Here is a 72,089-nt window from a genome sequence, read left to right on the forward strand (position 1 = left end):
TTGTGCTTTCATGTTTTATCTTTCATTGTGTTGGTTTCTTTGTGCCCTGGTTTAAAGGTTTTTAATCAGCAATAGTTTTGATTTCTTATAGTAAATCGATTCACCCCCCGCCCCCTCTGAGTTTACTCATGGTATCAGATCTATCTAACATTAACGTCGGTGCATTGTGTGCATTAGGTATATTCATCGCATCAAATAGAGCTGGTGTATGTTCATCATTTAACTGAATATTCAATGTGGTCTCTTCTTCAATTGCATTAGGTTCATATGGTATATCAAATGTTGTTGGTGCATCTTCATCATTTATTTGATTATTCATTGTGATCTCTTATTCAATTGCATTATGTTCATTTGGTAAATCAAATTGAGATGTTGAGGATGATGTACCTTCTTGTCCCATTGTTCTTATGTCACATAATTTCTTTGTACATTGCCTTTGTCTTTCCTTTTCAGCCTCTCAGTGTTCCATTGTTCCTCGCTTGTTCTTTCCCATTGTTAATACCTATTGTCCTAAATAGAATCATATTACATATATATGTAAACAAAAGTTATTAAACAATCAAATAACCATAAATTTGAGCATTATCATTATTGTTTTAAATCAAAACTATTAAACAATCACAATAACATTGACCAAACTAATAAGAACAACAATTCAATCATTTGAAATCATGCAAAACAAAAATTTCAATTACTTTTACATATAAAATTGTCACAAAAGTGCAGTAACTATTGTAGTGGGGCCTTCAATGACCTCAAAAACTTCTTTTGAGGTTGTTGAGGCTATTGGGCAACTAAAAGTATGTCCAAGAACCCTGTATGCAGTATGTTTAGTAACCCCGTGCATGCTTTTAGTCCCTAAAAATGCTCACTAGACCAACATCTGTATGATGAGTACTAAGAGGGGGGGTGAATTAGTATACAAAAAAATAATGAACTCAAACACTTAAATAGTTTAGCAGTAAACTGATATAACAATTTTACTAACAAACCGGTTAAGACAAATGCAAACCAAACAACAAATAAGGCATTCACCCAAAGGAGAACAATCACCATAACACAAGAGATTTTGACATGGAAACCCAAATGGGAAAAACCACGGTGAGATGAAACTCACAAGTAACTATCTGCAAAATAGTAACCAGACCGGTTAAGGTCATACAATGTTCTTCGCCAGAACAGATCCTGTTAGGAATCTCAATCTCTGTTAGGAGATAAGTCCGATTAAAGACTACCTTGTGAGAGGATTTTAGATCCATAGTTGTGAACCACCTTGTTAGAGGATTTACAAAGGCTTTTCCAGGCCTAACCGGTTAAGGGTTTCAGACTTGTCGAAGATGTGAGTAATCAACAAGTGAGTGATCTAAATACTAGCATAGTATGCTTGGTTAGATCCTTGATAGCTCATTGTTACTGCATTTCAGCATTACTTCAGTCTTCAAGATCTCCACACTCTATTTCTTCACATAGACCTAATCTTCTTTTGTGATTGCACATACAAAAACCTCATCAACCACCTAAAACCCTAGCAACTTCTAAAACCCTAGACATGATGTCCTTAAAAAGGAATCTGATTTCATGTCGGTCCAATAGGATTACATTGCAAGTTCCTAGGTTCAGTGCATTTGGACACATTTGGTAACATGACACAAAATCACCAGCAAAGTGTCGGTGGATGATAACTCATCACAAAAATACTGGTTGGTAACTCATCACAGAGTAATACCGGTTCATACATTTAACAATTGCCGGTTCACACATTTTACCAATTACCGCTTTGTCAAAATGAAGACTAGGAAAGATGATAATAACTGCTTTGTTCCTTCATACCACTTTGGGATCCTCGAACCGCTTGAGGTCTTCATACCGCTTGAGATCGGTAAACACTTTCTGCAAAACACCGATAGTCTAAAGACTATAATACATAATATCGGTTGGAACAAATACCAGTTGGAACAAATACCGATTGAGCATAACTCATACATAAAAAAAGTGATCTTAAAGCAAGTGTGTGTCCATCAATGATAATCACAACATCATCATCAAAAATGCCAACAATCTTCCCCTTTGGCATTGATGGAAACACTTAGGAAAATTTTGACATCTAAGTGTTTTACAACAAAAAATATGCCATAATCGAAATTACTCCCCCTAAGAATATACACTATCCCTTTTGTAGAAAATACAATGTCTACTACTCCCTTAAACAGATAACAAGAAAGTATACATAGCATACATAGCATTCACCAAAATTTTAAATAAAAAATACTACTCCCCTTTTGCCAACAATGACAAAGTATTGCAGAATAACCCCTGTTTCTCATTATCATTAATATAATAAATGTTTATGACAATAATGAGTGAAACTTATCAAAAACCAATTTAAAATCCTGCATGAAGGTCTTCATGGATAAGGACCATGATTCAAGTAATGAGGTAGCCACCTCACTTTCTGTTTGCATCTGGGATACCTGTTCCTCCATGGCATCTATTGTGCTCATCTCTTGAGTGACCGTTAAGGCATCCAGATTGAGATAGCATTTTTGAAGTATTTGTAGTCTGGGTAGTAGAATCAGTTGAAGTTCTTGTAAATCTCCAATTCGGTTGCTAATCTCCAACTCTATTTTGGTGGATTGGAGCTGAAATCAATGAACAGTTTACCCATATGTAGTAAAGGAATCATAGGGCATCTTGAAGGTGCTTATAAATGTCTACAAATTAGATTGCAATTTTTCTTTCTGTGCAAGCGCATCATCACAAAATAGATGTGGTTGACTTATCTTACTAAGCAGCAATTTTCCCTCATCCATAGCATCTCTTATGTCCTTATGTTCTTTCTGAAGTTCAAATCGGAGCTCGTTCAGTTTCTTCAATAAGGCAGTGTTTAGTGCCTTTTGATGTTTTTTCTATGCATTGGCTTCAGCCACCTCTTCTAGGCATTGTACCTGGTCTTCCACAACTACACATAGAAGTTTTAGCTGGGCCAGAGAGGAATCGGTAGTAAGGAGGTTTGTATCTGGAATCAAACTGGTAAGAGTTTCAACCGCAGTTTGAATAACATCTTGCTCCTTTTTCCTCCTTAATTATTCCAGTCACTCCTGTGCAAGCTTAACGCTTTGGAGAAGCTCTGATTCATTTGCAAATTGGAGGTCAATGGGATTGGTAGTGTCAGCTGATCTGGCTTGACTAGCGGTTGTCTTTGGTGTCTCCACATGTGTGCTCTTTGCCGCTTCCTTCTTTGCTTTGGCTTTTTTCTTTTCCTCTTTTGCCTTCTTTTGTTCCTCTGCTTCTTTCTTTTTCTTCTCTTCATCCTTCTTCCTTTCTTCTTCCTTCTGCTTCTCTTCTTTCTTCTTTTCCTCTTCATGTTTCCTCTTCTCCTCTTCCTATTTCCTTTTCTCCTCTTCTTATTTCCTCTTCTCCTCCTCCTTTTTCTTCTTCTCCTCTTCTTGTTTCTTTTTCTCCTCTTCCTTTTTCTTCTTCTCCTCTTCCTATTTCCTCTTCTCCTCTTCCTGTTTCCTCTTCTCCTCTTCCTATTTCTTTTTCTCCTCTTCTGCTTGTTTCCTCTTCTCTTCCTCTTGATTCTTTTTCTCTTTCTCCGCTTGAACTTCATCAGCCTTTTCTTTGTCCTATTTTTCCTTGCCCACTCTCTCTTTATTAGCCTTTTCCTTTGCTACATCCAGAGTGACATTTTCACCATCCAAAGCATCAACGTCAATTGTGTCCATCTGTTCAGTGACTGGTTCTCCTTCACTATCATATACCTCATCTGGTTTTCTAGTTTCCGATTCTTTCTCAGCCTTCTTGTTGGCTTCAGACACTTGGTGCAACCTCAGAGTAGCTTTGGCATGTGAGTGTGTATCTTTTACCACTTCAGGAACTTTCCCTTCTAGTAGCAGGAGTCTTCTTCTTCTCATGAAGAAGAGAACTTTGTATTTATCCATAACTTCATAAAGTTCTGAATTTGACACATCAGGAAAATATTGTGCAAAAATTTCTTCTCTTATTTCCTATTCCTTTTCTATGGTAATGCGCCATTTGTTATCTAAAGAATTGTATAAATAATCTGGTGTCATAGATCTAATTTCTGATGGCGACTGGTTATTAATACATAGATATTGAATAACTTCCTGTTAGACTTCGTCCTTTTCATTATCATTAAAATCATCAAATTGATCTATTAAATCACTTAGCACTTTTCTCCTAATATTCTTGATAGTTCTTTGACAATGTGTCAATGGTTTGTAAGAGGAAATGTCTATATTTACTGGTGCTGATGATGCCGGTTCATCGATGGTTGTCTTTGTCTTCTTCCTCATTTGCCTAGTCTTTTTAGGTTGTGCCTTAGGTTCTGTATCCTCAGAATTAGCTGAGGTGTTGTTGGTTTTCGGCTTTATTTCAAAGACCTTGGCAGGTGCAACTTTTGGTTTCTTCTTGGCCAGTGACCGCTTGGTCACTTTAGGACTTGCTAAAGTAATTGGTGCCGATACCGATGGCAGTGCCTTTCCTTTCTTCATTGAAGGCTCTTCAACCGGTGTTACCCTTTCCAAGTAGGTGTCGGTTCTCTTCTTCTTTGAATCAAGAGGTGAGGCACGTAGGGTAGATGCATACCCATCTAGCATGTCATACATCACCTCATATCCCATGGACTCCACTTCTTGCTTTCTAGGCTCAACCGCCCCCATTATGCACTCATCTACTCCGATGGTAAAGAAGATGTCCTCTTCCTATTTCCTTTTCTCCTCTTCCTATTTCCTCTTCTCCTCTTCCTTTTTCTTCTTCTCCTCTTCCTGTTTCTTTTTCTCCTCTTCCTTTTTCTTCTTCTCCTCTTCCTGTTTCCTCTTCTCCTCTTCCTTTTTCTTCTTCTCCTCTTCCTGTTTCTTTTTCTCCTCTTCTCTTCCTCCTGATTCTTTTTCTCTTTCTCTGCTTGTACTTCATCAACCTTTTCTTTGTCCTATTTTTCGTTGTCCACTCTCTCTTTATTAGCCTTTTCCTTTACTACATCTGGAGTGACAATTTCACCATCCAAAGCATCAACGTCAATTGTTTCCATCTATTCAGTGACTAGTTCTCCTTCACTTGTTAGGGTTCCCACAGATACTGAGAGGGGGGGGTGAATCAGTATCTGATCGGTAATGAGATTTTCTTGAGACAAAACATGCAGAACATAGAGTAACAGTGTACCGGTATGCAAAAATTAATGTAATAAACAGAATCAAAAACATCCACATAAAAGAACACCATAACACAAGATGTTTAACGAGGAAACTTGGTGTGGGAAAAACCTCGGTGGGATTTGTGACCCACAATATTCACCTACTCGCCAATAAGAGAATATTACTTACAATAAGGGCCTGCACATGCAGGAAGGCCAACTGCCTAGAGCACACTACTCAGTAAGAAGTCACACTGACTTACAGTGAGGATTAAGTTAATCCAATATTCTGTACTACTTTACAATAGCATCTTCAATGCTAGATTCAGTACCGGTTCTTTCTCTATTCTTTACATATACCCTTGACCTATAATTCGCACATTAGGTTTGCCTAATAATTTTCTTTATGCTCACTTTTCTATCTCTACAAATGTCTATAATGATCTCCTTTATATACAAGAGTCATTTTACAATTTGCCAAGTCGGCTTACAATAATAAACAAAATATTACATATCAAAAATCCTGTCAGCCCCTGTGCCGGTATACATCTTTTCTTCTGTGCCGGTGCCGGTGTAGAGTGGTCTTGCTGATGTCGGTGCACTGTCTTGCTTGAATAATGCTTTGCCGGTAGAATGTCCTACTGATACCATAGGATTTCAAGGTTTCCATCAATGACAAAACCTTCAATCACACACAATGTCTCATTGGAGTGTCCATATGCCAACAATCTCCCCCTTTGGCATTGATGGCAACACTCATGAGAAATTTCAAAAAGATATCCAAAAATGTGTAGACCAAAAAATTTACCCAAAAAAATGAGGGACTCCCCCTGAGCATATGATCGCTATGTTTTGAATTTTCTCATCCTACTACTCCCCCTTTGGCATCAATGACAAAGGTTAGTAGAGTTCATAGTTATACCAGTCCATAACCTCAACCTTGTAGTTGGGTAGTTATTATCTGAAAAAGATCGCCCAAAATTAAGTTTATACTATCCATAAACTTTTTGTTATCTTTTATTGCGGTTTCAGTTCTCTTCATAGTGCCGGTGAGATGCTGCAATTGCTCTGCCGGTGTTTTACTTCCCGGTGTTAATGCCTCTGAGATTTCCTTCCATAGAGATGCTAGATAATCCAATCTTGGACTCAGTTTGGATCTCAAGTATTTTGCCTTATTTATTATTGTCTCTTTCTCTTTCTCTTGTTTAAGTAATTCTGTCTCAAAATTTGCTAACTTATCTTCAAAAATAGATAATGAATTCGGTGAGTTGAAAAAATTGTCTGCAAGCTTGTTTATCTCTTCCTGTGTCTTGCTTATCTTCTTGTGTACATCTATAGTCAGGAAGTTTGTTTTGCATGTGTCTTTGTACAGGTTTTTGTACTCTTTTAACAAACTACACAGTTTTGGTAGAAGTGTGTCAAAATCTCTGTTACACTTCTTAATTCCTTCCTCAAAGAATTTCTATTTCTCCTTTTCTACAATGTCCTTTACAGATTCTACCTTTATTTGCTCAATATTTCCAGAAATGTATTTACATAGTGTATCTAACTGTCCTAAAGAGTCTTTATTATCTATATTACAATTAGGAGCTATTGTTTTCAAAAATGGTATTGAATCATCTATTGCTTTGTAAGCTTGTGAGCTATAGTCAGTTATTTTCTTGATGGATTCAAGTAATACCTCAGTCACATTTGTTGACCTTGATGGTGACCCAACAAACTGAGTACCGGTGGAAGTGACCATGCTTGTATTGACCTTTGGCAGGTTAGTTTGTGTCTGCATTTCCTTTAGCACTGGTTTTCTTGCTTCATTTCTTACCGGTGGCATCTGTTCTGGAGCCTTTAGCTCTATTGGTTTCTCTGTTTGTGCTTCAGATTCCATCTTTTTCCCTGTATCCGTTGCCAGTTGCTCTGTATTTCCTGTTACCTGAGGCTCTTTGGCTATATCTAATTTTACGCTTGGGTCTTTATCAACTATTATGTTGATCTTTTGGGTATCAACATTTACAGTGAATAGGACTTCAGGATTTGTATTGCCATCCTCTATATCCATGCTTTCAGTTGCCGGTTGGTTTTCAAGGATTGTAATTTTTATAGGTGGAGGTAGATTATCTTTAATCTTTATGCTTGGAGGTCCACCAACTTTCCCTTTCCCTTTGTCCTTCTAATATACCTTAATAGGCTTGGGATTCCTATATTCTTCTTGTTTTTCTTTTTCAACCAAAAATATGTCCCAACCATCTTCTGTTTCCTCTAAAACCTCTGTAACTCTACCTGCCATCAGTGAAATTTGCCAGTGTGCAGTGGAAAAAATTGTCCGGTTAGCCTGAGCTATCAGATCATCAATTTCTTTTGGGGAGTTTACCAGATATACCGCAAGTAGTTTTTCTATTTTTATTTTCTTGTCCAGTTCAATTACTCCTTGCCTTCTAGCCTCAAGTCTTTTGTACAAGTCATCAGGAATTTCATTTAAGACTTGCAACAAAAACTTTTTAAACATGTCCATGTGTAATATTACACTCTTCTCAACTTGCCCTTTCTCATCAGCCGATAGGGTGTCATAAATTTTTCCTATGTTCTTCAGTTTTCCTTCCTCTGTGATCTCATTTAACAAAATTTCTAGAGGTGCCAAGTCAGTTGTTGCCTTTTTCTTTTTCTTAGGGGTTAGCTTCTTTTTAGGTGTGACCTTTCTAACCGGAGATCTCACAGCTTGTTGCTTCTGCCTTGTCCTTCTAGGTGAAGGAGTGGTTGCTGGTGAGGGATCTCTTTTCCTAACAACTCTTTTAAAAGTTGCTGGCATATCTCCTTCTGAGGAAGTACCTACCGGTGATAGATGAGCTTCAGGTTGTGGGGCTGCCAACTCATCTTCAGTTATGTCAGTTTTCTTTAATATATCTTCCTTTATGGATTTTTCTTGTCTGGATCCTTTTCTCACAAATGCCTCAACCTTTTTCACTCTTTTCTTTGATTGAATTTGGCTTTCTATGGTTTCAACACTACCAAATAATTCTTCTTTAGGTTCATTGGGGGCTTCCAGAAGTGCTTTGGCATAAGTTTCCACTATATGGTCATCTGTTTCATAGCCCATTTCTGTTACCCAGATTGTCCTGGGGATGACTGCATCCATCCATATTTCATCCTTTTTGATAACAAAGTATATATCATCTTTGTATTTGTCTAGAATCTTCTATGATAACCTTGTCCTTTTCTTCATTTTTTTTTTTAGTGCTTGGAAAAAGTCAGGAATGATGTTTTCCTTATTGTCGCCCATGGTATTGAACAGTTCTGTCAGTTGCTTTCCTACCGGTATGTCACATCTGAAATCTTTATATCCTATACTGGGAACTTGTTCTGTTATATGAAGCATTAGACACACTAATAGATTTCCAAATCTGAAGATTCCTTTCTTATCCTTCTTTATCTTCCCAAGGTTGTCTATCAGTTCATCCTTTAGCCATTCACAGATGTCAATTTTTGCATTGTCTGTTATTATGTCATAAGCACTCTTGATGCATAAACTTGAAACTGAGTTGAGTCTATAGGAATGAGTGGCTTTGTAACCTAATATCATGCTTATGAATCTCACATTTGTATCCTTTACATCATTAACCCTTAAAGATCTTTTATTAGATGTTGCACCTATTAGGTCAATGACTAAATCATTTGAAACTTTCTTGTTTTTATCTGGTCTTTTATTGGTGGCCAGTAACCCTGTGATAGCCTTTACCACTTGCTTGGTGATCTTATGAATTGTATCTAACTAGAAAAATTCTCCATGAACTCTACTTAATACTATCCTAATCACATCCTTAGGAAATTCAGGAATACTAAGAATTTCTGTGAATCCTAGGGTTTCAATGATTTTGTGTTTAGCTTTGATATTTTTGGTATATCACATATCTCAGTTTTGTACATGGTTTTGATTTCCTCATCTCCTAGCTCTTCAATATTGTAGTGAATATACATTCTAGGGTCTTCAACATATACAACACCTTTAGGGATTTGAGAGAATGCACCTAAGGTATCATCTTTCTTTGCTATTTCGGGGACCAACTGAAATACGGGCCTAGGTCTTTTAATTACTTCCACAATAGTAGGGTTCGCTATGTATTCGACTGCAGAGGAGGATGCCATGATAAAATACCTTTTTTTCTGTCTTGGACGAATGATTGCTTGGACTGTGCTTGCTTCTTGTTCAAAATGCCTTAGCTCAGAAATCTTTGCGCTCTCTGAAAGTTTGAAATCATGGTGAAATGAAATGGAGCCAAAACCTTATTTTATAAAGTCTTTTTTGCTACCTACCACATTAATTGCTTGCCAGTAATGTATTAGCTTAACTTTATTTGCCGGTAATGAGTGATTTTCAACTTCTTTTCTCTAGTCGAGGGAATAATAGCACATGCGTCATTAGATTGCCAAACCCTCAAGATAATTTTCTTCAATTAGATGAAGAACTTCCTGCTAGTGGAGCACTACTCTATCCTACCGGTGGAGCATCACATTGTCCTGCCGGTGGAGCATTTGTTGGTTCTACCGGTGGAGGAGTATTCCCAATATTTAGATGAGCTTTTCTAATCCATTGCTTTGAGAATTCTTGCTTAACCTCTTCAACCTTTTCTTTACCTTTCAAGCTAGTACTTTTGTTGTCTACTGGTGTACCTTTACTTCTACAAAATTTAGCAATATGACCAATCTTGTTACATTCATAACAAGTTACATTATTTTTCTGAATAGCTTTCCCATAACCTATGCCAGTTTGTGTTCTGCATTGATTCGATAAATGTCCAAATCTTCCACAAACATAACATCTTACATTCATTCTGCAGTTTTCAGAGTTATGACCAACTTTGTTGCATTTGGAGCATTGACCGGTGGGAGGATTGATATTCTGATAATTCCTAGATCTATATTTGTTTGCCCTGTGACCATATTTATTACAGTTAAAGGATTTTCCATTGAATTTATAAGTATTAGGAGGTCTTACCGGTTTGCTGTGATCTTAAGTATTTGCAGTACCGGAGCTTTCTCCAACTTCAAATCCAATTCCAGAAGTGTCACCTTTGGGTTTTTGATTCTTCAATAAGGTACCAAGTTCTTCTGAGCTTTTCTTGAATTTTTCTTTGTGTTGATTTGTAGTTTCCAATTCCCTTTCCAAGATTTCTTTTTGTCTCATTAGTTCATTCGAGTCATTCTGAGTATGCATCAGATCTGTCTTCAACATGTCATTTTCATAGCTAAGTCTTGTGTTCTCATTTGTTGCATCACTCAGTCTTCTGGTCAATTCTTCTTCATTCTTCTTTCTGTCCTCAATCTCTTTGCAAAATCTCATAGTCATATCCTACATTTCATTTTTTGTTGTCATGATCTCTTGTTTCAACTTGCTTATCATATCATTAAGTGATTCCTTTTCATCATTCTCATTTTGCAATTTTTCACAAAGTTCTCTTCTCTTATTTCTTGTAACAGTAAGATTTTCTTGAAGTGCCAGAATGATATCCTGAGCTGCTTTTAAATCATCTTCTAATTTGATATTTTTCAACTTCTTTGCATCATAGTCAGTGAGAGCTCCTTCAAGTTGCTTCATCAGATTTTCCATTTTTATCGGTGTCAAGATCTTCCTCAAGCTGTTAGGCTTCTAAAAATAGAGGACCAAGCTCTAATACCAATTGTTAGGGTTCCCATAGATACTGAGAGGGGGGGATGAATCAGTATTTGACCGGTAATGAGATTTTCTTGAGACAAAACATGCAGAACATAAAGTAACAGTGTACCGGTATGCAAGAATTAATGTAATAAACAGAATCAAAAACATCCACATAAAAGAACACCATAACACAAGATATTTAACAAGGAAACCCGGTGTGGGAAAAACCTCGGTGGGATTTGTGACCCACAATATTCACTTACTGGCCAATAAGAGAATATTACTTACAATAGGGGCCTCCACATGCAGGAAGGCCAACTGCCTAGAGCACACTGCTCAATAAGAAGTCACAATGACTTACAATGAGGATTAAGTTAATCCAATATTCTATACTGCTTTACAATAGCATCTTCAATGCCAGATTCAGTACCAATTCTTGCTCTATTCTTTACATATACCCTTGACCTATAATTCACACATTAGGTCTGCCTAATAATTTTCTTTTTGCTCACTTTTCTATCTCTACAAATGTCTATAATGATCTCCTTTATATACAAGAGTCATTTTACAATTTGCCAAGTCGGCTTACAATAATAAACAAAATATTACATATCAAAAATCATGTCGGCCTCTGTGTCGGTATACATCTTTTCTTCTGTGCCGGTGCCGGTGCCGGTGTAGAGTGGTCTTGCTGATGTCGGTGCACTGTCTTGCTTGAATAATGCTTTGCCGGTAGAATGTCTTGCTGGTGCCATAGGATTGCAAGGTTGCCATCAATGACAAAACCTTCAATTACACACAATGTCTCATTGGAGTGTCCATATGCCAACATCACTGTCATATACCTCATCTGGCTTTCCGGTTTCCGATTCTTGCTCAGCCTTCTTGTTGGCTTCAGATACTTGGTGCAACCTCAGAGCGGCTTTGGCATGTGAGTGTGTATCTTTTACCACATCAGGAACTTTCCCTTCCAGTAACAGGAGTCTTCATGTTCTCATGAAGAAGAGACCTTTATGTTTATCCATAACTTCATAAAGTTTTGAATTTGACACATCAGGAAAATATTGTGCAAAAATTTCTTCTCTTATTTCTTGTTCCTTTTCTATGGCAATGCGCCATTTGTTATCTAAACAATTGTATAAAGAATCTGGTGTCATAGATCTAATTTCTGATGGTGACCAGTCATTAATACATAGATATTGAATAACTTCCTATTTGACTTCCTCCTTTTGATTATCATTAAAATCATCCAAATGATCTATTAAATCACTTAGCACTTTTCTCCTAATATTCTTGATAGTTATTTGACAATGTGTCAATGGTTTGTAAGAGGAAATGTCTATATTTATCAGTGCTGATGATGTCAGTTCATTGCTGGTTGTCTTTGTCTTCTTCCTTATTTGCCTAGTCTTTTTAGGATGTACCTTAGGTTCTGTATCCTCAGAATCAGGTGAGGTGTTCTTGGTTTTCGGCTTTCTTTCAAAGACGTTGGCAGGTGCAACATTTGGTTTCTTCTTGGTCGGTGACTGCTTGGTCACTTTAGGACTTGCTGAAGTAAACGGTGTTGATATCGATGGCATTTCCTTTCCTTTCTTCACTAAGGGCTCTTCAACCGGTGTTACCCTTTCCAAGTAGGTGTTAGTTCTCTTCTTCTTTGGATCAAGAGGTGAGGCACGTAGGGTAGATGCATACCCATCTAGCATTTCATACATCACCTCATATCCCATGGGCTCCACTTCTTCCTTTTTGGGCTCAACCACCTCCTTTATGCACTCATCTACTCTGATGGTAAAGCAAATGTGCTCTTCCTATTTCCTTTTCTCCTGTTCTTGTTTCCTCTTATCCTCTTCCTTTTTCTTCTTATCCTCTTCCTGTTTCTTGTTCTCCTCTTCCTTTTTCTTCTTCTCCTCTTCCTATTTCCTCTTCTCCTCTTCCTTTTTCTTCTTCTCCTCTTCCTGTTTCTTTTTCTCCTCTTCTACTTGTTTCCTCTTCTCTTCCTCTTGATTCTTTTTCTCTTTATTTACTTGCACTTCATCAGCCTTTTCTTTGTCCTTTTTTTCCTTGTCCACTCTCTCTTTATCAGCCTTTTCCTTTGCTGCATCCGGAGTGACATTTTCACCATCCAAAGCATCAACGTCAATTGTGCCCAGCTGTTCAGTGACTGATTCTCCTTCACTGTCATATACCTTATCCGGTTTTTTGGTTTCCAGTTTTTGCTCAGCCTTCTTGTTGGCTTTAGACACTTGGTGCAACCTCAGAGCGGCTTTGGCATGTGAGTGTGTATCTTTTACCACTTCAGGAACTTTCCCTTTCGGTAACAGGAGTCTTCTTGTTCTCATGAAGAAGAGACCTTTGTATTTATCCACAACTTCATAAAGTTCTGAATTTGACACATCAGGAAAATGTTGTGCAAAAATTTCTTCTCTTATTTCTTTTTCCTTTTCTATGGCAATGCACCATTTGTTATCTAAATAATTGTATAAAGAATTTGGTGTCATAGATCTAATTTTTGATGGTGATTGATCATTAATACATAGATATTGAATAACTTCCTGTTTGACTTCCTCCTTTTCATTATCATTAAAATCATCAAAATGATCTATTAAATCACTTAGCATTTTTGTCCTAATATTCTTGATAGTTCTTTGACAATGTGTCAATGGTTTGTAACAGGAAATGTCTATATTTACTGGTGCTGATGATGCCGGTTCATTGCAAGTTGTCTTTGTCTTCTTCCTCATTTGCCTAGTCTTTTTAGGCTGTACCTCAAGTTCTGTATCCTCAGAATTTGGTGAGCTGTTCTTAGTTTTCTACTTTCTTTCAAAGACCTTGGCAGGTGCAACTTCCAGTTTCTTCTTGGCTGGTGGCCACTTGGTCACTTTAGGACTTATTGAAGTAACCAGTGCTGATACCAATGGCACTGTCTTTCGTTTCTTCACTGAGGGCTCTTCAACCGGTGTTACCCTTTCCAAGTAGGTGTTTATTCTCTTCTTCTTTGGATCAAGAGGTGAGGCAAGTAGGGTAGATGCATACCCATCTAGCATGTCATACATCACCTCATATCCTATGGGCTGCACTTCTTCCTTTCTGGGCTCAACCACCTCCATTATGCACTCATCTACTCTGATGGTAAAGTAGATGTCCTCTTCCTATTTCCTTTTCTCCTCTTCCTGTTTCCTCTTCTCCTCTTCCTTTTTCTTCTTCTACTCTTTTTGTTTCTTTTTCTCATCTTCCTTTTTCTTCTTCTCCTCTTCCTATTTCCTCTTCTCCTCTTCCTGTTTCCTCTTCTCCTCTTCCTTTTTCTTCTTCTCCTCTTCTTGTTTCTTTTTCTCCTCTTCTTCTTCTTTCCTCTTCTCTTCCTCTTGATTCTTTTTCTCTTTCTCTGCTTGCACTTTATCAACCTTTTCTTTGTCCTTTTTTTCCTTGTCCACTCTCTCTTTATCAACCTTTTCCTTTGCTGCATTTGGAGTGACATTTTCACCATCCAAAGCATAAACATCAATTGTGTCCATTTGTTTAGTGACTAGTTCTCCTTCATTGTCATATACCTCATCTGGTTTTCTAGTTTCCGGTTCTTGCTTAGCCTTCTTGTTGGCTTCAAACACTTGGTGCAACCTTAGAGCAGCTTTGGCATGTGAGTGTGTATCTTTTACCACTTCAAGAACTTTCCCTTCCAGTAATAGGAGTCTTCTTCTTCTCATGAAGAAGAGACCTTTGTATTTATCCATAACTTCATAAAGTTCTGAATTTGACACATCAGGAAAATATTGTGCAAAAAATTCTTCTCTTATTTCCCATTCCTTTTCTATGGCAATGCGCCATTTGTCATCTAAAGAATTGTATAAAGAATCTGGTGTCATAGATCTAATTTATGATGGCGACCGGTCATTAATACATAGATATTGAAAAACTTCATGTTCAACTTCCTCCTTTTCATTATCATTAAAATCATCAAAATGATCTATTAAATCACTTAGCACTTTTCTCCTAATATTCTTGATAGTTGTTTGACAATGTGTCAATGGTTTGTAAGAGGAAATGTCTATATTTGCTGGTGCTGATGATGTTAGTTCATTGCTGGTTGGCTTTGTCTTCTTCCTCATTTGCCTAGTCTTTTTAGGTTGTACCTCAAGTTCTGTATACTCAGAATCTGGTGAGGCGTTCTTTGTTTTTCGCTTTCTTTCAAAGACCTTGGCAGGTGCAACTTCTAGTTTCTTCTTGGCTGGTGATCGCTTGGTCACTTTAGGACTTGCTGAAGTAACTGGTGCCGATATTGATGGCACTGCCTTTCCTTTCTTCACTGAGGGCTCTTCAACCAGTGTTACCCTTTCCAAGTAGGTGTCGGTTCTCTTCTTCTTTGGATCAAGAGGCGAGGCAAGTAAGGTAGATGCATACCCATCTAGCATGTCATAGATCACCTCATATCCCATGGACTCCACTTCTTCCTTTCTGGGCTCAACCTCCTCCATTATGCACTCATCTACTCTGATGGTAAAGCAGATGTCATCTTCATACTTCTTGACAATATCACCAGATATCCTCATCCTCTGGCTCATCTTGTGTCTGAATTCATCAAAGTATTTGTTCAGGACGTCAGGATAACTGGTTCCCACCACTTGAAGACTTTCTCTAATTTTCTTGGTAACCAGTTGGTCAGCAGACCATTGAATACCACCGACTCCCAAAAAATAGCCTTGAAAGTAGAAAAACAATCCTACCAATAGTTGTCCAAATTTAAATCTTAAGGCATTGTCCTGTTTGATAGATCTTAGGTTTACTCGGAGTTGTCTTTGCATATAGGTGCATAGATCAAATGATGCATTTTCCATGATCATTCTATAGGTAGCATTGATTGTAGTAGCAGAGACAGAGTTAATTTTGCTGGCATAGAACGTCTGGTATCTGATCACCATACAGACATACTTGACTAGATCATCCTTGATGGTGTTGATGGTCATTCCTCGTTGGTTGCTCATAGAACCGGTGAGCTTGGCCATTTTCATCTTAATAACTTTCCTTAGGGCTGGCACTTCTCCAACATTATAGAAACTGGTGACGACATGAATCACTTCTGGTGTGATGTCATGTGTCCGCTCAAGATACATTTTGTCACCGGGCACTCTGCTTAGGATGATGCGGATGTGATCTTCTATGAATTCTTCAAGAAAATAGACCTCATTGTGAAGTTTCTTCTTTTCTAGGATGTTGTATTCAAGCTTGATCTTCTTGTCATTCCTGCAAAATAAACCTAACTGAGAATGGATCACTAGGGATCCTAGGTCTTCAATTTTGCAATCAATATAATCTGAAATACCTTCCTCAACTATAACACCAACGGGTATCTGGGATAGGGCATTGTATTTCATCTTCCTTTGTATGAAATCCGCTGAATCAATAGGTGCACTTGAACTGGAGTGCGAAGCAGAAGCCATGATAAACAAAGATACTCAAAAAATACCTTCACAAATTGAGATTTAGGGCTTTGACATTGTAGCTAGCAACACACCACTTCGGTCACTTGGAACACCACTTAGTGTTCTTCACTTGACTGATTGATACTATCTCTGGATTCTATTTCAAATTTTTTGAAATCTCTCAGAATCGCAAAACAAATCGCCTTTGGTCACTCTGCACTTGAGAATTTCTTCGCTTGCAAATTGATAAGTGAAAATGACTTGAAAATCCCTTTTAAACAAATTATTTAGCTACCATAATAAATTCTCCACCATTAGGTTATAATTTTGCCTTTTACCATTTCTGGTCTTCTGCTGATTGACAGGTAACACATACCGGTTAAGGTCTTTTACCAGTTTAAGCCGGGGGTTCAAAATGTTTCACTGATTTGTTCCCCCTAAGCTTTTCTGAAGCTTAGTTTGCTAGTTCAGCGACTTCCACACTAGGTGTAGAAACCGGTTCTTCTTGTGACACTTCTTTAGGTTTCTTCTTCCATGTTGTCTTCATATATGCTTGAACAGTTTCAAATTCAATCTTTCCTTCCAGAGTGACTGGTATATCATCTGATATGTTCTTTCTCATTCTGCAGGTTCTGGCAGGGTGTCTCGGTTCGTTACAATGATAGAATACTATTCTAGGTGTTCTCCATGGTCCATTGTTCATTCTACCATTCATCCTCCTGCATGTTGCAGCAGTGTGACCACTACCATGGCAAATCAAATAGGTTTCTCTCCAACTGGTTGCCACTTGATAGCCACCACCACCTGACTGATGGTCATAGGAATTATACCGGTTTGGATTCCGATTCACAGAGGATTTAGGAAAAACTCCTTGAATCCTTTGAGGATATCTTCCAGTGTTGTGTATAACAGACTTGCATTCAAATGCTCAATGCCCAAACTTGTTGCATGCATAACAGTTACCATTGAATCTATTGGATCTAGGCTTATTGTTTAGAAAGTAGGGAAAATTATTGTAAGCCTTACTTCTACATACATTAGCAATATGTTCCTCCTTGAGACAATTAAAACAAACAGGTTTGAACTTTTGCTTACCTTTATCCTTTGGTGTCAGTTGCTTCTTTGATGCTCCATCTTTTTTTCCAGAGGTCACACCTTCCTCATAACGAGAAAAACCAAGTCCAGTGGTATTTTTTACCGGTTTTGTTGATTCAAGCTTTTGTTCTAGCTTAACAATACTCTTATTGAATTTGGCAAGTATTTCCTTTGACTCAATGAGTTCTTTGGAAATAGCAGCATTGGATTCCTTCAAGGTTGCATTCTCAGAAATAGCCATGTTTAGTTCACCTTGCATTTCTTCTTTTTCCACTTTACTCTGTTGGAGATGAGCGGTAAGTGCACTGATTTCTTGTTTCAGCTTGGAGATCTCATGATCTTTGTCTTTTACCAGATCTTCAGCTTTCCTCTAGTTCTCAAGCTCTTGACACATTCTGATAGTCAGTCCTTCTAGTTCCCTTCTCAGGTTGGCATTGGACTCATTTAGTTTTTCAACTTCTTCAACTAGGGCTTCCATGTCTGCTTCATCAGAAGAACTGTTTTCAGTAAGATCCATCAGTTTCTCAGCATGCTCTCTTCTCTTTGCTAGAGAGGCCTTATATTTGACTTTAAGTTCATCAAAGGCTTTCTCAGTTTGAGTGAGAGGATGAGTAAGGTCCCTCATAGTGTATTCCCCCATATCTCCTTTCAAGTGGTTAAACTTATAGAAAGGTTGGCTCTGATACCAATTGATGATTACTAAGAGGGGGATTGAATTAGCATACAACAAAATACTGAACTCAAACACTTAAACAGTTTAGCAGTAAACTAGTATAACAGTTGTAGACGTATAAAAATGACCATATTCCTAAATGAATATTTTATGTTCATTCCTCTATTTTAGTTAAATCTAATTTAACTAAATCACCTACATTCCTCTATTTAATTAAGTAAATTATTCAATTTATTTAGTTAAATTCACTTAAGCCCTTTATGCTATTTAATTCAATAAATCATTTTATTTAATTAAAACCCTTCTTCTTACCTTTTAATTAAATTTACATTTAATTAATAGTTTACCCCAAATTGAATAAATCTAATTTATTCAATTTCCCAAATTGCAACCAAATTGAAATAAAGTAATTTATTTTAATTAATTCTATTTTCCCTCACCCACTTGCATTTTCCTACATCTCCCACTTGCGTCCTAACCCTATTCCTAATTTCTTCTAGAATCCATCTAATCCTAATCAATTAACCCAAACCCATCCATTATCCCTTTTCCCTAAATTTGAGAAGGTCACTTCTCAAATTTGGAGTAAAGTCTTCAAAAGGCAATAAAGCCTTTATCCATTCAACAAGCTAACTTGTTGAATACCCCCAAATTTGGAAGGACTCTTACAAACTTGTCCCCAAAGTCTTCAAACCATTAATGGTTAACTAACCCTTAGTGGCATGGTTAGAGACTTTTTGACTAACTTAACCTCCATCTAACCCAAGGGTCTCATCAAGCATTTATTGCTTTGACCATGGTTATTCTTTTAACCTTTGCACAAGAGTTTACCCCTTGAGTAAAATATTTATCCAATGGATAACCCTAACCTAACCTTAACCCTTACCTCCTAGGGTAGCCATGAGGTCTTCTCAAGCATTTAATGTTTCTTACCTCTCATCTCAACTAGCCTTATGTTGACAATTGTCACCATTTCATTGGTGAAAATTGAAAACATGGATTGACAACTTTCAAACTTGACCCTTGATTAAGTCTTTCAATCCTGACCATCCATTGCCCTATTTTTACTATAAATAGAGCTCTCATTCCTCCAAAAAAAAGATCCATGCAAGCTTTTAGTATCTCATTTATGCTCAATTTTATTAACACAACTAGCTTCTCTTTGTAATAGGAATTAATCTAATAAGCATTTTAGACTATTTCGTTTATCATTAGCTTAACTCATAAACTAGTATATCATGTTAGGATAGTATTGCTACTAATATTGTCATCTTATAATCTAGTTTATTGCATTTGTAGAATCATGCATTGATAGGATTCATTTTCATAACTAAATCAATCATAAGCATCCCTCGTTCTTGCATTTGTCATCCCTAAGCCACTTTGCTCAGTGATTTGAGAGCAAAGGCATTGGCTTGAGGGACATTGTGAGATAGAGAACCATGAAACCAACCTTGGGAAGTTAAGTCATTCTTCATGACTCCATAACTTGCACCAAGAAGTCCTGTGGGTGTGTGCACAAGCTTCTTTGAACTTCATTTTTTTTTACATTTTAAGTTTCATCGCCTCGCTTTTCCTGCATACATTTCTAGTGCCCACCGTGGGGCCCTCCCCAATTAATCAAATCGGTTTTTAAAAATAAACACTTGTGTAGGTATGCGGGAAACGTGAATCAACGCATAGGGAGCATCCCTTAATGCATCTGGTGTATCATTTAGAGCATCCGGCTTACTGTTTGGTGCCTGGGACTCATTTCCCAGTGTGTGAAGATCATACTTTAGTGCATCATCCTCACTAACCTTTTCCTGTAGGTCTCGGTGCAGAAGAATAACAACTTAGCGCATCTAGAAAATAGCTTAGTGCACCGGGTCTGTCTGATAGCGCATCCTGGCTATACAGTAGCGCGTACAGTTTGTTCTGTAGCGCATCACAGACAGAGGCAAAACCAAAAACTATAACCGAATGTAAAAATTAGACTCATTGAAGTCCATAAAAACCCATAGATTTTCTAACAATTTTACTTGGTATTTTGCAGGGTTTTAACAAATTTCTTGCAGATAGGAGCTTAATTTTAAGATTATTAAATAGTTTAGGTTTTTACTAACTTAGTAAAGTTAGTTGGGATACAAAATTCTTTTGATTCTTGTTAAAATTGAAATCACTTTTTTTTGGGCTTTAAAAAGAACCACAAAACAAATTTTTCCTTGCTTTTCTAGGAGAGAAAATTTTCAAATTGGGTTTAAAAAAAAAAAAAAAAAAAAAAAAAGAGAACAAATTAAGTTTTTTCAAGTTTTGCAAACAAATGGATTAAAAAGAACTTCACCATCCTTTGGTGTATAAAAGGATCCATTTTAGGTTTTAGCAAAGTAAAGAACCACACAAAGTCCCAAAAGTCTTTTTGCAACTAAAGAGGGAAGATATTCCCTTTTTGATCGATTTCTTTTGTTGACAAAAATCACGTTCATTTTGTTGACCAAGTTATTTTTTTTTTTTAGATCAGAAAATTATTGCCTTGAAAAGTTAAAAAGAACACCATGTTTTTCGTAGAGTAACATCTCCATATAGGATTAGCAAATCATTGCTTTGAAGGGCTAAAAAGAACTTGTGTGCTTTGTCTCGAAAGTGGAAGGTATATGCTCTCCCCTTCATTGGGTGATCAAAAAGCCAAACCACTCTTAAAGCTTTCTTTAATTCAAGCAATAAATCCTTTAGTAAACTTGCCTTCATGAGGGGTTGAAAAAATCTTAAAGCCATTTTTGGTAGTGTGAAGGGAACGACCTAAGTGGGAAACAACTTTGAAGCCAAGTGTTCCAACCCACTATAATCAAAAGTGGAAAGTGACAAAAATCCTTTTCAATTGTTGCGCACAGTGATTAGCCTTCCCCCAACATCTTTACGATACGTAAAGCCTTTGTTCTAAAGGTTGAGAAGCCTCCTGAGGTATTTTATCACTAACGGCCAAACAAGAAGCTTGATTACGAACCTTAGCATAGAAACTTTGAGCCGAGTCAGTAACCAGACATTTACAATATCATAGTGTAAGGGTGGGGAAGAATCCACCCCCAAGATCACTCACCATATATCTCCCAAGATAACTACTCAATTATGAAGCAATTCACTTTGGGTTAATTTCTGGCAAAATGCAAAAAAATGGGCGCCCCTTAGGGGGTGACATGACTGTTTGAGCTGACAGAGTATCGAGACTAGTGGGCTATGATATTGCTTATGACCCTTGAATAAAGAGTCTGATTGAAATGTATGTTGTACCTAAACCTGTTGAAACATTGGGGATTTGAAGACATCCTCGCAGAACATACACTTATTGTTTAGATTAAGCAAAATGGTTGTCTCTTTGGTGCCATGCTTTCATTTGTTATTTCAGAAAATCATCTATCAGCACTAAAAACTCAAGGCAAAATTCTAAAATTGTATAAAAACAACCAAGTCAATATATTTCAGGGCAGTTTAGCGCATAAGAGCAACTTCTTAGCACGTAGGAACCATCTTTTAGCGCATTAAATCTTCTATTTAGAGTGTCAAGTCTTAGTAGTAGCACTTCACCAGAATCTAAAAGCAAGCAGTGGCAGTTAGCGCATTTTGAAAACAGTTTAGCACTTTGAACTATCAACTTAGCACGTAGAAGTCAAACTTTAGCACGTAGGGTTTAAATGTTAGCGCATAGGTGGCCCATATTGGCGCATAACCTTTTGAACCAAAGCTAAAGTAATATTAAACAATATTAACCAGTTAGCACGTATCAAGGGGAAACGTAGCGTGTGGAGTCTTTTTGCTAGTGTAGAAAGAAGTTTTTATAGCGCATTGCGTCTCTGTTGTAGCGCATCGTCAAAACAAGAAAAATAGGGGCAAAACAGAGGTCAATTTCAAAAATTTTGAAAACAATTTCGAAAGATTTCCTTCATCAGCCTGAACTTCATTGATCAGAAAATCAAAAATAGAGTATCAAAAGCTATTTCTACAAGCAAATTTCCATCAAGGAAAGTTGTCTGAAAATCTGAAACTGGTCACAAGATAAACATATCTCTCCTACCAAAATCAGGAAACATCATCATAAGTGGCAAATAGGTCCTTTAAATAAAATGTATTTTTATCCCAAAACACACTTGTTTAAAACTCTAAGTTGTCAAATCGAGTTTCCATATCGGGAAAGCTCGTATTCCATATCATTTGACGCACTTTGTCGTGAGGGGGCATCTAAAACTTCACTTTGATAAAGTAAGACTTAAGTTTCCAAAACAAGCTAAATTGAATCCAAAACAAATCAAAGGACACTATTGATCGCTTGTGCATGACTAATCCTCATATTCTGAGAAGAAAGAATATTTATCATAACACTAAGTTGAAGAAACAACAACCAAGTTCTTCAAAACTTGCCAAAAGAAATAAATTTTTATACATCAATCGTCAACTCTTCAAATCTCATCGAACATTCCTTTGTCATATACGATTATATCTTCAAAACAAAACAAACAAATTTGACAAGGAACCATTGAGGAGTAGAGCATTCTGTCAAAAGTCTGCATTCAGCCAATAAATAAATCATGGAGGAAAGATCAATCTAGCATTCTTTCTCGACGAATGCATCACTTATAACATACCAAGGTTGCCACCACCAACCCCTAAATATTTCTAAATACCCACTATCACTTGCTCTCAATGAAACAAACCAAGCGAAATGCAACCAGAGTCTAGCATGAATAGGAAATTATCAAATCCTTTCGAGCATCCAAATCTAGAGGACACCAAAATTTGTGAAGAACTTCTTCAAGAATGTCAACAGAGTGCTTCGTTTCAAAAACTTGTGGAAAGACTCATGGAAAATGACAAGGAAAGATACCTACTCATGCTCACAAGCAAAGGAGTTAAACTTCCTGAAGACTTTGACACAGACATTTTTAGAATAAGATCTCAACATTACAAATATCAAGAACAACAAAGAGAGGAAGAAACACGTGACCCTGAGCAAAATATCCCTGAGCAAAATGTACCTGAGCAAAACATCCCCAAGCAAAACATACCATTCCATACACCATTTCAGCCTACAATTAATGCAAGGGAATAATTCTTCCCTCGGCAAAATAATGCACCTTTGATTGCTCTTACTCAACAAATGCAAATGCTACAAAGACAAATGCAAGACATGCAACAAGGGATGACAGTACGGTATTCATTAACTGAAATTTGTCCTTATCCGTTTGACAGAAGATTGAACATGGTACCTTTTCCTCCAAACTCAGACGTTCCCAAATTTGACAAATATGATGGGAAAAGTGATCCCCATGATCATGTTCATGAATTTTGTACAATGAGTCTGGAATTTTCTCATGATGATACCTATTTGATGATGTTATTCCCAAGAAGCTTGGGCGGACAAACAATGGAATGGTTATCCAAAATCACACCTCCTGTCAGATCATTCGATGAACTAGTCAACAAATTCATAACTCAATATTCCTATAACATTCAACATGATATCACCATGTTAGACGTTTGTAACACCAAACAAAAAACAATGAAATATTCATGGTATTCCTTCAACGTTGGCGGCATATGGTTTCAAGATATCCTTGTAATGTACCCGAAAAGGAAAAGATGGAAATTTTCATCGACAACTTGAATAGTGAGATGAGTTACAGATTCAAAATCCAATGCATACCATCTTTTGCTAAATTGATTGAGAATTGCATCCAAGTAGAAGAAGCATGTGTCAAAAAAGGAAAGTTGAAATTTTTCAAAGAAGGAACAAGTTCATCCAATTACAACAACCAAAACAACAACAACTTGGACAAATCCAGATTCTGGACCAGAAACAAAAACAATGGAAATGAAGGAGGAAATGAATCAAATGATCCAAAATCAAAGCAGCCCGTGCTCGCATTATCAGGTAATCCTCAAGCTACAAAAAATAACAAAGGTGCTAATCGAGGCACTGACACTTATGCACCGAATACCAATCAAAATCAACTCAACACAAACAACACAAACAACACCAACAATACCCAAAACAATAACACCAATAGGGGACCTAATCCAAACTCATGGGGTAATGCAAACAACTTTTTGAAACGCATTTATACACCACTAGGGCAATCACTGGAGTCAGCATTCAGAGAACTCCTGGCAAACAAAATTATCTCTTTACTAGCAATCAACAACTTTGAACCACAAATCAAACCACCTTGGTGGAATGATTACACTTTTGTGATTTTCATCGCAACAAAGGTCATCAAACAAATGATTGCATGAGGCTGAAAAACATTGTTCAGGACATGATCGATAGAGGTGATTTAATGGTCAATGGCCTCAAGACAAATGGTGACCATGGAGATTTCAAGAATCCTCTTCCAAACTACAACAAGGATGGAGCTTCAACCTCGAACGATACACATGGAGCTCATATCAATCACATATACAATGACACCATTAATCACATATCAGCTGAGGACAATCAAGTCAATGTTATCACAATCAAAGACAGGCGTGACCTTGGATCTGTCAACATAACAACCAGAGCTCAAAAATATGTCTTGAAGGGACATATGTCAACAACAAACACCGTACTCAAAATTCAATATGATCTAGTCAGTCAACTATGCAAAACTCCTGCTCAAATATCTATAGTGGAATTGTTAAAACTTTCATCAAAACACAAAGATACATTGGAACAAGCATTATTAGAAACAAATGTACCTCAAGATCTGGATGCTGACAAATTCCAAGCCATGGTGGCTCATATGACAAGGCCTCATAACCTCACTTTTTATGAGCATGATAATATCTCATTGAGCCATCCACACAATACTCCACTCCATATTGAAGTCATGGTCTATAAACACCGAGTTAAATGAGTATTAATAGATGGAGGAGCTGGACTTAATATTTGTACCTTAAAACTTATCCATGCATTAGGCTTCTCTGAGGAGTCTATTGATCCATGCAAAAAGATCACTATAGAGGCAAATGATGATGAAGAAAGATCATCCAAAGGAACAATGGTGTTTCCAATTCAAGTAGGATTGATACGAAAGGATACTATGTGCCAGGTCTTAGACATAGACCTCACATACAATATCTTATTAGGTCGACCTTGGATATGTGAAATGCAAGCGGTACCCTCCACTTATCACCAGTGTGTTAAATTGCCCTACAATGGGCAGGAGGTTTCTATATCAGCTGATCATAATCCATTTCAGCATTGTAATGCTATGGGGGTAGCCCAAGACATCTTGGTTCCATATAATAGAGAGAAACAAAATTCCTCAACCCTAGATCTTCAACAAGAAAAGTCTAAATCATTTTCTATGGATTTCAAGCAGAAAATGAAAATCAAAGAACAAGGCATGGGAGAATACTCTTTTGAACCCATGTGTTTGGCCAACTTACCAACATCACCTAGATCTCATGGATTACCTATTAGGGTCCCCACAGATACTGAGAGGGTGGGGTGAATTAGTATCTAACCGGTAATAAGAATTTCTTAAGTTGAAACATGCAGAACATAATATAACAGTGTACTAGTATGCAAGAAATAATACAATAAACAGAATCAAGAATATCCACATGAAAAGTACACCATAACACAAGATGTTTAATGAGGAAACCCAGTGTGGGAAAAACCTCAGTGGGATTTGTGACCCACAATATTCACTTACTAGCCAATAAGAGAATATTACTTACAATAGGGGCCTCCACATGCAGGAAGGCCAATTGCCTAGAGCTCACTGCTCAATGGGAAGTCACACTGACTTACAATAAGGATTATATTAATCCAATGACTTGTACTGCTTTATAATAGCATCTTCAATGCTAGATTCAGTACCGGTTCTTGCTCTGTTCTTTACATATACCCTTGACCTATAATTTGCACATTAGGTCTGCCTAATAATTTCCTTTATGCTTCTTACATTCCTTTTTTTTAAATGTCTACAATGATCTCCTTTATATACAAGAGTCATTTTACAATTTGCCAAGTCAGCTTACAATAATAAACAAAATATTACATAACAAAAATCCTATCGATCTTTGTGCCGGTATACATCTTTTCTTCTGTGTCGGTGCCAGTGTCCTTGTTGATGTCGGTGCACTATCTTGCCTATGTAATACTTGCCGGTATGATGTCTTGCTGGTGCCATAGGATTGCAAGGTTGCCATCAATGACAAAACCTTCAATCACATACAATGTCTCATTGGAGAGTCCATATGCCAACAATCTCCCCCTTTGGCATTGATGACAACACTCATGAGAAATTTCAAAAAAGTATCCAAAAATGTGTAGTCCAAAAATGTTTACCAAAAATGTGAGAGCTCCCCCTGAGCATATGATTCCTATGTTTTGAACTTTCTCATCCCACTCCCCCTTTGGCATCAATGACAAAGGTTGTCAAGATGTCAGTAGAGTTTGTAGTTTCATCTATCCATATCCTCAACCTTGTAGCTGGGTAGTTATTATCTGAAAAAGATCTCCCAAAATTAAGTTTAAACTACCCATAAATTTCTTACTATCTTTTATTGTTGTCTCAGTTCTTTTTACTGTACCGGTGAGATGCTGCAAATGCTCTACTGGTGTTTTGTTGCCTTGTGTTAATGCCTCTAAGATTTCCTTCCTCAAAGATGCTAAATAGTCCAATCTTGGACTCAGTTTAGATCTCAATTGCTTTGCCTTGTTTATTATTCTCTCTTTCTCTCTTTCCAGTTTGAGTAATTCTTCCTCAAAATTTGCTATCTTCTCTTCAAAAACTGATAATGAATCCGGTGAGTTGACAAAATTGTCTGCAAGTTTATTTATCTCATCCTATGCCTTGCTTATTTTCTTGTCAATATCTACAATCAAAAATTTTGTTTTACATGTATCTTTATACAAATTTTTGTATTCTTTCAAAAAACTACATAGTTCCAGTAGAAGTGTGTCAAAATCTCTGTTACACTTCTTTATTTTCTCATCAAAGAATTTTTGTTTCTCTTTCTCTACCTATCCTTTACTGATTCTTCCTTTATTTTCTCAATGTTTTCAAAAATATATTTACACAATGTATCCAATTGTCCTAAATAATCTTTATTATCTATGTTACAGTTTGGAGCTATTACCTTCAAAATTGGTAGAGAATCATCTATTGCTTTATAAGCCTGTGAACTGCAGTCAGTTATTTTCTTAATGGAGTCAAGTAGTACCTCAGTCACATTTGTTGACTTAAATGTGGATGATGATCCAATAATCTGAGTACCAGTGGAAGTAACCATACTTGTATTGACCTTTGGCAGGTCAGTTTGTGTCTACATTTCTTTTAGCATTGGTTTTCCCACTTCACTACTTACCGGTGGCACTGTTTCCTTATGAACCTGTTCCGGAGCCTTTAGCTCTGTTGATTTCTCTATATGTTGTGTTGTCTCTATTTGTGCTTCAGTCTCTACCTTTTTCTCTATGTCCTCTGCCGGTTTCTCTGTTTCCCCTGCTACCGGAGGCTCTTTAGCCATATCTAACTTGTCAGTTGTATCTTTACCAACTATTATGTTGATCTTTTGGGTATCAACATTTACAGTATATAGGACTTCAGAATTAGGATTGCTATCCTCTACATCCACACTTTCTGCTGCCGATTGATCTTCAGTAGTTGTATTTTTCACAGGTTGGGGTAGGTTGTCTTTAACTTTTATGCTTGGTGGTCCACCAACTTTGCCTTTCCCCTTATCCCTATCCTTCTGATATACTTGTATAGGCTTAGGTTTCCTATATTCTTCTTGTTTTTTCTTGTCAACTAGGAATATATCCCAACCATCTTCTATTTCCTCTGTTACTTCAGTAGCTCTTCCTACCATCAGTGAAATATGCCGATGTGCAGTAGAGAATACTGACAGGTTTGCCTGAGCAATCAAATCATCAATTTCCTTGGGAGATTTTGATGAATACTAAGAGGGGGGGGGGTGAATTAGTATGCCAAAAATCTTTGCACTAAAACACTTACACAGTCTTAAGATAAACAAGTAAAGTAGTCTGACAGTCAAACCGGTTACCACACATACAAACCAAAATGCGAATAAAACATTCACCCACAAAAGCAATACAACCATAACACAAGATATTTGACGTGGAAACCCAACTAGGAAAAACCACGGTGAGATGGAACTCACAAGTCACTATCTATAGAATAGAAACTAGATCGGTTAAGGTCAGACCGGTTAAGGTCTTAAAATGTTCTTCACTAGAACAGATCCTGTTAGGAATCTCAATCACTGTTAGGAGATAAGTCTGATTACAGACTACCTTGTTAGAGGATTTTTGATTCACATGTGTGAACCACCTTGTTAGAGGATTTTACAAAGGCTTTGAGGCCTACCCGATTAGGGGCTACTGACTTGTTAAAGATGTGAGTAATCAGCAAGTGTTTGATCTATCTAATAGCACAATTTGCTTGGTTAGATCTAGTATTGCTCACAGCTAATGCATTCCAGCATTACTTCGGTCTTCTCTATCTCTCTCTCAGTTACAACTCGATCTTCTTAGATAAGATCGCTCTTCCAACATCTCAACATCCACCTTAAACCCTAGCTCAACATTAACCCTTTTCGCAACAACCTAAAACCCTAGACATGATGTCCTTCTAAAGGAATCTGATTTCATGTCGATCCAATAGGATTTCTTTACAATTTCCTAGGTTCAATGAACCTAGACATACTTAGTAACATGACACAGGAATCACCGTTAATGTGTCGGCACCGTCAAACAATCGATGGATTGGTAACTCATCACAAAATGCCGGTTGGTAACTCATCACAGAGTATTACCGGTTCATACAAAATACCGGTTGCCGGTTTGACAAAAATGAAGACCCGTAAGAATGTGTTGTGCTTCTTTTCTCCCTCATACCGCTTGTGATCTGCGAACCGCTTGGGGTCGACATGCCGCTTCAAACCGGGAGACACATTCTGCAAAATTACTACTAGTCTAAAGACTAGAATACAACATATCGGTTGAAACAAATACCGGTTGAGCATGAGCTCATAGATATAAAAGGGATCTCAATACAAGTATGTGTCCATCAATGACAATCACAACATAAACATAAAAAATTCCAACAATCTCCCCCTTTGGCATTGATGGCAACACTTAGGAAAATAAAATTTTGACATCTAAGTGTTTTACAACAAAAAAACTTACCATTAACAAAATTGCTCCCCCTAAGCATATACACTATCCCTTAATCAACAGAGTGTATAGCAATTTTGCATTCAGGGCATAATCATTAGAGCATATAGCATATATCACAACATATATCAAAATTTCAAAATAGATACTTCTCCCTCTGATATACTTCTCCCCTGATATATCAAAATTTCAAAATTTTAAAACCATATACTTCTCTCCCTTTGCCAACAATGACAAAGTACCGCTGAAAAACCTGTTTCCATATATTTATAAAAGAGTTTATGACAATAATGAATAATACTTGTCAAAAACCGCTTTATAGTCCTGCAAAAATTGTTTCATGGAAAGAGACTAGGACTCAAGTAGGGAGGTCGCCACTTCCTTCTCTGTCTGCATTTGTGATACCTGTTCCTCCATGGCATCTATTGTGCTCAGTTCTTGTGTGACTGTCAGGGCATCCAGGTTCAGATAGCATTTTTGGAGAATTTGCAGTCATGGAAGTAATACCAATTGAAGCTCCTGCAAATCCCTAGACCTTGTGCTGATCTCTTGATCTATCCTGGCTGACTGGATCTGGAATCGGTGAATGGTTTGCCCATATGTTGCAAAGGAGTCGTAAGGAGTCTTGAATGTGCTTAAGTAGGACTGTAAGTCCGTTTGAAGCTGTTGCTTCCTGGCTAGCACATCATCACAGAACATATGAGGTTGACAGATTTTGCTGAGTAGCAAGTTTCCCTCATCCAAGGCACTCCTTATGTCCTTTTGATCCTTTAGCAATTCAGTCCTAAGCTCATTTAATTTCTTCACGAGAGCAACATTAAGAGCCTTTTGGTTCTCTTTCTTTACATTGGCCTCTGCTGCTTCTTCTAGACCCTGCACCTGATCATCCACTATAGTACATAGAAGTTTGAGTTGTCCTAGTGATGAATCAGTGTCAGGAAGATTAGTACCAGGGATTAAACTGGTAAGTGTGTCTACAGCTGCCTGAATGATGTCTTGTTCCTTTTTCTTGCGAATGATCTCAAGGCGCTCTTGAGCAACCTTGATGCTCTACATAAGCTCTGACTCACTTGCAAATTGGAGATCAATAGGACTAGAGAAATCAACTGGTGAGGGTTGACTTCCGGTTGCCTTCAGAGTCTCCACCTGAGAGCTTTTTGCCGCTTCTCGTTCCTTGGCTTCTTCAGCTTTCTTCTTTTCTGCTTCTCTTCTCTTCTCTTCTTCCTTGTCTTCCTCTACCTTTTTCTTCTCCTTTGCTTTCCTCTTCTGCTCCTCCTTTTCTTCTTCTTCCCTCTTCTTCTTCTCTTCCTCTTCCTTTTTCTTCTTTTCTTCCTCTTCCTTCTTCTTCTCTTCCTCTTCCTTCTTCTTCTTTTCTTCCTTGTCCTCTTCTTCTTTCTTCTTCCTTTCTTCTTCTTTCTTCTTCTTCTCTTCATCTTTTCTTTTCTCCTCTTCCTCTTTTCTCTTCTCTTCCTCTTTTTTTTGTTTCTCATCTTCATCCTTCTTCTTTTTCTCTTCCTATTCTTTTGCCACTTGCTATGTGTCCACAACTTGTTCACCACCCTGATCAGCCTGTTGCCCATATTCAGTTCCCTCAGAAGGTATGTCCTGAGTGACATCTTCTATATCCAGTGCATCGACATCTATGGTGTTGATTGGTTCCTCCACCAGGTTTCCTTCCTCATCAAAAACCTCATCCCGTTTGGAAATAACCAGTTTCTTTTTTGCTTGGAGGTTGGCCATTCGAGCTTTGTGAAAGCTGATAGCATGGGCCATGTGTTGATGTGTATCCTTTTCTACATCATCAACTCTCCCCTCCAACAACCAGAGTCTTCTTCTCCTTGTGAAGAAGAGACCTTTATTGTGATCCAATACATCAAATAATTCTGAATTTGAGAGTTCGGGGAAGTACTATGCAAAAACTTTCTCCCTAATCTCTTGTTCCTTTTCAATGGCAATGCACCATTTTTTATCCAATGCTTTAAATAATGAATCCGGTGTCTAAGATTTAATCTCTGATGGTGACCGATCATTTTTACATAAATGAAGAATGATTTCCTACAGTATTTCATCTTTTTCTTCACTATTGAATTCATCATAATAATCTATTAAATCATGAAGTAACTTTCTCCTCATATTCTTTACTGTTCTTTGACAATGTGTCAAAGGTTTGTAAGAGGAGATATCTATATTTACTAGTGCAGATGTTACCGGTTCATTCTTCTTTATCTTCTTGGTCTGTCTAGCCTTCTTTGGCTGTTCATCAGACTTGGTTTCTTCAGAGTCCGATTCATTTTCCTTAGTCTTCCTTTTTCTTTTGAAGACTTTTGCCGGTGTTACCTCCGGTTTCTTCTTTGCCAGTGACCACTTGGTCACTCTTGGAGTCATAGTGGTAGCTGGTGTTGATGCTACTGGCACTGCCTTAGCTTTCTTAGCTATTGGTTCTTTTCCCTTCTTCACCGATGGTTCTTCAACTAGTGTGATCCTCTCCAAGTAGGTTCCGGTTCGCTTAGCCTTTGGATCAAGAGGCGAGGCAATAAGGGTTGAAGCATACCCTTCCAGCATGTCAAACATGACCTCATAGCCCATAGGCTCCACTTCCTCCATTCTAGGCTCAATAGCCTCCATTAGACATTTGTCCACCTGAATAGTGAAACAGATGTCATCTTCATACTTCTTCACTATGTCACCTGAGATTCGTACCCTCTGACTCATCTTTCTTCTGAACTCATCAAAGTATTTATTCAGTACCTCAGGGTAGCCGGTTCCAATGGCTTGCACACTTTCCTTTATCTGCTTGGTTACTGGTTGGTTAGGGGACCACTGGACATCTCCTACACCCAGAAAGTAGCCTTGGAAATAGAAAAACAACCCTACCAGTAGTTGTCCAAACTTAAATCTCAGTGAATTGTCCTTTTTGATTGCCTTAAGATTTAACAGGAGTTGCCTCTACATACCAATGCATATGTCAAATGATTTATCCTCTATAATCATCCGGTAACCGACATTTACCACTGCAGCAGATACAAAATTAATCCTGCTAGTTGAGAATGTTCTGTAGCCTATCACCATGCAGGCATATTTTACCTATTCATCCTTGATAGGATTAACTGTCATACCTCGTGAATCACTTGTCAAACTGGTGAGCTTGGTCATTTCCATTTTGCTTACCATTCTCAGGGCTGGCACTTCCCTTGTGTTGCAGAAATCGGTGACTACATGAATTGCCTCAGGTGTGATATCATGCGTTCTCTCCAGGTACATCTTGTCACCATAGACTCTGCTCAAGATGATCCTGATGTGATCCTCTATGAAGTCTTCCAGAAAATATACCGCATTATGGAGTTTCTTCTTCTCTAAGATACTGAACTCTGGTTTAATCCTTTTGTCCTTTCCGCAAATAGACCTAATTGAGTATGAATGACTAAATACCCTAGGTCTTCTATCTTGCAATCAATATAATCTGAAATTCCTTCTTCGATTATGACTCTAGCTAGAACTTGTGACAAAGCATTATACTTGGACTTCCTCTGAATGAAACTTTCTGACTCAATGGATGTGCTTGAACTAGTATGAGATGCGGAAGCCATTGAAGAGTATTTCAAGAACATGAAAAATACCTTTCAAATGCGAATTTAGGGCTTCTTGATTCTGCTTTACTTCACTCTTCGTCGGATGCCAAATCACCGCTTTGAGTTCTCCACTACCGCTTGCAAACTAGATTTGAATCTCTTTCAAGATTATCCAATTTCTTGAAATCTAAGCTCAAATTGCCTTTTCTTTGCTCTGCACTTGAAAACTTTTCTTTGCTCGAAAACAGATAGTGAGAAATGATTTGAAAAATGCATTTATACATGTCTCTCACCTACCATCATTAATGCTCCTCTATTAGGGCATAAACCTTAATTTGCCTTTTTACCATTTCCGGTCTTTTGCCAAGCAACAGGTATAGCATACCGGTTAAGGTCTTTCACCGGTGTTAACCGGGGGTTCAAAAGCATTTCGCCATTTGCTCCCCCTAAGCCTTTGAGGCTTAGTTTGCCAGTTCCGATATTTCCACACTAGGTGCAGAAACTGGTTCCTCTTCTAACATTGTTGGTTTCTTCTTCCACATTTTCTTCATGTCTCCTTGAACTTTTTCAACATCTATTTCTCCATCCCGAGTGACCGGTATATCATCAGATATACTTTTTCTGCTTCTGCAAAATCTTTCAATGTGACCCGATTTGTTGCAGTGATAGCAAACAAGTCCAGGTGCTCTCCAAGGTCCATTGTACATGTTTCCAATCTTCCTTCTGCATGTTGCAGCAGTGTGACCATGACCATGATAGATCATACAACTTTCTCTCCATCCGGTTGCCGCTTGATGACCACTACTTCTTGACTGATGATTGAAGTCACTAAACTGGTTGTGGTTCCGGTTCATAAAAGATTCAGGACCAGTTCCTTGGGTCCTCTAAGGATATCTTCCAGTGTTATCCACTACAGACCTGCATTCAAATGCTCTATGCCCAAACTTGTTGCATGCATAACAACGACCATTGAACTTATTGAATCTAGGTAGATTGTTGATAAAATAAGGAAAATTATTGCAGGCTTTGCTCCTACATACATTGGCAGTGTGTCCTTCTTTAAGACAGTTAAAGCAAACAGGTTTGAATTTTTGCTTACCTTTTCCTTTGAGTGTCGGTTTCTTCTTTGATGCTTCAGCATTTGTTCCTGAGGATTCTCCTTCCTCATGTCCAGAAAAACCAAGACCATTGGTATTCTTTGCCGGTCTAGATGACTCAAACTTTTGCTCTAGCTTGATTGTACTTTTGCCAAACTTAGCAAGTATTTCCTTTGACTCAAAGAGTTCTTTGGAAATAGTAGTGTTTGTCTCCATAAGACTTGCATTTTCAGAGATGGCAATGTTCAGCTCTCCTTGCATGTCTTCTTTTTCCATTCTACTCTCATGAAGGCGAGCAGTTAGTGCACTAATCTCATGTTTCAACTTGAAGATCTCATGATCTCTGTCTTTTACCAGATCTTCACCTTTTCTCCAGTTCTCAAGCTCTTGACTGAACCGAATAATCAGTCCTTCCAACTCCTTTCTCAGATTGGAGTTTGAATCATTCAACTTATTCACTTCAGCAATCATAGCTTCCATGTTAGCTTCATCTTCATAACTACTTTCAGATAGTTCCATCAGCTTTTCTGCATGTTCTCTTCTTTTTGCTTGAGATGCCTTGTATTTGACCATAAGATCATCATAGGCTTGCTCAAACTTAGGGAGCCGTTGAGTAAGTTCCCTCAAGGTGTATTCCCCCATGTCTCTTTCCAGGTGGTTAAACTTATAGAAAGGTTGGCTTTGATACCAATTGATGAATACTAAGAGGGGGGGTGAATTAGTATGCCAAAAATCTTTGTACTAAAACACTTACATAGTCTAAAGCTAAACCGGTAAAGCAATCTAACAGTCAAACCAGTTACCACACATACAAACCAAAATGCGAATAAAACATTCACCCACAAAAGCAATACAACCATAACACAAGATATTTGATGTGGAAACCCAACTAGGAAAAACCACGGTGAGATGGAACTCACAAGTCACTATCTGCAGAATAGAAACCAGACCGGTTAAGGTCAGACGAGTTAAGGTCTTACAATGTTCTTCACCAGAATAGATCTTGTTAGGAATCTCAATCTCTATTAGGTGATAAGTCCGATTAAAGACTACATTGTTAGAGGATTTTAGATTCACATGTGTGAACCACCTTGTTAGAGGATTTTACAAAGGCTTTGAGGCCTACCCGGTTAGGGGCTATTGACTTGTTAAAGATGTGAGTAATCAACAAGTGTTTTATCTATCTAATAGCACAATTTGCTTGGTTAGATCCAGTATTGCTCACAACTAATGCATTCTAGCATTACTTCAATCTTCTCTATCTCTCTCTCAGTTACAACTCGATCTTCTCAGATAAGATCGCTCTTCCAACAACTCAACATCCACCTTAAACCCTAGCTCAACATTAACCCTTTTCGTAACAACCTAAAACCCTAGACATGATGTCCTTTTAAAGGAATCTGATTTCATGTCGGTCCAATAGGATTTCTTTACAATTTCCTAGGTTCAATGAACCTAGACATACTTAGTAACACAACATAGGAATCACCGTTAATGTGTCAGCACCATCAAACAATCAGTGGATTGGTAACTCATCACAAAATGCCGGTTGGTAACTCATCACAGAGTAGTACCGGTTCATACAAAATACCGGTTGCCGGTTTGACAAAAATGAAGACTGGTAAGAATGTGTTGTGCTGCTTGGCTCCCTCGTACCACTTGTGATTTGCGAACCGCTTGGGGTCGACATGCCGCTTTAGACTGGTAAACACATTCTACAAAATCACTACTAGTCTAAAGACTAGAATACAACATACTGGTTGGAACAAATACCGGTTGAGCATGAGCTCATACATATAAAGAGGATCTCAATACAAGTGTGTGTCCATCAATGACAATCACAACATAAACATAAAAACTGCCAACAGAGTTTACTGGATATACAAGAAGTAATTTCTCTATTTTTATTTTCTTATCTAAGTCTATCACTGCTTGTCTTCTGGCCTCAAATCTTTTGTACAAATCATTAGGAATTTCATTTGCTACTTCCATCAAAAATTTCTTGTACATGTCCATATGTAGTATCGCACTTTCCTCAACTTGCTCTTTCTCATCAATAGATAGAGTGTCATAAATTTTTCTTATGTTTTTCAGTTTTCCTTCCTCTATGATTTCATTTAACAATATATCTAGAGGTGCCAAGTCACTATTTGTCCTTTTCTTTTTCTTTGGTGTCAGCTTCTTCTTGGGTTTGACCTTTCTAACCAGAGATCTCAGTGCTTGTTGCTTTTGCCTTGTCCTTCTAGGTGAAGGAGTGGTTGCCGGTGAGGGATCTCTTTTTCTAACAACTCTTTTAAAAGTTGTTGGCATGTCACCTTCCGAAGAAGTACCTTCCGGTGATAGATGAGCTTCAGGTTGTGGAGCTGCCAACTCATCTTCTGTTATGCCGGTTTTCTTTAGTACATCTTCCTTAATGGCCTTTGCTTTCCTAGATCCTTTCCTTACAAATGTCTCAACCTTCTTTACTCTTTTCTTTGATTGTATTTGGCTTTCTATAGTCTCAGCACTACCAAATAATTCTTCCTTGGGTTCATTGGGGGCTTCCAGAAGTGCTTTAGCATAAGTTTCAACTATGTGATCATCTGTCTCATAGCCCATCTCGGTTACCCAAATTATCCTTGGGATGACCGCTTCCATCCAGATTTCATCTTTCTTAATAACAAAGCATATATCATCTTTGTATTTGTCTACTATTTTCTAAGATAACCTTATTCTTTGCTTCATTTTGGTCTTCAATGCTTGGAAAAAGTTATGAATATTGTTCTCCTTGTTCTCACCCATGGTATTGAATAGTTCAGTTAATTGTTTTCCTACCGGTATGTCATATCCAAGTTCTTTAGAACCTATACCGGGAACCTATTTTGTTATGTGTAGCATTAGACATACTAACAGATTTCCAAATCTGAAAGTTCCTTTCTTGTCCTTCTTTATCTTTCCAAGGTTGTCTATTAATTCATCCTTTAACCATTCATAGATGTCAATTTTTGCATTGTCTTACCATATCATAAGCACTCTTAATGCATAAACTTGAAACTGAGTTAAGTCTATTGGAATGAGTGGCTTTGTAACCTAATATCATACTTATGAATCTCACATTGATATCTTTTACATCATTAACCCTTCGAGATCTCTTATCGAATGTTGCACCAGTTAATTTTGTAACTAGGTCATTTGGAACCTTCTTGGTTTTATCTGGTCTCTTACTGGTGGTCAGTAACCCTGTGACAACTTTCATAGCTTCCTTGGTGATCTTATGGATTGCATCTAGCCAGAAAAATTCTCCATGAACTCTTCTTAACACTATCCTAATCACATCCTTAGGGAATTTAGGAATGCTAAGGATTTCTGTGAATCCTAGGGTTTCAATAACCTTGTGTTCATCTTTAACATTGCCGGTATCATCACATATTATGGTTTTATACCTGGTTTTGATTTCTTCATCTCCTAACTCTTCAATATTGCAGTGGATGTACATTCTAGGGTCTTCAGCATATACAACTCCTTTAGGGATTTGAGAAAATGCACCTAAGGTATCATCCTTCTTTGCTATCTCGGGGACTAACTAAAATACAGGCCTAGGTCTTTTGATTACTTCAACAATAGTAGGGTTTTCTATGTATTCAATTGCAGAGGTGGATGCCATGATTAAATACCTTTTACTGCCTTGGATGGATGATTGCTTGGAGTGTGCTTGCTTCTTGCTCGAAATGCCTTAGCTCAGAATCTTCGCGCTCTCTAAAAATTTGAAATCATGGTGAAATGAAATAGAGCCAAAACCTTATTTTTATAATGTCTTTTCACCATCTACCACATTAATTGCACGCCGGTTAAGTATTCACTTAACATTGTCTGCCGGTAATAAGTAATTTTCAACTTCTTATCTCTAACTGGGGGAATAATTAGCATATGTGTCATTTGATTGCCAAACCCTCAAGGAAATTTTCTTCAATTAGATGAAGAACTTCCTGCCGGTGGAGTACTGCTCTGTCCTGTCGGGGAAGCATCACTCTATCCTACCAATGAAGCATTTGTTGGTTCTACTGGTGGAGAAGTATTCCCAATATTTAGATTAGCTTTTCTAATCCATTGCTTTGAGAATTCTTTCTTAACCTCTTCAACCTTTTCTTTACCTTTCAAGCTTGCACTTTTGTTGTCTACCAGTGTTCCTTTATTGCTACAAAATTTAGCAATATGCCCAATTTTCTTACATGCATAACAAGTTACATTATTATTCTAAATAGCTTTCCCATAACCTATGTCGGTTTGTGTTCTGCATTGATTTGATAAGTGTCCAAATCTTCCACAAACATAACATCTCACATTCATTCTGCAGTTTTCAGAGTTATGACCAACTTTGTTGCATTTTGAACATTGACCGGTGGGTGTATTGATATTCTGATAATTCCTAGATCTACATTCATTTTATCTATGACCATACTTATTACAGTTAAAGCATCTTCCATTGAATTTATAAGCATTAGGTTGTCTTACCGATTTGCTATGATCCTGAGTATTTGTAATACTAGAGCTTTCACCAACTTCAAAGCCAATTCCAGAAGTGTCACCTTTAGGTTTTTGATTCTTCAGCAAGGTACCAAGTTCCTCTGAGCTTTTCTTGAATTTTTCTTTGTGTTGATTTGCAGTTTCTAGTTCCCTTTCCAAAATTTCTTTTTGTCTCATTAGTTCATTTGAGTCATTTTGAGTATGCATCAGATATGTCTTCAACATGTCATTTTCATAGCTAATTCTTGTGTTCTCATTTGCTGCATCACTTAGTATTCTGGTCAATTCTTCTTCATTCTTCTTCCTGTCCTCAATCTCTTTGCAAAATCTCATAGTCATATCTTTCATTTCATTTTTTGTTGTCATGATCTCTTGTTTCAACTTGCTTATCATGTCATTGAGTGATTCCTTTTCATCATTCTCATTTTTCAATTTTTCACAAAGTTCTCTTCTCTTATTTCTTGCAACAGTAAAATTTTCTTGAAGTGCCTGAATGATATCCTGAGCAGCTCTCAAATCATCTTCTCATTTGATATTTTTCAATTTCTCTGCATCATAGTCTATAAGAGCTCCTTCAAGTTGCTTCATCAGATTTTCCATCTTTACCAGTGTCAAGATCTTCCTCAAGTTGTTAGACTTTTGAAAGTAGAGGACCAAGCTCTGATACCAACATCACCTAGATCTCATGGATTACCTACAACATCAACACATCAAGCAACTCAACCCATCACCAAGTTTGATGGCACATTTATCCAACTCGACACTCTAGCACATGAATCTGAGGAAAAGGACATCCTTAGTTGGCTATACAAAGATGAGGAAGAAGATAGAGCAACTACTGTGGAAGTAGCTATACCAGCACACTTGTATGGAAAAGGCTACTTAATCATGCGACAAATGGGATACAATGGCAAAGGACCTATTGGTAAGCGTCAAGAAGGCATCACAGAACCATTAGATCCTCTTTCACAATTTAGTAAAGACAAAAAAAGATTGGGCTTTGAACTCACTCTATTACCAAAGAAAGCACCACTCAAAGATCAAAAATCTCAGTGGAAAGCTAAGAAGAAGTACAAGGAAGATTCCTATCAGGAGACACTATTTGAGAGAACTGAGACAATACGCAAAGAATGTGAACATCAAGAAAGAAAGAAAAATCAAGAGAAGCCCATCATTCAAAAGAAGGTAGCATCTACAACATTACATCATATTCAAGAACTAATATCCATCAAAAAGGAATCAACTCCTGATTGTATCATTCCTCCTCAAGAAGAGACACTATATGAACAAATTCAAAAAGTGGAAGCAGGATCTGACACAGAATCAGAGAAAACTATCAAACTTGTATCAATCATCAAAGACCTGTTCTCACCCTACAACATACCAGTTCACAGCACTGATAGAATCTAGGATGACACCTTTGAGAATAATTCCAATGAATATGAATGGGGTAGCTATTCTAACATTACTGAAGATATTTGTGCAAAAGACAGTAGTACACCCATCTCTCAAGAAGAACACGACACAGAAACTAGACCACTTGAATTTAGTCCACAAAATATCTATGACACCAAGGAAAATGAGCAGCAACATTATGCACAAGTCTATATGGAAGATGATACCATCAAAGACGTTGACGAGATCCTTAACTTCTTTAACACCCAGACCAACTGCGATGATACTTCCATCCTTACACTTACAATAGTCGACCTTGATCCACCTAATGACTCCTTACCACTTGTCTTTCCTAACCTCATAGACTGGGATGAACCTGAAACTCATGATATACCAATTTTCTTAAATGACGAATCTATTATTCATTACTTATGTACCATTAACCCAGAAATAGACTCTACCAGTGAACAAAGTAACGATGACTGCAACCAAGGGAGTGCCAAGTCTCCCAATTGCAAAAATGAGCAAACTAAAAGATCTACTGCTGAAAACCAGTCAATGGCAGCAATAGATCAAATAAAAGTAAAAATAAAGGACGCATCTGAGGTTGAAAACCTTTTTAAGGCACCTAAAGATGGGAGACTTGACACTCTTCCTGAGCATTATCATGACTGATCACCCATATTTATTGAGCCCACTCAATCAATCAACATTAGTACTACAAAAGTAGCCAAAAATATACACCTTGCAGAATCTCTGACAGAGGAAGAAAGATCAGAATTTATTAAATTTTTTAAAGAAAAGAAAATCAAATTTGCTTGGTCATATACAAATATGCCTGGGATTGATCCATAATTAATCATGCATCACTTGTCCATTGCTCCAAGAGCTAAGCCAGTCAAGCAAAAACTAAGAAAGATGAATCCACATGTAGCACTCATGGTCAAAGCTGAACTAAAGAAACTGTTAGATGTCGGATTTGTCCGACCTATTGACTATGCTGAATGGATTTCCAACATCGTACCAGAATCAAAACCAGATGGTAGTATCACAATATACACTGATTTTAGAGATGTCAACAAAGCCTGTCCAAAGGACGACTTTCCTTTGCCCAGTATCGACATAATTGTAGACCTCACAACAGGCCATGCAATGCTATCACTAATGGATGGTTTTTCAAGCTATAATCAAATAAAGATAGCCCCAGAGGATCAAGATAAAATAGCATTTACCTATCCATGGGGAACATACTATTGGAATATCATGCCTTTTGGCTTAAAGAATGCAGGAACAACTTATCAACGAGCAATGACAACAATCTTTTATGACATGATGCATACCTTCATGGAAAACTATGTAGATGATTTACTAGCTAAATCCTTCACCAGAGTAGAACATCTAAGCATCTTAGAAAATATTTTTGATAGATTGAAAAAATTCCAAGTCAAGCTCAACCCTAAGAAGTGTGTCTTCGGGGTTACATCAGGCAAATTACTAGGCTACATAGTTTTAGCTAAAGGTATTGAAGTGGATCCAACAAAGGTACAAGCCATTATGGAGATGCCACCACCAAAGAACATCAGCCAGCTTATATCTCTACAAGGACGACTCCAGTCAATCAGGTGAGTCATCACTCAACTAGCAGATAAAAGTCTCCGATTTAATTATTTGCTACATAAAAATGTACCATTTAGATGGGAAGCCAAATGTGCCAAATCCTTTTATCAAATCAAGTAGTATCTAATGAACCCACCAGTTCTAGTACCACCAATAGCAAGGGAGCCACTCGTCCTCTACATTTCAACAATAGACATATCACTAGGGGCATTGTTAGCACAAGAGGATCAACAAGGCAAGGAGCGAGCTATCTATTATATCAATAGGACATTGAATGGATATGAACTCAACTATACATTCATTGAGAAAGCTTGTCTAATAGTGGTATCTGCCTCTCATAAATTCTGACATTACAAGCTAGCTCACACAATTAAGCTAGTTGCAAAAATTGACCCTCTCAAATATTTACTTAGTAAAGAAGCTCTTACAGGCAGATTGGCTAAGTGGGTCATGATCCTTGGTGAATTTGATATCCACTACACAGAGCAAAGAGCTATCAAAGGAAAAGCAATTGCAGATCAACTGGCAGAAGCACCACTACCGAGAAAACAAACTATGGAGATTGAATTTCCAAAAAAAGACATTCTTGCTATCTCCACCAAACAATGGACCTTATATTTTGATGGATCCTACACACAACATGGCTCAGGTGCTGGCATTCTGTTCATCACTCCTAAAGGGCACACTATACCAAGATCATATAGGCTTATGTTTCCATGCACAAATAACATTGTTGAATATGAGATATTAGTTATAGGCATCAAAATGGCCGTAGAATGGAGGATCACATAACTAAAAGTCTACGGAGATTCACAACTAGTCATCGATCAAATCAACAATGACTATCAGACAAAGGACGACAAGCTGCTACCCTACAAGTGAATGGTGGATGATTTCAAACAATATTTTGTACATGTCACCTTCAAGCAAATACCAAGGTTGGACAACAGAGTAGCCGATGCTATGGCTACTATCGCTTCACTACTGCAAATTCCAGAGCAACAGAGTCGTTATGAGTTTTTGGTAGAGAAACGTTCTCCCCAGCCTATGATCATTAGGAATCCCATGTTATCTATGCCTTGACTAGTTCCAATTCTCTGTTATATGGACTGATATACAACTATCTTAAGAATAATATCCTACCCATTGACCTGTCCCGAAACCAAAAATGTAACTTTATCCAACAAGCTGCCCGTTATACTCTTACTGTTGATACTTTGTACCGTCGAGGTCTAGATGGTACTCTTCTTCGTTGTCTTGATCATAATGAATCTGACTCCACTTTACATGAGCTTCACAAAGGTATCTGTGGCACACATTCAAGTGTTACTACTCTTGCTAAAAAGCTTCTAGGAATGGGATATTACTGGCCAACAATGGAAAAAGACTCTTATTATTTTGTGAAGAAGTGTCCTAAATACCAAATCCATGGCAATCTTATACATGCACCAGCACGAGAACTGCAGCCATTCACAACATCCTGGCCCTTTTGCCAATGGGGACTGGACTTAGTTGGCAAAATTCATCTATCATCTTCAAATGGACACAAGTTCATTATAACTGCAACATAATACTTTACCAAATGGATTGAAGCAGTCCCCATGACCATAGTGACTGAGAAACAAATTACCTCTTTTATCCTTAATTATCTGATCTGCAGCTATGGCATTCCATGTTCCATCATCACAGATAATGGACGACCTTTCAAAAACCAAGATGTGTGAGAACTATGTGAAAAATTTAAAATCCAACACCGTTTTTCTACACCTTACTACCTGTAGGGAAATGGTCAAGCAAAAGCATCCAACAAGACAATATTGAAAATCCTAAAGAAAATAGTGAATGATGCAGGCAAAGATTGGCATGTACAACTCAATCCAGCACTTTGGGCATACAGAACCAGCATCCGCACACCAACGGGAGCTACACCATATTCATTGGTATATGGATCTAAGGCAATTTTACCCATAGAGGTAGAAATTCCATCTCTCAGAATCTCTTTAAAAGGCCTAATTCTAGATGAAGAGTATCACATTAACCAACTACAAGAGCTCGAGCTTCTAGATGAAAGACGTTAACATGCCTACACTCATCTCAAAGCATATCAACAACGTATGTGCAGGAGCTACAACCACAAGGTCATTCCCAGAATTTTTAAAATTGGTGACCTAGTACTCAAAGAAAATCCTAGAAATTAGCAAGATTGGGAAAAGAAAGGGAAATTTGAACCTAACTGGTTAGGTCCCTATGTCATTATATCAGCTTATGGATCAGGTGCCTATCAACTTACAACTTCAGAAGGAGATGTGCTCAATGAACCAACTAACAACATCCATCTGAAGAAATACTACACTTGAGTAATCTAATGCGCAAAAAAGTCAAAAAATAAAAAATATCAAAAAATCAAGAAAAAGGTAAATAAAAAGGTACAATAAAAGCGAGTGGTGAAAACTTGGCAACAAGTGCTATTGTAAGAGGACAACTCCTCTATCTATATCCATACCATTGTATCCATAGTAAAGAACTATCGGCCATCGCCCGACATTTTTATCACAATATCCATCCAGGACATACTTAGCGTAGTCACTATCCTGGTTTATCTACATATCCCTGCATCTCACCATGGCTTGGTAATCACTGTACAATCCACATTTAGAAGCACACTTGACTAGGGGCAGTATAAACTTGTAGCACATTCAAGCTATAAAAAACTTGTCGCAAACTCAGAACATCATATCCGACAAACAACACTCACACAATCGCAAAGCAAAACATTGATCGCTAAACAAGATTCACAAAATATGATGGATGATTTTCTGAAGTATCAAATGTTGCATCTTGCATAAAGTTTTGACTATTTTTGCACTTGAACTTTTTGAATTGTTGGATCCTCTAAATTTTCTCAACAATGCTTCAAAGCTAGAGAACATCGTGGGGACTCCAATATTTTCTTAGTTTTTTGTCTGTGAGGTGATCATCTATATTGTGTAAATACTCATCTCGAGACGTGATTCATAACATATCACTCAAGACATGATTCCACTTTATGCATACAAATGATTTAATCTTGTCTATTTCTACACAATCCACACTCAGGTCATCCTAGTTCAATTATACCTTGATGCTTGTGCTATCTTGCAAAATCAAAAATCATGAAAAATTTTCTCAGGTCATTATGGTTCAATTATACCATTATGCTTGTATAGATTTTCAACATATCCCAAAATTAATCAGTGCTCAATGATGATACATACAAAGAAAGAAAACAACATGTGGCTATATAGGGATGACAAGTACATAATGAGGATGCTCAAAATCAATTAGTTGCATATCAAATCAATTAGTTGCATATGATTTTAAATCTGGCATACATCTCAAAGCATATCATTATCATACATCACATTTTCAAGATACATCTCACAACATATCATTATCATACATCTCATTTTCAAGATACATCTCACAGCATATCATTATCATACATCTCATTTTCAAGATACATCTTACCACATATCATTATCATACATCTCATTTTCAAGATACATCTCGCAGCATATCATTATCATACATCTCATTTTCAAGATACATCTCATAGCCTATCATTATCATAGATCTCATAACATCATGCATTATCACATCTTATTCATCACATATCACATCACATACAAGCATTGCACCATCATAGAATAAACAAAAGCATGTATAAAACATTATCCATAACACATCACATGAGGATCAAAGAAAATGGTGTTGTATATATATCTCAAAAAATGATAAATATACAAAATATGTCATGTCTGTGCCAATACAACAAAATAATAAAAATACAATAGAGACAACGTCTCTCAGGTATGACTATCTCCTGAAGGGGACGGTCTCGCTGTAGATGTCCCAGCACCTGGATCTCCAGGTAGATCCTATATAGGAGGCCTTGTCACGCCTCTACTCTCTGTCCTCAACCCAGTATCTCGAGATCGACTCGATCTCGATGCTGTAAAACTCTGCACTTGACGCTCCCTGGGAACCATATCCTCATAATGACGCCGATAGTACTCCACCTCCTTGGTTCTCAAAGCTAGCTCTCTCAAGGTGTCTCTCATTGAGCCACCTATTGTAGCTCTCTGCAAACTTGCTGCGAGCTCCTCTGCTCGACCTTGATGCCCTATCTCAGTATCACGCTCTGTGGTCAGCTGAGTAATTTGACGTTGATGTGCCAACAACTATGTCTGCAACTGCTGCACTGACAACTGTAGAGATCTAATCTGTGCATCTTCTAGATGCGTCAGAATCCACATTTGTAGGGGTACCTGTGAAGGGGTACCCCCTATCCCTCTACCTGTCCTCGGTGCTGGTGGAGGTCGTCTGATGTCTTCATACCCTCCCACTGCCGCTATCACCTCCTCAACCCTCTCCTCGCTCCCAACTCTGATAGCCAAACCTCCTCTGCCTCAATCCATCACAACCTGCCGCACAACTCTCTCCACCTGTATCCCCCTATCACCACCATCTCCACCCCTATCTCCTCTCCTCCCCCGATCCAATCTCCCTCTATCTCCTCGCCGAGCTTGGCCACCTCCTCCACCATCTCTGCCATCACCTCCTCCTCCATAACCACCTCCCTCATCTACCTCCTCCTCATCATCAAAAGTCAGAATCATCTCAGTTGGATCCGATATCCTGGTCACTGCATGTGCTGCGAACAGTCTTGCGAACTCGTCAGTCATCCCTACATCCACTATCTCAGGGGCATAATCCCAAATCTGGCTAGTAAATGAAAGAACTCCTCCATGGTCACCACACTATCAATTGTAGGTCCCCAATCCAGAATGTCCTGTCTCCGTCGAGCATATAGGCATGCTCCCTATGGAATCCCCTGTTGTTGACCATACTGTTGCAGCACCTGGCTATGCAGAAACCTCTCAATAACAAAGGGCATCCGCCCTATCAAATATCTGGTCATATAAACATAGGGCATCTTCATCCCATCCTCTTCCCATACCTTGCAACCTGTATATGGTCATCAGATGATTATATCAATATCATCTAAAACTCTCCTCTAGTGCTCTAGTTTTCCTAGCTTACGCTGGACAACTATCCCTCTGTATTCGTATGCATACGCACACCCAATAGGCCTATATCTGTCTGCCAGTGGCCTAGCTGTGGGAATATGCTCCCACGCCCATACCTATAGTAGTGTCACTCTAGCTAAGAAACTATCATAGCCTAAGTATACCACCTAATGTAAATCCCTATATAAGTGGGCCAGCATAGCCGACCCCCATGCAAATTGGCGACCCTGCATCACCATATCCTCCAGAACCAATCCCCACCCCACTACTAGTCCCTTAGACCTACGGTCGGGACATAAGAAACCACCTATGAAACACACCAACATTGATGGTAGAGGAGAGTAATCCAAATCCAAGAACTCCTGCCAGGGGATCTCATACCCACAAACAGTATCATCCTGCAAGATTTGGTGAAGTGCCTCAGTCCCACCCTCCTCATTCTGCTCATAGGGTAGCAATGCACCTACCACAGGAATCTGTAGAATCTGGTAACAATCCTCAGGCATCACTATAATCTCGCCTATCGCCAAATGGAAGGTGTTCGTATCACTGTGCCACCTCTCTGCCAATGTTGTCAATAAACCCTGGTTCACGATAAACTGAGGGATATCTAACAATGAGGTCAGGCCACACCTCTCAATAATGTCTCTATCTGCCTATGTCAATCATGGTATCAATGACCACGGTCTCGAAAATCACTCACGTGACTAAACCACTCCAAGACTCTCCTATCAAAAAGTGAAACAAGTCCAATATCAGTTTCCTCATCAAATATAGATACCAAAATCAAATTCATATCAAAACTTGAAACTTTGACAATCTAATTCAAGTTCCACATCATATCGATTCATATCAACTTGTAACACAACTCAAGTTTCACAATCATATCAACTTGTAACACAACTCAAGTTTCACATCCATAACAACTTGTAAAACAACTCAAGTTTCACATCCATATCAACTTGTAAAACAACTCAAGTTCCACAATCAATGCAGCTTGTAAAACAACTCAAGCTCCACAATTCATATCGAAAACATTCATATCAAAAACCACAACATATCAAATCCACATAAAATCTATATCAACTTGAAAAATTGCAAATAAAATCAAGTTATATCAGAACTCATATTGGACAACTCATACGCAGATCGACAATTTGCTCCTATCCTGGTAGAGCTAGCATCAACCTACCAATTTTCTTCATTCACAAATCACACTATACCAAAATTTTTCCCTATGCGCTAACCAATCTTGTCTACGTGCTAAACTACTTATCATGCACTACCCTGTCCTCGCTAAGAACTACTAAATCTACCCTATGTGCTAGCCAAAACCTATGCACTACGTTTTTCTTCCAAAGTGCCACCTAACCTAACCCTAAGCGCTAAACTACCTTGTGCACTATTCTATTTTTCTCTTGCGCTACATATCTATCCCTATGTGCTAGGTCATACCTACGCACTATCTAGCCCTACCCATGCGACCTCTGAGAAACCCTACATGCTAGGTATCTCCTATGCGCTACCCATATTACCCTTTGCGCTACCTTATGATCCCGATGCACTAACCTATCGATGCGCTACCCTACACTTTTCAGATGCTACCCTATTTCATTAAACCCTGTGCGCTACAAAACCTATCCTATGTGCTATTTCTTGACCCTGACGCGCTAAACTGCCAAATCTGCGTGACAAAATTGAAAATGTGATGAAAAATGACAAAATAAAAAATCCAAAAGGGGTCAAAAAGGTTGACTTACTGGTGGTCCATATGCGACAGGCTTCCGATATCTCTGAACGCGCTTGAATCGATACGAAGCATAAGGAACCAACATGTTGACTTCTCTCCAAAAATCACTTTCTCCAAGGTCAACAAGCACAAATGAGATAAAAGAAATCACTTTTTCCCTTTATATAGGGTAAATCAAAATTAGGGTTACATGGAGGGATGTAAAAATTGCTCGCGGTGTCTCCTACCACCCTACCAAATGGCAATATCGGGAGATGAATCTAATTACCACATTCAACATAGACAAAATTTTACAATGCAATGAAATTTATCAAAATTATCTAAATCAAATCAAATTTTCAAAAATTTTGATTCATCTCTCGAGGGGGCATTATCAACATCGTTTATCAAATCTGGGGCATGATATGAAATTCTCAAAATGATATAAAAATTGATCATAACTAAATCATGATGACACATCATTTTCTTTGAATCAACATGTGCACACACGTCACTTCAAAGAGGGGCAAAATGTAGACGTATAAAAATGACCATATTCCTAAATGAATATTTTATGTTCATTCCTCTATTTTAGTTAAATCTAATTTAACTAAATCACCTACATTCCTCTATTTAATTAAGTAAATTATTCAATTTATTTAGTTAAATTCACTTAAGCCCTTTATGTCATTTAATTCAATAAATCATTTTATTTAATTAAAACCCTTCTTCTTACCTTTTAATAAAATTTACATTTAATTAATAGTTTACCCCAAATTGAATAAATCTAATTTATTCAATTTCCCAAATTGCAACCAAATTGAAATAAAGTAATTTATTTTAATTAATTCTATTTTCCTTCACCCACTTGCATTTTCCTACATCTCCCACTTGCATCCTAACCCTATTCCTAATTTCTTCTAGAATCCATCTAATCCTAATCAATTAACCCAAACCCATCCACTATCCCTTTTCCCTAAATTTGAGAAGGTCACTTCTCAAATTTGGAGTAAAGTCTTCAAAAGGCATTAAAGCCTTTATCCATTCAACAAGCTAACTTGTTGAATACCCCCAAATTTGGAAGGACTCTTACAAATTTATCCCCAAAGTCTTCAAACCATTAATGGTTAACTAACCCTTAGTGGCATGGTTAGAGACATTTTTACTAACTTAACCTCCATCTAACCCAAGGGTCTCATCAAGCATTTATTGCTTTGACCATGGTTATTCTTTTAACCTTTGCACAAGAGCTACCCCTTGGGTAAAATATTTATCTAATGGATAACCCTAACCTAACCTTAACCCTTACCTCCTAGGGTAACCATGAAGTCTTCACAAGCATTTAATGCTTCTTACCTCTCCTCTCAACCAGCCTTATGTTGACAATTGTCGCCATTTCATTGGTGAAAATTGAAAACATGGATTGACAAATTTCAAACTTGACCCTTGATTAACTCTTTCAATCCTGACCATCCATTGCCCTATTTTCACTATAAATAGAGCTCTCATTCCTCCAAAAAAAGGATCCATGCAAGCTTTTAGTATCTCATTTATGCTCAATTTTATTAACACATCTAGCTTCTCTTTGTAATAGGGATTAATCTAATAAGCATTTTAGACTATTTCCTTTATCATTAGCTTAACTCATAAACTAGTATATCATGTTAGGGTAGTATTGCTACTAATCTTGTCATCTTATAATCTAGTTTATTGAATTTGTAGAATGATGCATAGATAGGATGCATTTTCATAACTAAATCAATCATAAGCATCCCTCATTCTTGCATTTGTCATCCCTAAGCCACTTTGCTCAGTGATCTGAGAGCAAAGGCATTGGCTTGAGGGACCTTGTGAGATAGAGAACCATGGAACCAACCTTGGGAAGTTGAGTCATTCTTCATGACTCCATAACTTGTACCAAGAAGTCCTATGGGTGTGTGGACAAGCCTCTTTGAACTTCATTCTTTTTTACATTTTAAGTTTCATCGCCCCACTTTTCTCGCATACAATAGTTTTACTAACAAATCGGTTAAGAAAAATGCAAACCAAACAGCAAATAAGGCATTCACCCACAGAAGCACAATCACCATAAAACAAGAGATTTTGATGTGGAAACCAAAATGAGAAAAACCACCGTGAGGTGAAACTCACAAGTAACTATGTACAGAATAGTAATCAGACCGGTTAAGGTCAGACCTATTAAGGTCATACAATGTTCTTCACCAAAATAGATCCTGTTAGGAATCTCAATCTTTGTTAGGAGATAAGTCTGATTAAAGACTACCTTGTGAGAGGATTTCAGATCCACAATTGTGAACCACCTGTTAGAGGATTTACAAAGGCTTTTCTAGGCCTACTTGGTTAAGGGTTTCAAACTTGTCGAAGATTTGAGTAATCAACAAGTGAGTGATCTAAATACTAGAACAGTATACTTGGTTAGATCCTTGATAGCTCATTGTTAATGCATTTCAGCATTACTTCAGTCTTCAAGATCTCCACACTCTGTTTCTTCACACGAACCTAATCTTCTTCTGTGATCGCACATACAAAAACCTCATCAACCACCTAAAAACCTAGGAACTTCTAAAACCCTAGACATGATGTCCTTAAAAATGAATCTAATTTCATGTCGGTCCAATAGGATTACATTGCAAGTTCCTAGGTTTAGTGCATCTGGACACATTTATTAACATGACACAAAATCACTGCCAAAGTGTCGGTGGATGATAACTCATCACAAAAATACTGGTTCATACATTTAACGATTAACGGTTCACACATTTTACTAATTATTGGTTTGTCAAAATGAAGACTAGGAAAAATGATAATAACTACTTTGTTCCTTCGTACCGCTTTGGGATCCTCGAACCACTTGAGGTCTTCATACCGCTTGAGATCGGTAAACACTTTCTGTAAAACACCAATAGTCTAAAAACTATAATACATAATACCAGTTGGAACAAATACCGGTTGAGCATAACTCATACATACAAAAGGTGATCTTAAAGCAAGTGTGTGTCCATCAATGACAATCACAACATCATCATAAAAAAATGTCAACATTGTATTCCCAGTATCACATACACACTCTTAACTTATCAAAACCTCGTATGAGTTACTTGTAGTAAATGAAATGTGAAGGAAAGTGGGGGGAGGGAGAGGGAGAGGGATGGAGAGAGAGAGGGAGAAAGAGAGAGGGGGGAGAGAGAGAGAGAGAGAGAGAGAGGTGGGAGAGAGGATGGGGAGGGAGAGGGAGAGAAAGGGGGAGAGGGAGAGACACAAAGAGGGAGATGGATGGAGAGAGAGAGAGAGGGAGACAGAGAGAGGGGGAGAGAAAGAGAGAGAGAGAGAGAGAGAGAGAGAGAGAGAGAGAGAGAGAGAGAGAGAGAGAGAGAGAGAGAGAGAGAGAGAGAGATGGGGGAGGAAGGGAGTGAGGGAGGGAGGGAGAGAGACGAATAAAAAATGGAGCGAGGGAGATGGGGGGAGAGGAAGAGATGTCACATAATGTCATTAGGGGTCACGTGGGGTCCTAATTGAGCCACACACACGTTACAAAATAATATGATCCCTTAAGATATCATACATGGTCTGAAGGGATCATATGGCATCATTGGGGGTCATGTAGGGTCATAATGGGATCGCACATGTGTTAGAACATCATATGACCCCTTAGGAAATCATATGGTCTTAAGGGGTCATATGTCTGCTAAGGGACCTTACATGATATCATTAGGTGTTATGTGGGGTCTGGAGAGAGAGAGAGAGAGAGAGAGAGAGAGAGAGAGGAATACAATGTACAATAAGATATCACAAGATAATATATATCAGTATACACGTACATGTACATACACATATATATAATACACATAAAATATCAAAAGATAATACACATACATACATATTATATATATATATATATTATACATGTATATATTATAAACATACATATATGTATACATATGTCATACACATATTATATACATATACATACATATTACATACATACATATGTGTATATATATAGACACATATTACATATACATATTATATATACATATATACATACAATATCTACATATATACATATTATACATATACATATATATGCACACACACACATTTTAAACATACACATTAATTTCTTTGTTAGAGTATCACAGGCAGAACCGCGTACGCTGTATTTTTTCCTTAGAACCGTATACCCGGTTCTTATTCAAAAGAAACCCCATACGTGCTCTTGTCTGTTTAGGCTTGTGAATAGGCGTAAATGACAAAACTACGGTTTGGAAGTTTGTTTTCCCTCCATTTCCCTCCTTTTTGACATGTTTTATTTTATAAACTTGGTTTGTCAACTTTGTCATCATTAGGTTGACATTTCATCAAGTGGGTATCTCTAAAATTGCCACCATATTTTCACCCATATTCTCAGCTTTCTAACCATATAATTTTTTTTAAATTTGAACAACAATTACATATTATTATTTAATTTCTTTTACCAGTGTCTCCATAGTTCTCAGAGACATACGTGTAACATTTTTTTAATAACTTTTGATCTACTTATCCAAATTTAAAAAACTTTATATATTATTGTATTGGACTTGATTCTTTACAATTTTTTTTTAAAAATTGCATTTTTTATTGTTTTTGTGCAAGTTATGGTTCGCGCATGAATAGGTACCTGATTTTCAAGATGTGCTTGATTGGAAAAATCATAAAAAAAAATACTCAACAAAAAAATACGCAACTTCTAGTGCTCACTCTTAACTATCTTTCTGCCAAAGGATTTGTCAAAATACTAAATCTAACTATGACTTTTTTGATGTGCACGTTAGACACTATGTTATGTTTTTCAGAAAAATTAGGCTTTTTTTCGTGCACGAAGGATTTGAACCCCTTAATCTTATCCAATTTTGAAAAAATAATAGTTTGGAAACTAGATTCAGAGTGCTACAATCTTTGTTCTTTTAGTATCTTCATATCTTGAGTGGATGACTCTGAACTTTCTCCTCCAAGTTCAGGTTTACCTGATTTCAAAAAAAAAAAAGTGTCCACTTATACCCCCCATTTTGAACACCATCTTGGTGCACTTACCCATGTATAGATTGTTACTAAGTGCAGATTTATATCTTCAAAAGGCAGATTTATATTAGACTCAGGATATCTTCTACTGAAGTTTTGTTTCAGATATGTAGCAGCATCTTGACTATATGATTTGATTTAGCATGACTACTATAGATTAAATCATATACATTATGTTGCAGAGATACTATGTTATTAAATAATTCTGAGTTTACTTTTGAGTTCACTTTAAGCTTTAAAAATTGGTCCAGATTGTACTTGTTTTGAAGTCATTCAAGTATATGCACTATCTTTTTGACATTGAAACAGTTGGTGCTCAGATAAATTTGATATTTGTAAAACCTTTAGTTTGTACTCAAAGGGTTTGTGTTGAAAGTGTTGGTGCACTTATTGGTAGTGTTTTGGAGACTCCTTAGGGTTGGCTCCCTTAAAACATTGTAATTGGAGTATAGATTATGAGGTCGGATTAGGATAGTAGATCCTAGTGGAATTTCTCATTGTGGTTTTTCCACATTGGGTTTCCATGTAATTTTTTGTGTGTTGTGCTCCTATTGTTGCATCTTTTAAATCCTTCAAATTTAGATTAAATTTTGATAAAAGTTTGAAGTTACTAAAAAGGATTAAAGTTATTCTAATACTGATTCACCCCCACCCCCCTCTTGTAGTATTTTTGTGTTCTACACCTTTAGAGGTGAAAATTGATGATAATGCTTAATAAGTTAGGGCTATTTTATTGCAAAGGGAAGGTCTATATGTTTTCAATTAGATCTCATTAAAGGAGCACTCATATAACCATTACACATGTACCAAAGAGGTGTGTGCATTAGTGCAAGTAGTGAAAGAGTGGAAACACTACTTGGTGGGCAAAGAAATGGTTGTCCACATAGATCATCAACCTCTACAATAGTTTTAAGCTCAACAAAACTCCAAGCAGAAATACACTACAAGTGGATGGGATTCCTCCAACAATTTTGCTTGGTGATCAAGTACAAGAAAGGTGTGCCAAATAAGGTAGTTGATATGTTGTCTAGACCAACTCTTTTTTCCACAACCATTGTGCCATGTGCATGCCTTATTATGATGTGTAAGAGAAATTTTTATCATGAAGCTTGTGTAAGAGCATATATGAAGAAGATAGTAATTAAGAGGTATTATGACACACAAGTGTGTGATTATAGGAGAGTTTGTTGACTAGGAAGCTTCACCAATATGGAAACATGTTATGATGAGTCATAAGGCATATTTTGAGGGAGATTATGGAGCCAACATGCAGTAAAAATTTTGGTGAGTGGATTATGATAGATTTAGTGAGCATTAAGACAAATTAAGAGCATTTTCTATTTTTAGCATGCATACTCATCATTGATGGGGTATTGAAATTTGGCCTTTTATTTTGTGCCATATTTGGGTTATGATATTGACCCATGGTTTGTTGTTAACCATAATGGTTTCATGTATTGAATCTATTATATATTGGGTACTTGGGTTGGAGCTATGTATGGGTTGTATGGGTGATTTGCAGGTACTATTATGTTGTTGGAATTACTCCAATTTTACATGTAGGTGATACTCTTGTAAGGGCACATCCTTAGATATTTCATTGTAATATTTGTTGCTGATAATACAATTGTTTGTGCTTTGGAGTATGGGTTTTTTTTTTTGAAAGTGTTTTCCCCATGTAAATCATCTTGTTATTGTGTACAATCTTATGTATTCTTTTCTATAATTGTAGGATAAATTGTTTTTGCACATGCCTCCACGCTAATTTTAGTATAGGAAAAGTATTTTGCCTCTTTGCTTCCCTTCAGTTTTGTTGTAGAGGGGAATCATAAACTATTTAACATGTGACAAAGAGTTGTATGCATTAGTGCAAGTAATGAAAAAGTGGAAACACTATTTGATGGGAAATGAGATGGTTTTCCACATAGATCTTCAACCTTATAATATTTTAAATGTCAAACAAAAATCAAACAATCAAGACTATACAAGTGGATGGGTTCCTCCAATATTTTTTCTTGGTGAGCAAGTACAATGAGGTGTGACAAAAAAGGTGTCTGGTGTGTTGTTTAGACCACCTCTTTGTTTAGCAGTGACTTCTCTTTCTTAGTTGGAGACATTTGCAAAAGAGGTATATTTTGAAGATTATGAGGATGACAAAGATTTCATGATATATACAAGCAAACAAAGATGGGGAAAGTGGAAGATTATTAGTCATATTGAGATTTTTCCCTCAACGAAGGGTTGTTATAATATTTCGGAAGTTTGTGTACCAAAAGAAAGAAGGTTGTTCTTAAGTGAAGTTCACCTTCAAAAGCCTTAGTCATTTTGGCACGCGAAAAATAATATCTAGTCATTAAAGCTATGTGCTTTGGTTGCATATGCAAGTAGATTTTTCTAGGTTCATGTAGGTTTCAAGTTCTGTTCCATAAGCAAGACACACAATTACAAGTCAGGTTGCATTAACCACTACTTGTACGTTTATTTTTTCTCAAGGAAGGGTTGCTATATGATTTGGTAAATTTGTGTACCAAAAGAAAGAAGGTTGTTCGTACAAGGTCATTTTTCGCATGGAAAAGACATTGCCTAGTCATCAAAATTGTGTGCCTTGGTTGCATATGCAACTGGATATTTCTATGTTCATTCAAGTTTTAGTTTTGTTGCATAAGCAAGGAACACAATCGTATCAACCACTACTTGTACCTTGAAGGCCACAATAGAGTATCTCCATGAACTTTGTAGAAAGATTAGCCATACCCAAGAGAGGACATGTCTACTTGTTCATCATGGGAGTGATTTAGCAAAAATTTTGTGCTCATACCATGTAAGAAACTATTAGGCATTGAAGTAACTAAGATTGTCTTCATTCATGTGTGGATTAATATTGGTCTTCTAAAGAGTTTCATAATAGATAGAGATGCTAGATTATTAAGTAAGTTTTAATGTATGATTTGGAGGAGAAGATGGACACTTACTTGAAGTGTACAATCACTTTTAATCCCCAAATAGATGAGCAAAGGAAGTAGTTAACTACACCTTAATAAAAAATTTTAGGGGGTATATCAGCAATGTTTGTAGGTTTGATTGTATCACATCAATGGTTTCTAGTCAACAACTTTGTCTAGGTATGTTTGGCATTGATATGTAAGGGTTTTTAATGAATTGGGTTACTATTGTTTTGATGAAAATCCATAATTTTGATCAGCATCTAAATCTAGAAACTTTTGGTCCTATATTGTATGTTATTTATACCTTTTCAGAATTTGTTATTGTTGCAATTCATTGTTCTTTCATGCTGATTTAACAACAAAACAAACACAAACCCTTCTGCACCTTTTGTCTGGTCTGAAAGATCACACCAAACAAAAAAAGTAACATAGTTTTTTTAATTAAAAAGAACAATAGGGCAACATATTATAAAATGTCACTTTCATAATGCAAAAATGTATCAATCATGCCTTGCACAACTCAAAAACAATTCTATCTATTAGTATCCCAACCGAGGTTAAAGCATAACATATTTGGTTATCTTTTAACTTATTTTTTCCTCTTTGTTAATAAATTTGATAGCAAAACATACAGTTTTGAAGGCTTTAGGAAAACTTCAATATTAAATCCCTGACATGAATACGCACACCAGTTAGGCATGTCTTTATTGACTTATACTTATTATAATTCCTATTCAATTACCCATACTCACAAAGGTTCTTTAATGTCTATGATGAATGCTCGATCAAAATTTTCATATGAATAATTAAAATTTCTTTATAGTTTGAATATTTTCTAATTTATTTAATAAATGTCCCTTATTGTACCCCAAAAGAATGGCCTTAGAAAAAGATTGTCACAGAAATGCATCCTCCTATTCCTTGTTGTCCATGTTCTAGATGTTAGAATCTCTGATACTGGAGGACAACTGAGAGGTGGGGGGGGGGGCATCAGTTTTCCACAAGTTAAGAAATTAATGCAGATTATAAACCATTTACTGGAGTACAAATTAAACAACACAGTGGAAGATAGACAGTGATAACTTTAAGAAACTCCCCTCAAAAAAAGATATTAAATCTTGGAAAATATTTATTTATTTTGGATAAAAGTAATAATTTTTATTGGCAAATCTTTCATTATTTAAAAGAAAAATATTAATTTTATTGGTAGAAAATCTTGGCGAATCTTAGAAAATAATATGAGTATGCATTAATTACTATTATGAATAATTTCATTTAAAAAATTAAGTTCTTATAGAAAAGTAGAGGTCTAAGGTGGAAAACATTAATGAGTTTAAAGGGTAGACACTACTTTATTTAGTTACTGTCATTAATTTAAATTAGTCTAATGGACCTCTTTGTATTTTGTTAGATAAAATGTACTTTAAATTTGTAATACTCATGGGACCTAGAATTGTTTTTATACCATTAATTTCCATTGAGGTCAACATGAAAAGCAACTCAACCCCATGAGCATTACAAATTGTAGGTACAATTTACCTTATAGAATGCAATGATGGTCATTGGATTATATTTTGAATCAATGGTGGCAACTAAAGATTGTTGATAAAACCCTAAAGTAACTAATAATTATAATGTATTATTGGCAAATTACTTTAATTTTTTACAATAAATTATAAAATTGTAGCTAGTCTATTCCAATCATGTATCGAATATTTGGCGAATCTTTGAGTTAAAAAATTCAATAAAATAAATTCTTTGGCGATTTAAATAAGACTAAAATAAAATATTGTAAAAATGTAGCGATTTAGGTCACCTTAAAACTTGAATTATTAGCCAAATTTTGATTTCCAAATTTTAAAAAATAGCGAATTTGCGGATATTAGCCACTAAAAAAATCACTGAAGATAGAGCATGAAAGCACAAAACACACAACACCAATATTTTTGATGTGGAAAACCTGGTAAAGGAAAAAACCACTATGGGAAAATCTACCCACGGTCAGATAATGCTTTTGTAGCAGTATGTAAAATAATTACAATGGGGATTGCACTTGCAATTAGGCCAACCGCCTAGAGCTCACTGCTCATCACAAAAGGGAAGTCTCACTGACTTACATAAACATTGGACTACAATCTAAAGAAAATGAATTGTGATAATATCATCTCCTAATGCTTGATACAGTTCTGGTTAAGCATAGATGTCTACCCTGCAACTCTAAATCCTTCACACCCTTCGTTGAATGATATATCTCTATTTGCACAATTACCTCTCTTTGATAATGCATACATAACCATACCTTCCATACCATATCCAATTACATGAATAAATCGCCTATAAATACAAATCATCAACCTTGACAACAAGGTCAACTAGATCCTAAACCCATAAACCATAATTACAAAAATTTCATCACATGGTATGATCGAGTCAATATTATAATTTATATTACATAGCATGGACCTAATTCAAATTCCCAAACAATCATATCCATCAGAAATTCCTCTAAGCCCTCTATCAACACATTTCACCAATCGGTAGAAACCATAAGTGCAAATTGATGCTCTGCAAAAAGGATTAGAATAGTGATGGAAACACAACAACAAAAGAATCAAGTTCAAATGTTAGTGTTAGCAACAAAAGACTATCCTAAACAAGCATATCAAGATAGATATTAAACATGAAATAGAAAACATGCAAATACGAAAGAGATAATCTACACTCCTCCAAATGCTAACCAAGATGTTCATAGCTGCTCCTCCCTTGTTCCTCTCCTCTCTAAGTTCCACATGAGTCTAGATCTTAGCTTTACACTACTATGGAAGTCTTATGGAGATTCAAGATTGAAGATGATTATGAAAATATGCAAATGTTAGCTAGCTAAGAATGAGAGAAAATGAGTTAATTAAGCTATTATCAATTTTAACCAAAAGACAATGTGGATTATGATTTTACTCTAAAATGCTCTCTCAAATTCACTATAACTTAGATGCATACAAGATTTATGGATCTGGATTATGAAGGAATGGGCTCTATTTATAGGAAAAATAGAGAAATGGATGGTTGAGATTGAGTAATCTCAACAAGGGTCGGGATTGAAAGTTTTATGACCCATGTGAGGGTTTTCAACCCAATCCTAGGATGACAAATGTCATCATGAGATGGGTTGAGAGGAGAGGGAAGAAGCATTAAATGCTTGACATGGCTTGAAGGTTAACTTGGGAGGTAAGGTTAGTGTTGAGTTGAATGAATAAAACCATTATCCAATAAATAATGCCTTTATCCAATGGATAAACTCTTTTGCAAGAGTTAGTGGGGATAACCATGGTCAAAGCAATAAATGCTTGAAGAGACCCATGAGTCAAATGGAGGTTGAGTTAGAGGGAAAGTCTCTAACCATGTGGGAAAGTGGAATTAACCATAAATGGTTATGTAAGAGCCATTAATGGTCATGTAAGAGCCATTAGTGGCTTGGAAGACTTTAGGGGTTAACTTGTTGAATACATAAAGCATTAAATACTTTTCAAAGACTTTGGAGGCTTTGAGAGGTGACTCCAAGTTCCTTAGGAATGTGACAATATTTAGGAGATGGATTAGGCTATTAGGAATGATTAGAAGAATTTAGAAAGTGGTTAGAATAATCTAGAAGGGGATTTAAAATTGCAAGTGGGTTTGCTGGGTGAGGGAAAATAGGATTTTAATTAAAATAAAATTAATTTATTTCAATTGTGGTTGCAACTTGCATTTGTAGGAGAATGCAAGTGGGGGGTAGTTTAGGGATTTAAGTAAATGTTTTATTATTTATTTAAAAGAGGAAAGGGGGGTTTAAATTAAATAAATATGATTTATTCATTTAATTGATTTTGAGTGTGACTTGATGAATTAATTTAAATAAATTGAATAATTTATTAAATTAATAGGAGAAGGGGTTGAGGATGAATTAATTAAATATTATTTTAATTAACTAATTATTGAGGGTTAGATAACCAAATAAATAGTAAATATTCATTTAATTAAGTGGACAGATTTATGTGACTACAAAACAATGACTCCTAATGTGCAGAAAGATCAGCCAACTGAGCAATCCATTCCGACAAAGAAGATCAATGTGCAAGCAGCAGTTGTTTGATGATGTTGATGAATGGAATCTCTAGTGAAGCTAAAAAAAATCCTCCAATGATAGAGGTTGACTCTGAAAAGGTAGTTGAGGATATTGGAAAAGTTGATGAAGGAAAGGGAGAGGTTGATGCTGAGAAGGGTGGAGATGTTGTGATAAATGCAAGTGTAGAGGTGGTAGAGAAGGATAAAGGAGAAGAGAAGGATGATCAGGCTTTGGTGACAGTGGCAAGACACACTATAACAAACAAGGTAAAACAGATTGTCACTGACTTGGATGATTTTGCTCGGGGGCCAATAGATCTGAGTTATTTATCTCCCATCCAAGCATTGAAGCTAAGAAATCTTTCTCAAGAAAAAGCAAGTGAGGACTTACTCAAGTCTCACACCAAAGACAAAGAGTTGATAACTTTGGACACAAATGTATTAGAGAAAAAATTTCCATCCTTTAAGTCTGATTCAGATGATACTCCCTCTGGTAAGCTTAGAAGCATACTAAATGTAGTAGAGTCTCATTTTGTGTATTTGGAGAGAGCGGAAGATGTTAAATTTTTTTATTCAATTTAATACTATGAGATTGAGGATAATCTTGAAGATGATTGAAGGAGATAGGGTCAATTTAATAACTATTATGAAGAGCATACAAGATGCATTAGATGAAGGCGGTCAAATATATAAGTCATGTCTAATTTTTCCTAAGTTTACTCTTGATATTGACAAGAAAATAAAAGAGTGTGAAGGGCAGTTAGCTAGCATATCTCAGTCCTATGTACCTCAATCAATCTATGCTAGCAATTTTGAAGCTCATGTTACGGGTATACTTGATAATTTTAAGAACATAAATCAGAAGAAGGATAGAATTTTGAGCAGAGTGGGAGAATTAAGTGTTAGGATAACCGGTGAACACTTGAGAGGGGGGGGTGAATCAGTTGTTAACAAATTATATCACCCAAACCACTTAATAACCTTTAACTAGATCACATAAACATTAAGTACTCGAATTGCAGAAACAGATACCGGTAAGCAATAAAATAGATAATCAACACAATGCAACCATACCACATAACACCATGATTTGTACGTGGAAAATCCAGAAAGGGAAAACCCATGGTGGGAAGCCTACCCACAATCAGATGATACTTCTACAGAAAGTGTGTGATACAATGAGGGGCCTACACATGCAGGATGGCACACTGCCTAGAGCGTACTTCTCATCACAAAAGAGTCTCATTGACTACAAAGAGGTTATAATCACATCAAGATAAATGGACAACAATCTAGAATAATGAATTGCCATAGATAGTATCTACCATGCCTGATTATAGTCCTGGTTAAGCTTAATACCAGAGGCCTTTGACCTATTCCTTAATCCCAATTTGATCACCTATGATCGACCAAATCTCCTTCGCATATGATATTACATTTTCATTCACAGTTCATTCCTATTCATGATCTACAATGCGATCTTACATCAATTTATACAAACCCTAAGGCCTAAACAAATTTGGTCGGCCACCTAAAAGATATTACAATAAGATCATTACATACATGTCCATATTACAATGATATGCCATGTCAGCTTAAGACCAAAATAACAATAATCGATCCACAAATCATCTTGGTAACGTGTAGAGAACACGTTAACATGATATCGGTCCATAACTTAGATAGGCACCAGACCTAATCTGGGTCCACCATGCCAAAGCAATGTCTTCAATCAGTTGAGGCACGATCAAAGAACATCTTCAACATCCTGAAATCCATCTAGAAGTCACACCAACACCACTTATGCATCCTGTCAAAATTTCTCAGTGAAAGCTCTACCGGTTAAACCTTAAACCCATGTTGATAAGAGTTTACAAGAGTGTGCGATAGAATCTGATTACTAAGTCAATACCAACTGACCAAAACATACTCCAGAAGCATGTAACACATAAAATCAAACATACTTTAGTGATCCAAACATGCCGGAAGTGTCCAACAGATAGTCCTTTCTATCGGTAACAGTAGATCTTCTACTGGTAACCAAAACCTGTCTATCAATAACCAACCATAACAGCTAGTGTTGACATAAATGACAAAACATCAATGCAAAATATAATCAATTCATTCATAATGCCAAGAATCTCCCCCTTTGGCATTGATGGCAACACTAGATGTGAAAAACATCTAATTACCAAAAAATGCCCAACAAGTCTCCCCCTGTGGAAGAGAACCAACAATCTCCTGAATATCAATAACTCTTCCCTTGTGAATAATATCTTTGTAAAGTTTTGAATTTATTTTTCACATCACTATATCTCTCCCTTTGACATCAATGCCAGAAATCTGACAAAAATATCAAATCAAGAATATGAACCTCTGAATCTCAAAGCTGACTACTCCCCCTGAGTAGTAGCACTACTCATCAGTGCTGGAATGAATAATATCTCTGATAATGCGTGCCGAACTAATGACAAATTGCATAATCAAGTCTCTATCAAAGGGGCATAAACCCCTAACTTGTCTCTCAAATACTCAAATGATTCCTTAGACAACGTTTTAGTGAATATATCTATAGTCTGCTCTTTAGTGTTCACACAAACCAATTTGACTTCCTTTTCTTCTACCTTTTCGTTCAGAAAGTTATACTTTATTAATATATGCTTAGTCTTAGAGTGAAATACCAGATTCTTAGACATGTCAATAGCTATAGAGTTATCACAGTAGATGACTACCAGTTCACTACAATTTACCTTGATATCCTTCAACATTTGCTTCATCCACAAGACTTGAGTGCAATTAGTTGCTTCTACAACATACTCAGCTTTTGTAGCAGATAAAGAAATGCATGACTATTTTTTGCTGATCCATGAAACTAGTTTCTTTCCAAGAAAGAAAGCTCCAACAAAAGTGCTCTTCCTATCATCGGTATCTCTTGCCCAATATAAATCAATATATGCACATAAAGTGAAATCATCATCTCTAGAATACCATAAGCCATATTATGTTATTCCTTGCAAATACCGGAATATCCTCTTTACTACACATTCATCATTTTATTTAGGATTACTTTGATATCTTGAAACAATACTTACTGCATTCATCATATCCGGTCTAGTTTGAGTTAGATATAACAAGCCACCAATCATAGACTTATAGCTTCTTGGATTTATCTATGTAGATGTATCTTTGATAGATAATTTCTCACTTGTCACCATAGAAGTACTTACCAGTATGGAATTATCCATACCAAACTTCTTCAACAATTCCCTTAGTTACTTAGTTTGACAGATAAAAATGCCTTTGTCAGTTTTGGTAATCTACAAACCTAAGAAAAATCTCATCTCACCAATCATGGACATTTCAAATTCATTCTTCATATTATTAGAAAATTCCATGCACAATTTATCTTCTCCTCCAAAAATGATATCATCAATAAATACTTCAATAATCAGAATATCATCATCAATGATCTTATAATATAAATTACTATCAGCACTGCCTTTAATAAAACCAAGCTTCAAAAGATATTTATCCAAACTTGCATACCAAGCTTTAGGAGCTTGTTTCAATCCATATAAAGCTTTCTTCAATCTGCAAACCATATCTTTATCACTTGTCAATGAAAATCCATCAGGCTGTTAAATGTATACTTCTTCCTCAAGTTCACCATTCAAAAATACACATTTAACATCCATTTGATAGACCTTATAGTTATTATAAGTTGAATAGGCAAGAAATAGTCTAACAGCTTCAATTCTAGCTACAAGTGCAAACGGCTCACCATAATCAATTCCTTCCATTTGAGAATATCCTTTACAAACCAATCTAGCCTTGTTTCTTACAACTTGACCATCCTCATTCAGTTTATTCCTAAAAACCCATTTAGTTCCAATAACATTCTTACTTTTAGGCTGGGGAACTAAAGTCCAAGTCTCATTATTTTCTATCTGATCTAATTCATCTTCCATAGCCTTTAACCAATGTTTATCTTTACAAGCTTCAATAACAAATGTCAGTTCAATTTGAGAAATAAGACATACCTCTTCATTTGCCAGTCTTCTTCTTATCATAACTCCCTTGTTCCTATCTCCAATGATTTGATCTTTAGAATGATTTAATCTTACATACCTTGGTGTCTTCTGAAATTCAGAATCACTTCTCTAATTATTAGTCACAGTTGAATTTTTTGATTGTACTGGTGTAACTGTCTTTGTTTCCTATACCGATTGAGGCATTGTCGGTTCTTTGTCATATGATATATATTGATTTTTGTATTGGTCATCCACTTTCAGATTAGCGCTCTCCACAATTTTCTGCAATCTTTTGTTATAACATCTATATGCTTTGCTTTGAATTGAATAACCAAGAAGTAATCCTTCATCACATCTAGGATCAAACTTCCCAATTCAATCATCCCTTTTGATATAGTATTTACTTGCAAAAATTCTGAAATATTTAACAGTAGGTGTATGTCCAAACCATAATTTATAAGGGGTCTTACTGGTTTCACCTTTGATGTGAACTCTATTGAATGTGTAGGCTATTGTACTTACTGCTTCTCTCCAGTAGATGTGAGGCAATTTGGCTTCCATCATCATAGTTCTTACTGCATCCAAAATGGTTCTATTCTTCCTTTCCACTACTCCATTCTGCTGAGGAGTCCTAGGTGTAGATAATTGTCTCCTAATTCTATTTGTCTCACAATAACTCTTAAATTCATGAGAAGTGAACTCACTGCCTTGATTTGATCTTAGACATTTTATTTTCAATCCACTTTCTATTTCAACCTTTCATTTAAAAATCTTGAAATTCTCAAAGGCTTCAGACTTCTCCCTAAGAAAAGTCACACATGTCATTCTAGAATAATCATCAATTATTATCATGAAATACCTATCACCTTGAAAGCTTCTAGTCCTTGTAGGACCACATAAGTTAGTGTGAATCAAATCAAAAACATCATTAGATTTATCATGTATGCTCTTAAAAGAGTTCTAACTTTCTTTCCCAATTGACATTCCTTACATACCGGATTATGAGGCTTCATAATCTTAGGTATATCTCTAACTGCTTTTGTTGAATTGATCTTAACAATACAATCAAAATAAACATGACACAACCTCTTATGCCATAACCAACTCTCATCAATATGAGCAATCAAACATGTCTTATTACCAGTATTCAAGTGAAAGATATTACCTCCAGTCTAAGTACCGGTTGCAATCTCCAAACTAGTTTTGTTAATGATTTTGCATTTTCTATCTTTAAACTAAACTTGGAAACCCTTGTCCACCAATTGACCAACACTTAAGATATTATGCTTTAAACCTTCTGCATAATAGACATTATCAATATTATGCTCGCCATCCAGAGAAATAATACCTCTACCTTTGATCATACATGCTTTATCATCTCCAAATCTGACTTGACCACAATTATATTCTTGCAGGGAAAAAAATTTCTTTTTATCTCCAGTCATATGATGTGAGCATCCACTATCAATTACCCATTCATCCTTATCTTCAACTTTTGCCGCTAGGGCCTTTTCTTCATTCTTGATAGCCAGTTCCGGTTCATCTTCCTTTAAAGAATAGAACACCCATTCCTTTCCATTGCCAGATCCACTAGTAGAGTTTGTTGTTGGTTCATCCTTAGAGTCATCACTTACTCCTTCCTCATCCACTATGTAGCACTGTTTGCTTTTCTTAAATCTGTATCTCTTCTAGTTAGGCTAAAATGATTTCTTAACTCTCTCTTCAAATATTGCATTCCTTTCAGGACATCTAGGTGCAAAATGACCAATCTTATTACATCCAAAACATTTAAAAGGTTCTTTTCCTTCATACTTACTTCCTTCTAGTCCTTTAGGTACTCTTCTATCAAATAAGGCTTCAAGTTGCTCAAATTCTTCATCTTATTTCCTCATATCTTCCAATTCTTTTGCATATAAGGCTTTCCAATCACTTTTGTCGGTAGATGATGATGCATGAAAAACAGGTTCAGACTTTGCAGCTCCAGAAGATCCAAATTCTTGAAGCTCAAAAGAAGATAATTTCTCAATCAGAATGTCTTTGTTAGCTAAAGTGTTTGTCATTTTTCTCAACTCATTAATAGAAATTGCTTCCATCTTGTAAGCTGGTGGAAGGGCTCTCAATACTTTTGAAACTATTTCATCTTCACTTAGAGATCCTCCACAATATTGACTTCCCATAACAATCTTATTTACTCTTTCCATAAACACAACAATTCTTTCATTATCTTCCATCTTCAAGTTTTCATATGTTACCTGGTAACCATCAAGTTTAGCAATTTTGATAGTAGGATCAACTTCATTTAGAGTTTGGAATTTATCCCACATAACCTTTGCTGATGATTTATCAGTCAATCCGATGATTTGTTGATCAGTAAGTGCACACAAGAGGGCTTCTCTAGCTCTGCAATCATTTTCAATATTCTTGTCCAGGTCTGCAGGAGTAGAATTGCCAAATGTCAAAACATAAGGTGTGTATCTTTTCTTATTGATCTCCCAAATATCCTTGCCAAGACATCTAAGATGAGTCTCCATTCAAATTTTCCATATCTCATAATTTGTTCCATCAAGCTTAGGGATTTCTCTTCCGAAAATAGTTGCCAGTGGATTTGAAGTGTTAGCTGCCATATGATCTACCTCAAGCAGTTAAACTTCTGCAAAAGAGGACCAAAGATCTGATACCAATTGTTAGGATAAGTGGTGAACAACTGAGAGGGTGGGGGGGGGTGAATCAGTTCTTAACAAATTATATCAACCAAACCACTTAATAACCTTTAACTGGATCACATAAATATTAAGTACTGTAGAAACAGATACCGGTAAGAAATAAAACTTAACAATAAAACAGATAATCAACACAATGCAACCATACCACATAACACCATGATTTGTACATGGAAAACCCAGAAAGGGAAAAACCATGGTGGGAAGCCTACCCACAGTCAGATGATACTTCTGTAGAAAGTATGTGATACAATGAGGGGCCTGCACATGCAGGAAGGCACACTGCCTAGAGTGTACTGCTCATTAAAAAAGAGTCCCACTGACTATAGAGAGTTTATAACCACCTCAAGATAAATGGACAACAATCCAAAATAATGAACTGCTAGAGATAGCATCTACCATGCTTGATTATAGTCTCGGTTAAGCTCAATACTAGAGGCCTTTGACCTCTTTCTTAATCCCAATTCGATCATCTATGATCGACCAAGTCTCCTTCACATATGATATTACATTTCCATTCACATGCCATTCCTATTCATGATCTACAATGAGATCTTACATCAATTTATACCAACCCTAAGGCCTAAACCAATTAGGTCGGCCACCTAAAAGATATTACAATAAGATCATTACATACATCCATATTACAATGATATGCCATGTCGACTTAATACCATAACAATAATAACTGATCCACAAATCATCCCGGTAATGTGTAGAGAACACGTTAACATGATACCGGTCCATAGCCTAGATAGGCACCATACCTAATCTGGGTCCACCATGTCAAAGAAATGTCTTCAATCAGTTGAGGCACAATCAAAGAACATCTTCAGCATCCTGAAATCCATCTAGAAGACACACCAACACCACTTATGCATCCTGTCAAGATTTCTCAGTGAAAGCTCTATTGGTTGAACCTTAAACCCATGTCGGTAAGGGTTTACAAGAGTGTGCAATAGCATCCGATTACCAAGTCAATACCAACTAACCAAAACATACTCCAAAAGTGTGTAACACGTAAAATAAAACATACTCCATTGATCCAAACATGTTGGAAGTGTCCAATAGATAGTCCTTTCTGCCGGTAACACTAGATCTTCTACCAGTAACCAAAACCTGTCTGTCGGTAACCAACCATAACAGCTAGTGTTGACATCAATGACAACACATTAATGCAACACATAATCAATTCATCCATAATGCCAACATTACGAAGCCTTATCACTCCCTAGATAGATACATTGATTAGTAGTAAGCCAGATGCAACAAATTCTCCGAATAAGTGTTTTGCCAGATCGTAGAGGAGCAGAGATGCATGCCTAGCTTTTAAGTGCTCTGATTAATATTTTAGAGAATTTGAAGGAAGGTTGGGATTGATACCTGAAATCCTTGGGGACAATTTTTGATGATATCTTCAAATTTTTGTTAGTTAATATGTATACCCTTGTATATAAATTTTGGCAGATATCCACCTTTTCCATTGATATCAAAGGAGGAGAGAGCGAAGTGAAAAAGTGTATATTATTAGGGGGATCTTGTTGAGTCTTGGATATGTTTTAGTTTTGGAATTTTGCAGTCTTGAGTGTACTGATAGTCCTAAAAAATTACTGCACAAAAAATCTTCATGCCTTAGTTAAAATTTTGGCCATTTTGAATTAGTCTTTCTCTTTGTCATAGGGTTTAGGGTTTAGGGTTTACAGTTTATGCATTTTGTTTAAGTCTTTTATTTAAACCCTAAGATTGTTCTATTTTTGCATTACCTTTTTTCATTAAAGTTGAGGGTCTAAGCTCATTAGCAGGGCCTTGTGTTCTCTAGGTTTAAAGTTATTAAATGTCAGGCCCTTATATTTTCCTATGTCCTCACTTTAATATTTCCTTATCATCTAGTGGGCCTCCTTTAATATTTATATCGGTGCCTTTAAAAAAATTCCTAAGTCTAAAGTTTAAATAGTTTGGCCTTTATGTTAATGAGAAGATAGATCCTACGTCCTGCGCTCCCCCATAGTCAAAGGTGCAAGGAAGATAAGGATCGTGGCATCACGAGATGATGCCATGTGTCCTGAGCAAGCAGGGTGAGCCAGCGGTTTGACCTTTCAAACATTTGATGTTACCGGTTCCAAGCGAGTAATGTCCGAGTTACTAATGGTTCATCAATCTGCACATGCTTGTAATGGATGAAGATGTTTTAATTTTTGCAAAAAAGTTGCTCAACTATTAAGGGACTTAAGAAGATGGTCAGAATGATAGCGAGATAAAGCTCAGATAGATCTAACAGCTCTTAGAACCCTATGAAGGAAGATGAATGAAGTTTAAGGACCGTGACATCACGAGATGATGCCATGTGTTCATGGAGAGCTGGGTAGTTGATGGTAGGGTTGCTAACAGTAGTGAGACAGTAGTAAGGTGGTGGTGAGTTGGAGGTGATGCGTCATAATTTTCATGGGTCCACTTGCCACATTTGATGGTCAATATCAGATTGACCAATATGGATCATGTGATGCGCCAACATGGAGGAAGATCGACGTCTGAGATTCAAAATTTATTTCAAAATGAATTGGCATCATTTCTTCATGCACGCAAGAAGGTAATGATGGACGAGGTCTGGTCTGCTAATAGAAGAAAAATGAAAGAGAGAAATCTTCTTATTTCAAATTACCAGAAGTATTTTGAGCATGAGCAAAAATTGTTTTGAAAACCAAAAAAGATTGTTCATGCTCTCGCAATAGAGTTAGGGTTTTTTGGTGCGATTGAAGCATCTAGAAGGTAGTTTTGTATTCTTGCAGCGGTTGTTTCCTTGGGGAGAAAACCCAGTATGTCATGAGAAACAAGAAGGCGGGCTCGTATCAGATCTTCATCAACAACAACAAAGAGGGATGAAATGCAATTAGAATTTTTGAGCAATAGAGAAATATTTTTGTAACAAAATTATAATGACTGGTCATTTTTGAATGACAAGTGTCTCCTCTGGCCCATAACTTGTTTGCTCCCTTGTTTCTATAAAAGGAATTTCAAGGCCATGAGACAGGGTTCCTTTCTGGTCCCTTTAGTGTTCCGAATTTTGGTTCTTTTAGGGTTCCTCTTCTAGTTTCGGTAGCAGGTTTTAGGTGGAATGACCAAAGTGTAAATCCCTTTTGCAGAGCAAATAGAATGAGTCTTGTATTTTTTTTTTTGCAGGATCTTGAAGGAGTCAGATGTAAATTATTTTATGATAGAAATAGAAAATTTATTCAATAGAAATACAATTCTATCATCTTTTGAATGAAGTAAACCAAGGGTTTCTTTCATTCAGTGCATTGTTGTGATGTATGCGATTTTTGTTTATGCTTTGATCCAAGAGATGAATTAAATGCTAAAATAAGATTGCAGAGTGGCAGGGTTTGTTAAGGGATTTGATAAGTAGTCTAGGTTGCGATTGTAGATAAGAAATATTTTACGACAATACTTTGTTAGATCTAAATGCTATTAGATATAATTCTGTTATAAATTATTTCATATCTTAGGAATTCAAGCATCCAATGGAATAAGGCACTGATCCTAGCTTGTTTTAAGTCTTTGCAATCAATCTTATTCTCCGTTCATCTATATTTGTTAAAAATAATGATTATCAGAATACCTTTCGATTCATGTTTGTTATTGTGTGTTCTACCCTTCTCATGCTCTAATTAGTTTGAGGATCACTGAAGGATTTTCCATCATCATTCTCCATGTTGTTGAGCCTCTATATGAGATTATTAGCTTTGTTTTGGTGAATCTTTGAGTATGGTGTTGGGATCATAAAATTCACTAAGGGATAACCCTCTCAGGTTTTATAGAGCCCAAAGTGTAGAAGGATTTGTAGAATCCTTTTCATTTGGTCCAATTTATTGAGGATTTTAACAATTGGACTTGTCATCTCCATAGATATTTGAAGAATCAACTAGGTTTCTATCTCTTGCAGTGTAAACCCATTTGGGAACCAACAAAATGGTGACTCTACTGCGGATTAGTTGTCTAGAATCTCTAGTAACAAATTGAGTTGTAATTGATTTCTACATTGACCCATCTAAGTCACCAACAAAATGGTGACTCGGCTGGGGATGAAGTATTGAGGATCATTTTGCCTTATAGAGTCATGAGCTTGTTAAGTCCATCCCTTGTTAGTTGAGTCAATTCTCATAAATGTTGCTAGAGAATATGCTGTAATTCATCTTTCAATGTATGCTCTGTCTAGATCTATCTATTTTTCATGATTACTACATAAAACCTCACAAATTGTGAGTGGTGACTATGATAGCTCTGCACCAGTGTACATTATTTGAAGAAGAAGCAAGAAGAATCAAAGAATTTGCAGTAGAGATGAAGCAGATTTGATCTCTTATGATGAAGTACCCTGACAAGTTGAGGATAGAATCCATGTGATGATAAGGAGGTGTTGCAGTGTTGGTTTTTGAAAAGAGGTGGTGACTACCAAATAACCTAATGAAGATGTGGAGGTATCTCTAGATCTACAAATATTTCCAACTAGAAAGCTGATTTGCAGCCACTATAACACTTCCAGGTATTTTGACTTTCATAAGTCAAATGTATTTCCATGAAATTCATTTGTAGAAAATGTTTCCTATTCAGTGTTGTGGTACTAAGTAAAAGGGGAAGGAGTTCATTGTCAGAATTGCATATTTCTTAGTTTCATATTTCAGTTATATGCTTATATTAGGAGAAGTATATAATCTTTGTAATAGGTCCATTCAGGAGTCTTAAGTCTGATTTTTCAATCTTATGTATGTTTTTATTTTGCTTAAGACTCTATTGTAAGAGCGTCAAGAAATGTGTAACTATGAATTCTAGATGAGAAGCTTGTAAAGAGAAGTAAGATGTATGGTCATTACGTTGTCCCAGGCATAATGAGTGATCAACAACTTAAGGAAAGTCGGCCTAGAAGGGTTTTCATCCCTAAGCAATACAAACCTTTAATATTCAACAACATGGAAGGGTACCCACATCCCTTCCCCATGTTGAATAGTAGATGTCACTCAGAGGGGGGGGAGGGGAGGGGCTGAATCAGTGATTTCCAAATCTTTTCCCTTTTCTATCCTATGTGTATATACTAGTTATCTGA

The sequence above is a fragment of the Cryptomeria japonica genome, chromosome 5 (assembly GCF_030272615.1).
Source record: "Cryptomeria japonica chromosome 5, Sugi_1.0, whole genome shotgun sequence".
Lineage (NCBI taxonomy): Eukaryota > Viridiplantae > Streptophyta > Pinopsida > Cupressales > Cupressaceae > Cryptomeria > Cryptomeria japonica.